The 70,830-nt window shown below is 38.0% G+C and overlaps 5 protein-coding genes across 14 annotated transcripts in view; 1 reads left to right on the plus strand and 4 right to left on the minus strand.

Moving 5' to 3' along the window:
• The window catches only part of LOC129754534 (centrosomal protein cep290), a 41,885-nt gene extending 38,746 nt beyond the window's left edge, over positions 1-3,139 (plus strand). Inside the window, exons 11-13 of the mRNA XM_055750670.1 lie at positions 1-160; positions 225-397; positions 2,225-3,139. The exon at positions 1-160 is cut by the window's left edge and continues 581 nt beyond it. Of these exons, the coding sequence (XP_055606645.1) occupies positions 1-160; positions 225-397; positions 2,225-2,909 (1,018 nt within the window). The 3' untranslated portion in view covers positions 2,910-3,139. The remainder of the gene's footprint in view (positions 161-224; positions 398-2,224) is intronic.
• LOC129754536 (charged multivesicular body protein 5) lies at positions 3,026-4,853 on the minus strand. 2 transcript variants are annotated; one of them, XM_055750674.1, is made up of 4 exons: positions 4,657-4,853; positions 4,389-4,540; positions 3,163-3,637; positions 3,026-3,097 (listed from the first exon to the last, which is right to left on the minus strand). In XM_055750674.1, exons 1-3 carry the CDS (start codon positions 4,723-4,725, stop codon positions 3,181-3,183), a joined length of 678 nt encoding a protein of 225 aa, XP_055606649.1. In that variant the 5' UTR covers positions 4,726-4,853; the 3' UTR covers positions 3,026-3,097; positions 3,163-3,180. The 2 variants fall into 2 exon arrangements, with proteins under 2 accessions (XP_055606649.1, XP_055606648.1); XM_055750673.1 differs by having other exon boundaries at positions 3,026-3,637.
• A 329-nt stretch (positions 4,854-5,182) lies between these two features.
• LOC129752207 (uncharacterized protein K02A2.6-like) lies at positions 5,183-6,970 on the minus strand. The gene has a single exon (XM_055747996.1). The coding sequence runs from the start codon at positions 6,968-6,970 to the stop codon at positions 5,183-5,185; it is 1,788 nt and encodes a 595-aa protein (XP_055603971.1).
• Positions 6,971-15,914: 8,944 nt separating this feature from the next.
• Positions 15,915-52,435, minus strand: LOC129751550 (integral membrane protein GPR155). 8 transcript variants are annotated; one of them, XM_055747110.1, is made up of 8 exons: positions 52,289-52,435; positions 44,316-44,612; positions 19,351-19,640; positions 19,147-19,289; positions 18,151-19,086; positions 17,579-18,084; positions 17,005-17,514; positions 15,915-16,940 (listed from the first exon to the last, which is right to left on the minus strand). In XM_055747110.1, exons 2-8 carry the CDS (start codon positions 44,504-44,506, stop codon positions 16,739-16,741), a joined length of 2,778 nt encoding a protein of 925 aa, XP_055603085.1. In that variant the 5' UTR covers positions 44,507-44,612; positions 52,289-52,435; the 3' UTR covers positions 15,915-16,738. The 8 variants fall into 8 exon arrangements, with proteins under 8 accessions (XP_055603085.1, XP_055603082.1, XP_055603084.1 ...); XM_055747107.1 differs by having other exon boundaries at positions 52,183-52,432; XM_055747109.1 differs by having other exon boundaries at positions 52,150-52,432.
• A 6,701-nt stretch (positions 52,436-59,136) lies between these two features.
• On the minus strand, positions 59,137-65,267 carry LOC129756087 (probable E3 ubiquitin-protein ligase HERC4). 2 transcript variants are annotated; one of them, XM_055752839.1, is made up of 9 exons: positions 65,055-65,267; positions 64,428-64,548; positions 64,189-64,360; positions 63,003-63,399; positions 62,523-62,937; positions 60,843-62,440; positions 60,551-60,776; positions 60,372-60,485; positions 59,137-60,278 (listed from the first exon to the last, which is right to left on the minus strand). In XM_055752839.1, exons 2-9 carry the CDS (start codon positions 64,494-64,496, stop codon positions 60,126-60,128), a joined length of 3,144 nt encoding a protein of 1,047 aa, XP_055608814.1. In that variant the 5' UTR covers positions 64,497-64,548; positions 65,055-65,267; the 3' UTR covers positions 59,137-60,125. The 2 variants fall into 2 exon arrangements, with proteins under 2 accessions (XP_055608814.1, XP_055608813.1); XM_055752838.1 differs by having other exon boundaries at positions 64,174-64,360.
• Positions 65,268-70,830: the final 5,563 nt, after the last annotated feature.

The following is a 70,830-nucleotide window of genomic DNA, read 5'->3' on the forward strand; positions in this document are numbered from 1 at the left end:
AACTCCGGATTCGTGTACGGCTTCCGAAAGTACTGGGTCCGATGAGGCTAGTACCGAGATCAATACGTTTGCTCAAAATAGTAAGGAAATCATTGAAGCATTGAAGAACCGGATCGAATCGCAGCAGCGACGAATTATTGCGATGGAGCTGGAACGGAAGGTAATGATCTAAAATTTGTTTTCTAGAAATAATCTTATAGCTATTTTTTTTTTGTTCTTAAAAGGGATCAAATTCCGTAACACATGAACTGGAGAAGATGCAGGAAAAGATCTGTAATCTGGAGGCACAGAACATTCGCTTGGAGGCGAAGTCCTTACAATTGCAGCTCGACAACGATATGCTTCGCCAGAGAGATGAATCGGAAAGGCTCAAAGGGCAGATCAAGCACTTGGAAGAGTAAGTCATTTTAGCTTTTTCACTCATTTCGCTTAAACCAACTACATCTGTTGAGAGATAGTGTGGCAACTTATTTGATCGCCTCGAGGAAGGCAGAGAGATTGTCGATAGCCCGGAAGACCAAAGAGGCATTTGAACGTCCCTAAGTAAGCAAAGAGGTATTCGTTAGTCCAGTAATTTTCAGCCCAAGGCATGTTTTCAACTAAATTTTATACTTTTTTGAAAAACTTGTATATTTTGTGGGCAGCGGACTTTCAAGATCTTTCCAGTCTAAAAAATACACCATTATTAATTTTATTTAGAAGTGAACTAGCAAAAACAGAAACAAGGTAGTGGCTCGTAAATACGTCTCGATGGCCAAGTGGATAGCTCGTTGAGACGGTAATTGCTAGTCCACTGGTGGCTATTGAAGACTTCTGTTTAAAAAAATCGGATTGGTTTCAGCTCGTTATGTTTAATACTGTGTGCCAAAACTTGATGGAAATAACTTCCCTTTATAAAAACGGCATGAGATATTAAATATGAGACTTGAGACTTGAGACCTGAGACATGAGACAAGAGACAAGAGACAAGAGACAAGAGACATGAGACCTGAGACCTGAGAAAAAATACATAAGACTTGAGACCTAAGACCTGAGAACTGAAACCTGAGAACTAAGACCTCGTGTCTCAGGACTCAGGTCTTATCTCTCAAGTGTCAGGTCTCAGGACTCATGTCTCATGCCTCATGTCTCACGTCTCATGTCTCACGTCTCATGTCTCAGGTCTCAGATCTTAGGTCTCAAGTCTCAAGTCTTAAGTATTTTATCTCAGCTCTCATGTCTCTTGTCTCATGTGTCTCAGGTCTCAGCTCTAAGGTGTCAGGTCTCAGGTCTTAGATCTCAAGTCTCAAGTCTAAAGTCTTTTATCTCAGCACTCATGTTTCTTGTCTCATGTGTCTCAGCTCTGCTCTAAGGTCTCAGCTCTAAGATCTCAGGTCTCAGGTCTTAGATCTCAAGTTTCAAGTCTTATGCCCAAGGTCTAATGTCTCTTGTCTCAGGTATCAGTTCTCAGGTCTTAGGTCTCAAGTCTTCTATCTTTTGTATCAAGTCTTATATCTTTTGTATTAGCTCTAATGTCTTATGTCTCGTGTCTCAGATCTCAGGTTTCATATCTCAGGTCTTATGTCTTAGGTCTCATGTCTCATGTCCCTTGTCTCAGGTCTCATGTCTCACGTTCTCAGTCTTAGAGCTAAGATTTTCTAAAATTCTAAATTTTCTAAGTGTTTCCCGTTCAAAAGGACTATTTTCGATTAAAAACCGTGTTAATTCGCGAAATCCGTGTAAAAATAAGGTGATAATTCCCGAAAGCCGTGTAAAAACTGTCCAAAAAACCGGGTGTAAAACGTACTATTATTAATTTTTTTTTTATAAAATCTTCAATTTTTGACTATATACATACATTCCTATTTACTTCGTAATATCGATAAGAGCCATGAATAATGCCACGTATAAAAAATAAATTTGAAATTCTTCTTGGTTTTTAAAGAGTTACACTCATCTTTAAAATAAATGATGAAGAACCAATGCTTTAATATAGTTTTAAAGAAGCATACATAACAAAGGGTTGTTTAAAAGCTCAAAATTCGCATAATCTTGGGTGAAAAATCAAAGCATCATATATTACAAGCAGCAAGAAATTAGACATTACCTACATCAATTTTCTTCAAATATAACTTCAACCGTTGAAGTTCAACGTAATATTCGCATATTGATTAGGGTGCGGAAAATATATTCAATTATTTAAAAAAAAAGATTCTTAATATTTTTATCCCCTTAATTTTTACAGCTACATCATCATTTTGAAGGAAGAGCTCAGCAAAGCAACGGCCGGTCTTTCGGAAACCATCAACTATGATAATCTCTGTCATCGATGTGCTGGTTCTAGTAAACCGGTTGGTGGTAGTAACGGATCAAGCTCAGCGAGTAACAGCGAACTAACCAGCTACAATTCAAAACTGGAACAAACAGTAATAGCACTGCGAAGAGTGGTGGAAAAATTGAAGGCTGAAAATAAGCACCTTCGGGAGAGTAAACACTCGATTTCCGGAAACGGAAAGGAGGGTGGAAAGTCTTCACCCGTTACGGTAGATTCCACCAGAGAAAGCTACGATCGGTTGAAAAAGGAGCACGATAAACTGCAGCAGAACTATTCAGAAACACTGAATCGTGTGGCTGCCCTACAGGTGGAAGTTGAGCTGTTGTCTAGTGCACAATGTCCACGCTGTAATCCACGGGAGTTAGATGACAGCCAAAATCTTCCGACTGAGGGAGATGATCAAGAAAAGTTATCTTCAACTAGTGAAGAATTAAAAGAGCAGCTCGAACGCAAATCTCAGCTTCTTGAGAAGGCCAAAATATTGCTGTCCAGAGCGGCAGCAAAGGAGCGTTACTTGAAAGAGCAAATTTCATTGCTGAGAAGAAAATGTTCAGATTTGCAAAACGTACCTGTCATTGATGAAATAAGTGAATAGGTTTACTACTTACCGTTTTTTTTGTTCATTTTGGAACTAGCACCAACAGTCACTGCCATTAATGTTTTGAAAGGATTTTGTTCACTCTTTTATAACAGTCTTGAGTTAAAATACTATGTAGTGTGGTGTGAATAGATTTAAATATAAGCATAACTTATTGAACGCATGTTGTTTGTTTCACATTTAAGCTGTTAGAAAATCAAAACTTTACGTGACTGTTAGTAATTACATGAGGATTTGGAGGAACACTTACTTTTTAGCGATAAAACTCTTAGGTTGTTTTCACCTGGGCCGGAATCTGCGGTAATCCAAACTCATCTACCAGAATGCCATCCTTGTTAGTGACACTATCTGCGCCAGGTTCTTTATCTGGTGCTGCTGGCGCCTTCACTACATCATCCAAATAACTGCTATCGTCGTCCAGCGCGATTTCATCACCGAGTGCGTCCAGCTCGGCCTGCAGCTCATCGTCATCGAGCTCCGGCATGCCGTAGGTGCGGCCCATCGCTTCCTGCACCTCGTCGGCCTGTTCCAGCATGTCGGCCATATCGTCCTGAATGTCTTCGATCTCTTCGATGTTGATCTTTTTGAATTCCTTCTTCATCGACTTCATGCCGTCCTTCATGGCCGCCACGGTTGCGTGGGTATCCTTGAGTGTTTGGGCCGCAAAGTTTGCCTGCTCCATGTTGAACGATTGGTTCCGTAGGTTTTCCACCTGGCTTTCGTACCTGTGGGAGGAGATATTTTTGGGATAAGTAAGAAGTATTGTCAGTCAGTCATTTGAAAGAAATCATCCAATAATAATAGTATAGTAGTTTTGAAAGATTATTATGTAGATTTAAATTATTGGAACCTATTTTGCGAGTCGAATGACATAATTCGCAAAATTGTAACCCATAGTTTTGACTCTGGTTTTGGAATGTTCACTAAAGTCAAGACTGCGAGCACGAAACAGAAGTCCAATTCGTTTAGTGACTTTCTAGCCATGAAGGTCATGAAGGTCGTTACGAGTTTTGGACAATAATACGAAAAGGGCGTTGTGGATGAATTAGGGTAAGAGGCTTAAAATGAAGAAATAAGAGAGACTAGTTGTCTCCAATGTGCAAGAATGTTTTTTTAAATAGCGAAAAAAGTCTCAATAAAATCTTACAAATTAATTTTTTTTTGCGGTATTTTGATAGGTTTGAATATCTTAGCATAAATGTTCATGCAAATATTATAATATTGGGAACCTAGAGAAAGTATAAGCATGGTCTCTACTCAGAAACTTTTCATGTCAATGTTCAAATTATTCCGCTTTAACTCGTTGCACAAGTCGTCTGCGACCTGGGCGTTCGACTCAATAAGTCCTATTTGAACTTTTAAAGTGTTAAATCAACTGCGAACAAATTATTGACTATTTTCTCAATTTGGTTATGTAGTTATATGATTAATAGTATTATTGTAATGGTTGAAAAAGCATCAAAAGAAAAAGCTTACTGTTTTCGCTGCTTCAGCACCCGCATCGCCTTCTGTTTGACAGCATTTTTGGCAGGACCCTCCCGCATTTTAGCCATCTGGTCCTTGTACTTCCTGAGTTCGGCATCGAGGGTTTTGATTTTCTGATCGATGGTATCTGCCCTAGCGTCGACCTGTTAGGAGGAAAAGCAGCGTTGAACCATAAAATTTATTAGAAACATTTAATTTATTTTTCTGGGACGATGAGTCATCGACGTAAACATAAAACTGAATGCGTATTTCATCTTACCCCCTGAATGCAATCGTTGATGCTTGGACCGGGCTCTTTCGGTTTCGATTTGCCGAATAAACGATTCATTTTGATTGGGAAAGGTAGAAAACCGCAAAAATCGAACGATAATACGTAAATTTACACAATTATTTGAAAAACTTTCCGGACTGACTTTGGTGATGGAATTTTCAATGATGAACAATCAAAACAAACCGAGAAAATGATGTACACACAAAGTTAGCAATAGTCACTATGGGTAAAAAATAAGCAAAGAAGCAACCCATTATGAACATATCGTTTCATAATCATTGAATCAGAAGATCGAAAAGATATTTAAGTGGAAAAAAAACAAAATTTGTTGTATTTTATTGTGTTTTTACTAAATAAAACACTAAGTTTGTAACAATTATAACTTTTTAATGTTTTGCGTCTTGTCCTCTTGCCTTACACGTTACAACTTAACCTCATTCTTCTCTCTCAGTTCATAGTTGACAGGGTTGTATCCAGTAGTTTCAACAGGGTGGTAGCATCTCCCCCTTTAAGCTCATCCCACGACGAAGTCTTCCAACCTTTTCGGTAACCGGATGTTTCTGATTGGACGTTGAACTTGTGGCTGGATTGGTGGTAGTACTGCATCTGGTATAGGTGGATCTGCAACTGCGGATTGGAATGACAATTCGGATTCGACCTCTGGCTCTGGATTTACTTCTTGCTTAAGTCCAAAATCATCCACCAACACATCGAAAGTCCATTTGGCTTTCGAATTTTGCGCTGTTTCATCGTACCTTGGACGAATTTGATTTAAGTGTGCACGAATTAACTTTTTACGCCCGTGATGATACGACAGCAGAACGTTGAAGTTTACGTTGCCAATTGATTCGATAATCGTACCCGGAACCCAGGACCACTTATTTGCACTGTTGTAAACCTTAGCATACACTAAAGTGTCTTTTGGAAAATTATTTGAAGTGCTTTTTTTGACGGGTACTTCTTGTGTTGTGGGACGTAACAAGTCAAGTGTGGTTCGCATTGGACGACAGAAAAGTTCTTGGGCTGGAGATTTACCATCTAATACGGCGCTTGGTGTGGACCGATAAACTTGTAGAAATGTTTGAAGAGCTTCCGTACTTGGTACTCCTTCTCCCTCCATTATCTTGCGCAATGATCGTTTGAGCGTGTCTACGAATCGTTCTGCTTGTCCGTTCGACTGCGGGTGGTAAGGCGCAGTGCGGATGTGTACTATACCCAATTTTTGGCACATTGTTTTAAATTCAGAACCGGAGAACTGTGAGCCATTATCGGAGACAATCGTTTCGGGTACTCCGAAGCGAGCAAACGTTTCCATAAGATATCGGATAGTTACGGCTGCTGTAGTTGAACGAGTCTCGAAAATTTCTGGCCATTTTGAATACGAATCCACGATCACTAGGTAAAACAAACCTTGCAGTGGACCTGCATAGTCCAGGTGAATTCTCCTCCATGGTCCCTCAGCCCGAGGCCACGGTTGCGGCTGGAAATGTGGTGGAGATTTGGCAGCAGAGGCACAAATGCTGCACTTGCGAACGTATGCTTGAATATCGTCGTCAATATTAGGCCAGTACACAATGCTCCGAGCAATTGCCTTCATCCTCTCGATTCCTTGGTGGCCTCTGTGAATTTGCTTGAGGATTCGTTGTCCGAATGAGCCAGGAACTACCAACCTCTCTTCCATCATAATGCATCCATTCACAACAGATAAACTCTCACGCCGTCCGTATAATGCTTTAAGTTTAGGGTCAGAGATTGAGCTACTGTGAGGCCAACCCACTGCAATTAATTTCATCGCTTCTTGCAATGTTGGATCAGTTGCTGTGGCTTGCTGTATCATTTTGAAATTCACTGGTAGAGCCGATAAGCTATTTTCGAGAGTCGCAGTGATTTCATGTTCTACCCCGATCGTAGCGATGACGACCTCTTCTTCAGGTTTCTTATGATTGCTTATTAGACGTGACAGCACATCAACATAACCGAAATTGCCAGTTGGAATATATTCAATTTCAAAATCGAACCCAAGCAAGGACAAAGCCCATCGTTGGAGACGATTAGCAGTGTGAAGGGGAATTCCTTTTTTGGATCCGAAAATCTTGAGCAAGGGTTGATGGTCCGTTTGGAGTTTGAATTTGCGCCCAAGTAGCATACGACGGAATTTGGTGACAGCAAAAACTAAGGCATACGCTTCTTTCTCCACTTGGCTATAGTTTTGTTCGGTAACAGTAAGCGTTTTTGAAGCGTGAGCGATTGCTTTGATACGTCCATCTGGGAACCGATGCATAACAACTGCGCCGATACCCATCTTTGAAGCGTCACCTGCTACGATCAGTTCTAAGTTGGGATTGTAGTGCGTTAATAGTAGATCCGACTGTAACACGCTCTTAATGGTCTCGAAAGATTCTTGTTGCTTCTTACCCCAGGTAAAAGGAGTATCTTTCTTTAGAAGGTCATCGAGTGGCCGACGAATGACGTGTATTTCTTTCACGAATTTGCCATAAAAATTAGCAGCCCCTAAAAAAGATCGAAGGGCACTAAATATCCGCTGGTACAGGCATTTGGGCAATGGCAGCTACTTTATCGGGATCAGGTTTGATGCCTTCGGAATTAATAATGAACCCGAGATACTTAATTTCGGGATTGCCGATCGAGCACTTTTCTGGACGTATACGGAAACCATATTCTTGGATGCGAGCAAAAAGTTTGTTCAGCGCTTGTTCGTGTTCAGCTTGGGTTTTGGTGAAAACTATGAAGTCGTCAAGAAAATTATCGACACCTTCTAGGCCCGATATCATCTTAGCGATGAGCTGCTGAAATGTTCCAGGGGCAGATTTTACACCTGGTGATAGTCGATTGAATCGAAATAGACCACGATGTGTATTAATCGTCAGCAATTGCTTAGATTCATCATCTACTTCTACTTGCAGATACGCATCTGACAAATCTATGATGCTAAATATTTTACAGCCTGATAACTTTGAAAAAATATCATCTGGCGTTGGAAGCGGATATTGGTTCGGTTCTAGTTTTGAATTAAGTCCTGTCGAATAATCTGCGCAAATTCGCACCTTCCCTCCGGGTTTACTGACTGCTACTATGGGAGCCGCCCAGTCGGAGTAGTCCACTGGGGCAATGATATTTAATTGCTGAAGGCGAAGCAGCTCGGCATCAACTTTCTCGATGGCATGAAAGGGTACTGTAGTATTGCAACCAATAAACCTTACACACCTTCTCTTATAGTATCCTTACATTGATTCGTCATACCTTATAACATGCATTGCATTGAACAGACCTACAGATACACACTACAATAAAGCCGGGGTGAACAAGACTATATAGAATAAAGAGGCATTCGTGTACAAGCGGCTAACTGGACTGCACGTGTTTTATTCGAGTCTCCCCACCGACCTCCACGATACTACATTTTGGCGACGAGGTGCTATGGCGAACGCACTAGGTAAGCATTTTACATCGGAAAATGAGGACGAAAAAGAAAGCAGCAGATCAATCTTTCGGTTGGTCTGTATGCGGAATATATTGGGTACTGAACCAGTCGCTTCAATGCGGTTTCAGAATGTCTGGTCTCAGTCTGCGTAAAAGCAGGAGTAGAAGGGCGTAAGAGCTAGAACAGACAGCAGGTAGTTGCTTAAATGCAGTGAAAAATGGATGGATTTGAATATGAAGGAAAAATCGCTTAAATGCGGGTAGTGAATGATTTGAATTTGCAAACAAAAAAATTAGGATTTGGATTCAAGATGGCGTACTTTTCTGCATCGGAATGATCAGAATGTTTGAATTGGTGTGTGTGAAATGATTGATGCGATGAATATTCGGAACGTCAAAATGTGATCCAATAAGAATTAAAGCTGACTGTGTTCACATTCTCAGACATAGATGGAGCATTAAGTTTGCAATGATTTAGTGGAAATGGCTACGCGACAGACTGAGATGAATAGTGGTGAATGTGTGAAACGTCAAAATATGACGGGATACAACGATCCAATAAGAATTATACCTAACTGTGATTCATGTTCAGTGCGGATAAATTTTAAGGAAAAGTTAGAAAAAAAAACATTGAGAAAGAAATTGTTTTTCAAGCAAAATATTGACTTTAAAAGTAATTTTGGATTTGTTTTTTTTTGACTGTTTGCAGACGTGATCCGTGCTTTAGGACTGCAGATGCAGCCATTCGATTATGGTTCTTACACCGACAATGTCGGCAGCGAATGGCGGAAGTGGCTTAGATCGTTCGAAACGATGATGCGCGCCGGTCGTATAGACGATGACGTTTGGATGAAGGACCTATTACTCCATTATGCGGGGCCCAGTGTCCAACAATTGTTCGAAACTTTGCCGGAACTACCAGCTGTGGACACACGTGGGCCGCTGCTCAACGTAGACATTTACACGCCGAACATGACCACCTTTGAGGAAGCCAAGGCAAAACTGAATCTATTTTTCCTGCCGAAAGAGAACACATCGTACGAGCGTCATTTGCTAAGAGAAATGAAGCAGAAAATGAGTGAAACTATCGATGCTTTTACTATTCGTCTGAGAGTTCAGGCAGAGCGATGCGGCTTTGGGGACAGAGTGGATGAAAATGTTAAGGACCAAATCATTCAGAGCTGTCAGTCAGCTGCTCTGCGTCGAGATCTTCTGAAGCGTGGTGACATTAGTTTGGAGGAAGTGCTGAGTACGGCAAAGATTTTTGAGACCGTTGCCCAACAGGAAAAGTCCTTCACCAGCGGAGAAGGAACGAAACCACAGGCCAATGATGTTAACAAGATCGAAGTAGCGTCCTTCAGCGGAAAGAGAAAACGACCTTTTGTGACCAACCGATTCGAGTGTCATCGTTGCGGGTACGTCGGACACCAAGCCAAAGATAAGAAATGTCCTGCCAGAGGCGAAACATGTAGAAATTGCGGTGGCGCGGATCATTTTGCAAAAAAGTGTCGCGTTAAGCAACTGAAACGAACAGGCGGCTTTTCTTATCGTGAACGAAAGGACAACGGATGTTCTTCCAATACTGGGACAAGAACGTTTAAAAAGGATGAAGACCAGCAAACCGTGAAGCAGATTGATGATAATGCGGAATACGTGTTCCATGTAACCTCCCCTAGTTGTAATGGCGAAGTTATATGCGAGATCGGTGGAGTTATTGCGACCGCTGTCATCGACTCAGGTTCAAAATACAACCTTTTGAGCCAGTCAAAGTGGAACGAACTGAAGAACAATAAAGTGACTGTAACAAATCAACGTCGAGAAGCACCCATGGTTTTCAAGGCATACGGAGGCCAATCACTTCCGCTAGTCGGCGCATTCACGGCAACTCTCAAGGTTGGTAACTTGAGTGACATGGTGGAGTTCTACGTGGTGAAGGGCGATGGTAAAACGTTGATCGGTCGCGACACCGCAATGGCCATGGGAATTCTGAAAATAAGCGTCCCAGTTAACGAAGTTGAATCCAACAATTGCGGTAAGCTAGGGACAATCAAGGATGTAGTCTTAGATATACCGATCCGAGCAGACGTCGTTCCGGTTGTTCAACCATACCGGCGTATACCAGTGGCACTGGAGAAGCTTGTCGATCGAAAGATAAATGAGTTGTTGAGTAAGGGAATTATAGAGCCGGTGAACGAACCAGCGAAATGGGTTTCTCCCGTGGTTGTAGTCCCAAAGGGTGACGGCAGTGATATCCGCATTTGCGTTGACATGCGTCGTGCAAATGAGGCTGTCGAAAGGGAAAACCACCCCTTACCGACTTTTGAGGATTTCTTGCCGCACCTTGCCAAGGCAAAGTTTTTTTCACGTTTGGATCTAGAGAGCGCTTTTCACCAGGTACGTTAATGTGTAATGATACTCACTTGATTTTTTTATTTTTTTAAAGTTGTTGAATTTGATTCTGATTACTTGGCAATGTGAATTAACACTGGATGAATGAATTTTATTAAATAAATAAAAAAAAAAAACTGATAAATTGCGTTTTATGATAGGTAGAAATATCAAAACGGTCCCGTGAAATCACGACGTTCATCACAAGCAGAGGCTTGTACCGCTACACAAGGTTGATGTTCGGAATAAATTGCGCTCCCGAGCTGTATCAAAAAACCATGGAACAGATCCTTAGCGGATGCGAGGGAGTTGTGATTTTCATCGATGACGTCATGGTTTATGGAGCCAATAAAACGGAACATGACATGCGTCTGGCAAAAGTTCGCCAGCGGTTGCAGGATAAAAACGTTGCGCTCAATGAAGGTAAATGTGTTTATGGCGTCACAGAAATGAAATTTCTGGGACATATTCTGTCCGTGGATGGAATTAAGCCAGATATGGACAAACTTGAATCGATCCGCAATTTTCGGGAACCAAAGTCAGGGGAGGAGGTCAGAAGTTTTCTTGGCTTAGTAAACTATTTAAGCAAATTTATCCCTGATTTGGCAACACTGACGGATCCTCTCCGACAGTTAACGAAACAGAAGCAAACTTTTATTTGGGGACCATCACAACAGGCAGCTTTCAGTAAGTTGAAAACCCTTTTAGCTAGCCCGACTACACTAGGATACTTTGATGTCGATGATCGAACACAGCTTGTAGCAGATGCAAGTCCTGTAGGGTTGGGCGCAGTCCTCATGCAGGTCAATAGCCAAGGGGCTAGAATTATAGCTTATGCAAGTAAGAGTTTATCAGACGTAGAACGTCGGTATGCACAAATTGAAAAAGAAGCGCTAGCCCTGGTATGGGCCGTAGAGCGCTTCCATTTTTATCTGTACGGTCGCTCATTTGAATTGATAACAGACCACAAACCATTAGAAGCAATATTTAGCCCTAAATCGAAACCATGTGCACGCATTGAGAGGTGGGTTGTTCGATTGCAAGCGTACAAGGCGAAAGTAATTTATAGACCCGGGAAAACAAACATCGCCGATCCGCTTTCTCGATTGGCAATCACAGACAGTTTTCCAGGTAGGACTTTTGATGAGTGCGCAGAATTCTATGTAAATTGGGTAGCTTCGAACGCTAAGCCAGTCGCAATAAAAATGACCGAAATTGAAGAGGCTTCAAAGATTGACATCTCGATCAAATCAGTAAGAGACGGTTTGGAACATGATATATGGTCAGAAGAATCAAAACCTTTTAAACTCTTTGCTACAGAACTGTGTTTTTCTGGTCCAATATTATTGCGAGGTACCCGAATGATTATACCAGCACCGTTGCGAACGAAAGTCCTAGAACTTGCCCATGAAGGCCACCCGGGAATGAAAATAATGAAACAAAGACTACGGGCGAAAGTTTGGTGGCCAAAGCTAGATACAGATGTTGAACGTTATGTTAGAAACTGTAGAGGCTGCATGCTGGTTGCTGCTCCCTCTGCTCCAGAACCTATGACGCGCAGGGAATTACCATCGGGCCCATGGGAGCACGTAGCTATCGACTATCTTGGGCCTCTACCGTCAGGTCATTATCTGCTTGTCGTAGTCGACTATTTCAGTCGATACATTGAGATAGAAGTAATGACCAAAACAGATTCCAGTGAAACTATCAAACGATTAGATTCTATATTTGCGCGTTTTGGTCTGCCTTTGTCAATCACCGCAGATAACGGCCCACAATTTGCTAGCACAGAGTTTAAAGAATTTTGCGATACGAACAACATTAAGTTGATTAACACGACACCTTACTGGCCGCAACAAAATGGCGAGGTTGAGCGGCAGAATAGATCTATTCTCAAACGATTGATCATTAGTCAAACGTCGAATGGTGATTGGATGAATGAACTGAACAAATACTTAATGATGTATCGTTCGTCTCCACATTCTACTACTAAGAAGACTCCATCTGAAATGCTGATGGGTTACAATATTCGTGATCGACTCCCAACCATTTTTCAACCCAAGGATGTTGACGAAGAAACGTCCGATAGGGACAAAAGCATGAAAGATAAGGGTAAGTTATACGCAGATAAACGTCGAAATGCCAAACCTATCTGTATCGCTGAGGGCGATAGTGTACTAATGAAAAAAATGACAAAGACAAATAAGCTAGCACCAAATTTCGATCCTCAACCTTTTAAAGTATTAAAAAGGAAAGGTGGAGATGTCATAATAGCATCAGAGGCAGGTGTGAAATACCGGAGACATGTGTCGCATTTGCAGAAAATTCCGAACGATAACGATACCGACTCACTAAACCCGGAAGCCGAGGCAGAACCACCAAAGCCTGGTAGGTCAGATGATCTTGGAAGCAGTTTACCACCCAGAAATGAGAACAGCCGCAACACGCCAAATGAATCAGGAACCAAGCGAACCGTAAAGCAGCCAGCTTACATGAAGGACTACGTACAAGCTATTCGATTTGAATTTTGAATTGTAACTGAATGAAAAATGTATTCGATGGTACAATAATTAATTTCTGAAAAAAAACATTAATATGAAAAGAAAGTGAATGTAGTATTGCAACCAATAAACCTTACACACCTTCTCTTATAGTATCCTTACATTGATTCGTCATACCTTATAACATGCATTGCATTGAACAGACCTACAGATACACACTACAATAAAGCCGGGGTGAACAAGACTATATAGAATAAAGAGGCATTCGTGTACAAGCGGCTAACTGGACTGCACGTGTTTTATTCGAGTCTCCCCACCGACCTCCACGATACTACAGGTACTGGTCGTTTTTGTTTAAATACTGGTTGGGCGTCCGGTTTCAGGAAGAGCTTAACTTTTGTTTTCTTGCACAGTCCTAGGCCGTCTCTGAAAACTTCAGGGAAACGAGTAATGTACCGGTTTAAACAGAGATAAGTTAAATTGGGACGATTTACCTGATTACACACGCTGGTCAAAGGTTGGTTCCACAGGTCAAAAGCATCGATGAAATCTAATCCCAACAGGTTCAGTCCTTCAATCGACGTTACATAACAAGTTCCTTTCCTGGAAGCACCGTTGATCTGCATCGTACAAAGGAACTCTCCGGTGATTGGTAACGGTTCTCCAGAAGCAGTATTCGCTTTGTGTTCTGATAGTTTGAGATTCGGACGTCCGCACCTTTCCCATGCCTCCTCAGATATAATCGTTATGTCGGAGCCACAATCAAGTTGCAGTTTAAGGATGTGATTGTTGATTGTTGTTGTGACATACTTCCTTCGACGATTTATTTGATTCACCGAGTGTATGTGATTTGATTGGGCCGACTTTTTCTTCGTGTTTGCCTGGTATGGTTGCTTGTAATTGGTCTTACTACCTTTGCGGACACAACTGCAGTAACCGTCCTTATGACCCTGCTGGTTGCACTGTTTACAAATGTGCGTCGTGTAGCTACAATCTCTCACAAAGTGCATGGCACCACATTGCCAACAGGGCGAACGTGGTGATACTGTTTCTGTAGCATCTGATTGAGGCTGTTTAGGTTTAAACTGTTGAACTGCCTGTACAGCACCGGATGCATGTGCATGACTTTCTACGAGAGCCGTGTCGTGTTTAAGGTTTGACACCCGTTGACATTCTTCCACGAGCGACTGCAAGTTGATTGTTGCTGCAACGTCGGAATCTATTTTGGACAAAAGCCGTGTGCGGATGTCTGCCTCTTGTGTAGACTGAAGGCCTTTGATAAAAACAAGACATTTGAACTGGTCAATAGTGAGATTCGCCAGGTTGAAATTCTCACAATGACGATTAACTTTCGCAGCGTAAGTGACATAGTCGTCAGCATCACTTTTTTGTACTTGGAGGCAATCATAACGTCGACTGAAAACGGATTTTTGCTGACTGAATATTGCCTTAAGTTTATCGACTACTTGATCAAAGGTGAAGTCGCGTGGATGTTGTGGCAGAAGGTAGTTCAAAAACTTTTCATGAACCTCGACGCTCAGGTTGCGGAGGAGAAGTCGTATTTTTGCAGCATCGTCTAGGGCTCTGCCATCCTCTCGGAAAAGGTCCTCGTACTTACTAAACCATCCGTCAAATGTCAATCCGGCTGTGGGGTCAAAATGAAATTCCCGAATTGTCGATGATAGTGATTCGACAATTTGGTCGGCACTTCGCTGATTTGGAGCTAATGGAGCTCCCTGTTGTGATAGGGAGAGGCGTTCCAGAAGAGACAGAAGACGTGTGTTTTGATCCGCCATCTGCTTAATCAGCTCCTGCTGCGAAGGTTCCGGAAATCCCAGAAGATTTTGTTCTCCGTCTTCGGACATACTGACACTCGCGAACTTTTCGGATTAGCGCGAAAAACTTTCCGAGTAATTACCTCGTCGCCAAAATATTGTGTTTTTACTAAATAAAACACTAAGTTTGTAACAATTATAACTTTTTAATGTTTTGCGTCTTGTCCTCTTGCCTTACACGTTACAACTTAACCTCATTCTTCTCTCTCAGTTCATAGTTGACAGGGTTGTATCCAGTAGTTTCAACAGGGTGGTAGCATATTTAATAATTATTGAAAAAAGTAATAAGAAAAATATATTTAATATATTCTGAATCTTAGACTCTCAAAATAAAACAGTGTTGTAAACAGCGAGTTTTTTCTCGTTATTGCCACGTGACCATATTTTGAATATAACGTTTTCTTAAGGATGAACCATCATTCGTTTGTTACGGACAAAAAGTTTGTATCATTCTGCACACTTTATGAAATTATTTTAAATAAATACTTCAATAGATCAATTTGGACAAATCACTGTTGAATTTAGTAAGGTAACATATTTTGTTATTCGTTAAAACTTTAGAATTAAAAATAAGTTTTTATAAAAAAAAATTCCCAGTAGGTACGTAATTTTTTTTTTATTCCTGCATAAATGCAATTGAAGATTAAAACTCAAAATTTGAGTATTTTTCTTCTTATAGGTACATGTGGAGATTTCCGTATTAAAAACTTTGTTTTTCTGCCGCATTTGTGTAATATGTACTTCGGTTAAAAAATATACCTACGCTTCGAGTTAAATAAAATCCTCGTATTTCAGTTAATTAGTCTAAAAAAAATTATCTCAACCATGTTAAATTTTGAAGAATTAGTGAAGAGAAGTACTATTTTGCTTCGCGGAATGGATAGTTTCGAATCTTGCAGGAGGGAGTTTTTTTTTGTAGGTCGTAAAACGAACCTGCCTATGCTCTGGCTAAAAGCAAAGAAAAAAGAAAACTTCGGGCGTCGATGATCTCAAACTTCATATCTAAGGTAGATAGGATAAACAAGATCAAACTTCTTTAAGCATCATAGGAGGGACTTTCGGAAAAATAAAACTTCAAACATTGTATGCTCATATTTATATTTGATAAAAATACAATAGTTCATCTACATATTACGGTTAATTATTGAGAACCTTTAGGCAAGCTTTGCACAAAAAGCAGCTGTACAATTAGTTAGCGCATCCAGGCCGGGCCTCGAAAAGCCATTTCCATTCGATCACATTCTCTTGGTCCAATTTCTTAACACCCTCTGTCTTAATCTTAACGACGGTTTGAACTAGTTTTAAACTAAAAGATCTCGAATCATGTTAAACTAAACGCCTAATTTTAGCAAATAATAAATACTTAAGTTAATATGCATTTAATTGCATTTTTTTTTGCATTCTAAAAAAACTATTACCTATCTGTAACATATAGGAAAATCAACGCCTAAAAATCTTTACAATAAATTTCTACATCACGTAACAAAAATGTCTTTTGGTAACGATTCCATGTTTGTGTAACTGAAAAAGACAACTGAAGAAAACTTAAAAACTCTTTGAGCTCTATTAGCACTCTGCAATCTGCTTTTCAGTCCAACGGGGGATCCTTTCTGAAAGGATGAACTAGTACCTAGTAGGTAAATTAACCTTTAAAAGATAGCAAACGACAATATAACATCTATCCTAGAAAATACTGGCGGCTGGCTGTTCTATGCTATCGTTCTGGAAAGTTGTTAATATCATTGTCCGCGTGCAGATGTAAAAAGGTCGAACGAGCAGCGAAATCATAAAAAACATCTGAAATCATTCGATACTCTTCCGTTTTTTTGTTGTTGCTTCTAGAGTGCGTTGATCACGTTTAACTCTCGATAGACCTTTCTAGAGGGGTGTTGTTGCTGTTGTTGTCTACAAGCGATCACAAAAGGTGTAGAGCAGGGTGCGATCGTGAAAGTGGTATACATTGTTGATGTGCCTTAGAACTCGACCATCGACCAGCCGGCGAGCGTAGAGCGTTGCATCGGAGCGATCTTTCGCCAAACCCACCTCTAGCAACCAGTCGACGAAGGCATTTCCGTAGAAGACCTTTCGATAGATTTTAATGCGCCATCTGGAAAGATTAACGTGGATAAATTTTTGGGGTTTGGTTTTTTTTAAAATGTTATTGGTATTACCTTTTATCCTTGGCAATGGCCTTACGACAGTTGTCCAGATGATGGGTTATAAACTGATCGCAGACGTGTCGTGTTTCGGCGCTTATCTCTTTCCAAATCGGTAGCTGTAGCAAGTTTGCGCCGTACCAAATCTTGCGCCAAAATTTCATCAACGGTAGTAAGAGCTCACCGGTGTCGGTGATAAATACGGCCAGTACGATGATGCTCTGTCCGAAGTTGAGAAATGCATCCAAAAAAGTTAACTCCACGTAGATGCCGGACATACCTTCCATGACCAGGGTCCATACGGACAGAGCTAGGCCGACGAACATTGAACAGAGCAACAGAATCAGTAGGACCATGTGTTTGAGCGTTTGGTGTTCATCGCCGGTTTTGTCGATTTCAAGGGGCTCCAAACCGTCACGGGATTGTTCTCGGTAGCGATCGATCAGGGATTGGCACTGTTGCTTACCCGCCGATGGACAGTTGAACTGTGCCGAACACATACCGTTGGGAGATTCCGACTCATCGCTGGAAATATAAAACAAAAAATTAGCTTCACTTTGAGGAAAAAATTAACTTAAATTTTACTCACTTTTCAATGTCATTATTCAAACTTCTTTGAATGATAAGATCTTCGATATCTACAACGGTGCGGGGACTCGTTGTTCCGCTTCTGGCGCTACAACATCCATTGCCATCACCGTTGCCTTCACAGCCGGACTCTCTACCGCGAAGAATCTCATCATCGCTCGAGGTCAAAGAGTGGCGCCTCCTATGAACGCCACCGTTAATGGAGGATTCCTGTTGGATCAGGTTGGTCACTGAACTGGACCCCACCGTGCTGGATTCCGTATCGGGCGAGGAGACTTCCCTCGATAGACTTAGATAGCGCTCGTGGCGTTTCTTGAATCGCTGATGCAGAATCAAACAGCCGACGGTTACGATGAAGCACATCACCAGTAGAAACACGGCAATCGCGGCCTGGGCATTGCCGTATTGGAAGCTAGGGTTACGCTTTTCGGTAGGAGTGATGTTCTTGGTGTCGAGGAGAAACAGCAGAGACACGATCAACGTTGGCAGTCCCCAAGCTGCGGCAATCTGTTGGTAAAAGAAAAATGGTTAAAAATCGTACTCAAAGGTCTAAAATTAGCGACGATCACTCACAAATAATGGCCATAACTTCAGCACGAAGCAAAGACTGCGGCACTGTAGAAACAGAATTGTTATTGCCAAGAAAGCAGTCCAGAGCCGGCTACTGTAGCATCCAATCGTGAAGAAATAGAACTGCAGATACATCTTCCAGCCGCTGTTCTGATCAAAAGATGACCACATGATAACACCGATGTTGCAGATCAGTTGCGATATAATTAAACAACTGGTAATTCTGTGAGGCATCTTCTTCACTCGGCGAGTCAGCATGAACAAAACCAGCATCCAAACCGAACAAATAATCGCCACAATGCTGATGTCAAACGCGAACTTGTCCAGTTCGTTCAAATAGTCCGAAGGATTCAAATTCGTAATGGTGATCATCTTGGCCGATATAAACATTAGAGGAGCACTGATAAAGGTTGAGGCCACCATGCTGCTGGCCACCAGATCCACGTCTTGATTGTACTGTGAGGCGATGACAAAAACTCCCGGAGCCGCCGGAAATGTTCCGTACAGAAATCCAAAGGTACTCAGGTCAGTCGTTTCGCTGAAGTTAGCACCGGCATTGATGATGTTCACGGTTTGTCGAGTGACCAGAGGAAGTACCAGCAGCTTTACGATGATCAATATGCCCGGTAGAATGAATCCTGGACCTTGGAGAGCTGCGGCATTGCCGACCATTCTGAGGCCTAGCAGGAACAGTGAGGTCGCAGAGAAAGAATCTCCTAGCACCTTGAGGATCGACGAGAGGAAAATGGGCAACCCGTTGGGGAAAATGCGTCCCCCGATCACGCCCAGTAGGGTCATCAACAGTACCGGATTCAAGAAGATCGATTCGATGATTTTGACCACGACCAGGACCTTGCCTTTCAAAAGCTTACGACTTGAGGCATCCGTGTCCGATAGCTGCGAGCATGGGGGTATCGATGATCGACGGGTTTGTTGAGGCTGAAATAAAGATTGAATTGTACTCTTTCATTATAAAACACCATTGAAGGTTAAAACTACCTGTTCTTCTGCTGCTTTTGCTTTGATTTTTGATATCTCCATCAAAACGTATCCAATGGGGTTTAGGATGGCTAACGAAATTGGAGCCATAAGATATATGTAGGATGCATACTCCGGATGAATTTTTGAGTATAGCGCCGTAACTGATAAAATAAAAAAAACATTAAAACTCCAGTTCAGAATTGAACTACCAGATCATCTTACCAATTGGGAACCCAATTGCGAAATCATTGCTCTGGGTGCAGAAGATGGCCAGCAGTCCGGCACGACCATAGTTGATAGGCCGCGCTACCAACAGCGAGATGATACCAACCGATAGGAATACGATGGTTTTCGAGATCAGTATCGAGAGCAGGAAGTTCCAGTTCACGGTGCTCCAATCTAGCTGGGCTAGCGAGAGAAAGATTACCGAGGGTAGCGCGAATGTCCCAACGAAGGTGTTCAAGCCCTTGGCTTCGGTGTTGGTGATTATATTCAGGCGTCCAGCCAGGTATCTGGAAGGAAAGTTAGTCGGATCAATCCTATGATTTGTCTAAATCAGATTTGATTGAGATTTCTGCTGTTTGAAAAGAAAACGACCATTGCTAACGGCGAACGATAACAGCGAGTTGAGAATGCTACTTTTGAAATTGGGAACTAGTTGAAAATATCCTGGAAATTAGTTTGCAAAAATGAGACTTTTGTTTGCAAAAATAAATAAATCGTATTGAGACTTCTGTCCATTGTTAAATAAGGACAGTAGATTGAGATTTCTACTGAAAAGTCCAATTTAAACGGGTTGCGGCTTTTGTTTATGGATAAGTAAGAGGCAAATTGAAACTTCTGCTGCTTCAAGATACAAGATACAAAACGGATTGAGACTTCCACTTAAAATAAACGCTTATAGTGGAATAAGATTCCAGTCTATGAATAACAGTCATACGGCATTGACACTTCTATTGATTGAGTAGAACATGATGAAACTTCTAGGCAAAATATAGTATGAAAGCAGATCGAGACTTCTGTTAGTTGAGAAGAATATAGGCACCGGATTGAAATTCAACAGTTATGAACAATATGTAAGCATATAGAGACAACTGTTGGTCTCTTGATTCCAAAAAGTACAGTTCAGGAATATTGAGGGTATTGAGTCTTCTGCTTATTCTTTTTAAAAACGGAAACCAGATTAACACTTCTGCTAGTCAAATGTGAAATCGAATGTGTAGTTTTAAATTGTGTCTGAATAAATGAAAATAAAGAAAACTGAGACTTCCGTTTACGATGATCGGTATGAGCCCATTGAGAAATCTGCTGGCTGAGTAAATTTTTAGCGGATCTAGAATTATGCTTCTGGTTACTTGAAATAAAAGCGGTTGGAAAGAAATTGACAGTGAATCAAGGCATTGGTTCAAGAGATTTGTTTTTCATTTATGAAGGTTGATTACTGAAGAATAAATCTCAAGAAAAAGAGTGGGAGTTCATACACTATATGTTGATTCTAAGAAATGAAAACAAAACAAAACAAAAGGGACTACCTTTATATTTATTTTTTTTTATGAAAAATGATGGTTTGTTCCTCAGGTCAGGGGCGGCTCAAACAGTGTCTGTCTCGTAGCGAGCGGCTGAATTTATTAAATGCGACTCCCGCCAGCTAAGTCCAAAATGGCAGCCCCATCTCAGAATGGGGACCTTAGGCTAACAACATTATTTATTTATTATGATGAACAATATTCCTCCAATTCACTAGGTCCATGGCAACCATTCTCCAACTTCTCGGGCATCCCACATTCACCAGATCACGCTTCATTTGGCCTAACTGTGGGAGTGGAATGACCCCCTCAGTTGTTCTACGCCCCTGCAGAAAGAGAGAAATAAGCACAGCGAATTTTATCAGTGTAGAGTTTCTTGCTGTAGAGATTTGCTATTGTATTCGTTAGTCAGTTAGCATTCAGATTTTGTACCGATCACAAGCTAATAAAACCATTCTATATTTCGTTTGTAACTGCCGCGTGTTTTACGTTTGTCCGAAGTTTTTCGTCCCTTTTCCGAAGTTTCCGGTTGTGCTCTGCTCCTTCAGGTTATCGGACCCAGGAGTGAAAAGTGGACAGTACAGTTTTTCGGCGGAATACGGGTTTTCCGGAGCAATCGCGATTCTCCGAGTTCGTACGCGTGCAGTGAAAATAAGATGGCGGAAGGCATAAAAATTTCCTTCGCCAAGTTGAACGCCAGCAACTATGTTGCGTGGCGATACAGGATGAAAATGTACCTGGAAAGAGAGGATGTTTGGTACGTCGTCGAGCAAGTGAAGCCGGAAGAAATCGATGGCCATGATGTGGTGCAAAAGTGGATCAGAGATGATCGAACGGCCCGATTGAGCATTTCCCTCTTCGTTGAGGATAGCCAGTTACGATTCGTGAAGAAAGCGCCGACGGCTCGCGATATGTGGCATAACCTCAAAAGCTATCATGAAAAAGCGACTATCGGGAATCAAGCGCTTTTGTTGCAGCAGCTTTGTTCGCTGAATCTCAGCGAAAGTGGAGACATCGAAAAACACATCGAGCTTATGGAAGATCTTTTCGAACGTCTGGATAACGCTGGGGTGGAGCTAAGCGAGCTTTTGCGAATAATTATGCTTTTGCGAAGCTTGCCTGCGTCCTTCCATAGCTTCGTCACGTCGCTGGAGAACAGGCCTCAGGAGGATTTGACAATTGACCTTGTGCTGACGAGACTTCGGGATGAATGCCAGAAGCGGGATAGCCAGCGAGGAAGCAGCGTCAAAATGGAGAAGGCAATGAAGGCAACAGTGAAACCGAAAAGTGAAACCCGGAAGTGTTATTTCTGCCAAATGCCGGGTCATCTGAAAAGTAATTGCCGGAAATTTCTCGCCTCGAAGAAGGAACAAAGTCCAAGCCAGTTTAGTCGGAAGGAAGCTTCAGAAGCGAAGCTAGTGCAAGTGCCAGTGCAGCGGGATGCTCAGAAGTCGAGCGAAGAATCAAGTGCCTTTGTCGGTGCAGTGTGTTTTGCTGCAGGAGGAGTCATCCCAGGAGCATGGACAGTGGATAGTGGTTGTACGTGTCATATGACCAATGACCGTAGTTTTTTCAACGAAATGAAGAAAAATTTTGTTGTTGAAGTAACCCTGGCTGATGGAACAAAAACCATGTCAGCCGGATGTGGAAGTGGTGTGTTGTTTGGCGTCAACGGAGACGGAAACCGAATCGCTATTACGCTGGAGAATGTACTTTACGTTCCCGCGCTGGAAGGAGGGCTAATTTCAGTTAGAATGTTAGCACTCAAAGGTTTTTCCGTGGTTTTCGGAGTGGATCGTTGCGAAGTTAGGTCTCCTGATGGCATTGTGGTGGTCGTTGGTGAAACTGTCGGCAACCAGTACAAATTGAAAACGGCCGAACAGTGTACGCTCGCAGTGACGGGCAATCATACCGCGACATGCCAGCACACTTGGCATCGCAGGCTTGGCCACCGTGATGCTGACGTCTTAGGGCTAATCAAGAAGAAAAATCTGGCTAGTGGACTGGAGATCAAGGATTGTGGCGAGCAGATAGTTTGCGAATGTTGCCTGAAAGGAAAGTTAGCCCGTCATCCTTTCCCAGCATTGACGGAGCGCAAGTCCAAGAAGCCTTTGGACCTGATCCATACGGACCTGTGTGGCCCGATGGAAAATCAAACACCGAGCGGCAACAAGTACCTGATGACCATGATCGATGATTTCAGTCGGTTCTGCGTGGTCTATCTCCTAAAGTTCAAGCATGAAGCAGCAGGGAAAATCATGGAATATGTTCGCTGGGCTGAAACCGGATTCGGACGGAAACCCCGCATCATTCGATCTGATGGCGGAGGTGAGTATTGCAGTAACGAATTGGCAAACTTTTACAAGTCCGAAGGTATCGAAGCACAGTTTACGGTTCCCTACTCTCCGCAACAAAACGGAGTAGCGGAACGCAAAAATCGAGCGCTTCAAGAGATGGCTAATTGCATGCTGCTCGACGCAGGTCTGCCCAAACGCTACTGGGGAGAGGCAGTACTGACAGCAGCATACATTCAAAACCGCCTGCCTACTCGTGCGGTGGAACGCACACCGTTCGAGCTTTGGACTGCGTCGATACCGGACTTAACCCGAATGCGAGTCTTCGGTTGCCCTGCCTATGTACACGTGCCAGACTGCAAGCGGAAGAAATTTGAGCCCAAAGCGAGAAAGCTCGTGTTTGTCGGATATGCGGATCAGCAGAAAGGATGGAGATTCCTAGAAAAGGAAAGTGACCGGATCATCGTCAGCCGCGATGCGCGGTTCATCGAGCTGGGCAACGGCTCAGAGGAGGAGAGTGTAGCTCAAAAGAGCAAAGAAGTTCCGGAGAAAATAAGTGAACAAGAAGAGTGTGAAGTGATACTCGTCCCGAAACGAGATGAAGAGGCCATTGAAGAGGCCGAAGAATCAGTGTATGAAGACGCTGACGACGATAGTGATTTCCTCGGATTCGAGGGTGAAGAAGTTTATCGTGGAGATAGTGAAACTGGACTACAAGTGCAAAGAAGGGCTCCTCGCTCTACGAGGGGTGTTCTTCCAAAAAGATTGGACGACTTTGTTGTCGGGCTGGCATCTCACGACGAAGAACCAGAGAACTATCGTGTGGCAATGAGTTTGCCTGAGTGGAAAAGTGCTATGAACGATGAACTAAAAGCACACGAGCAAAATAAAACGTGGGATCTCGTGAGATTGCCAACCGGAAAGAAAGTAATAAGTTCAAAGTGGGTGTTTAAACTAAAACGCGATGAAAGTGGAAAAGTGGTTAAACACAAAGCAAGGGCGTGGATTTCACGGATGTTTTTGCCCCGGTGACGCGCATGACCACGTTGCGCGCGTTGCTGGCTGATGCGGGCAAGAAAGGATTGGTGCTGAAACAGTACGACGTCAAAACCGCGTACTTAAACGGAACAGTGGAAGAAGAACTGTTCATGCGGCAGCCACCGTGTTTTGCCGTACCTGGACAGGAGGAGAAAGTGTGCAGATTAGTAAAAAGTATTTACGGGCTGCGCCAATCGGCGCGCTGCTGGAATAAGGCGCTGCACACTGTTCTGACGGAGAAGCTGGGATTCCAACAGTGTACATCCGACTCGTGCCTCTACACCCGAGTTGTCGATGAAGTGAAAGTGTATTTGCTAGTGTATGTCGATGATTTGTTGCTTGTAGACGAGAAGGAGATCGACAAAACATTCGAAAACTTGAAGGTGGAATTCGAGCTGACGTGTCTAGGTCCAGTACGTCACTTCTTGGGTCTGGAAATCCAGAAAGAGGACGGCATCTACTCAATGCGGCTTACGGCCTACATCGAAAAATTGGTCAGGAAGCTGGGTATGGACAAGGCAGCACCGATCAAGACACCGATGGATCCGGGATATGTGTCCGCCAACTCTGACAGCAAATTGTTCCCAGATCAAACAGCATACCGCAGTCTAGTGGGTGCGCTTTTGTATTTGGCTGTCAATGCAAGACCGGACATATCCGTCAGCGTGGGCCTGCTTGGACGGAAGGTAGCCGAACCGAATCAAAGTGACTGGTCCGCAGCAAAGCGTGTTGTCCAGTATTTGAACGCGACCAAGGATCAGAAACTAGTGTTTGGGCCAGGTCAAGGATGGAAGTTAATCGGTTTCTCTGATTCCGATTGGGCCGGAGATCAACGAACCAGGCGATCAACTACTGGTATGATCTTTTTCTATGGTGGAGGACCGATTTGCTGGGTGAGCAAAGGCCAGGATTCCGTCGCACTCTCGTCGCTAGAAGCAGAATACAATGCACTTACGGTGGCATGTCAGGAGGCAATCTGGGTCAAGCGATTGCTCTCTGACCTAGGCGAATTTCAAGACGATGCAATTACAATCTTCGAGGACAACCAGGGGTGCATCTGTTTTGCGACGGCGGAACGATCCAGCGGACGAGTTAAGCACATAGACACGAAGAAGCACTTTATTCGTGACCTGTGCGAACGCAAGATCATCGTACTGGTGTACAGTCCTTCAAGCGAGATGGTTGCGGACGGATTGACCAAGCCGTTGGGACGGCTTATGTTCAACAAGTTTATCGAACGGATTGGACTATCAGCTTAGAAGAAGTTGGTGGTCATTCAGGAGGAGTGTGGGAGTGGAATGACCCCCTCAGTTGTTCTACGCCCCTGCAGAAAGAGAGAAATAAGCACAGCGAATTTTATCAGTGTAGAGTTTCTTGCTGTAGAGATTTGCTATTGTATTCGTTAGTCAGTTAGCATTCAGATTTTGTACCGATCATAAGCTAATAAAACCATTCTATATTTCGTTTGTAACTGCCGCGTGTTTTACGTTTGTCCGAAGTTTTTCGTCCCTTTTCCGAAGTTTCCGGTTGTGCTCTGCTCCTTCACTAACCACCTCGCTCGTCTCGTTCCTACCGGATTCGCAGCGAACAACTGTTTTGCAGGACAGTTGTCCGGCATTCTCGCAACATGTCCTGCCCAGCGTATTCGTCTAGCCTTTGCCACTCGTTGGATGCTGGGTTAGCCGTAGAGTCTCACGAGCTCGTGATTCAGCCTTCGTTTCCACACTCTGTTCTCCAGCACGTCGTCAAAGATGGTTCTTAACACTCGTCGCTCGAATCTCCAAGTGTGAGCAGGTCCTCCTCGAGCTATATCCACGTTTCGTGCTCGTAGAGGACAACCGGACTAATGAGCGTCGTGTATAGGTTACATTGATGTCTTTTGTGTTAAGGACTTTCTCGCACTCGACTTACAATAAAAAACAGCTGTATCTTGCTTGGCAGTCTACTACAAACTGACTCTACCTTTATTCTTCAATCGTCTTCATGCAACATCGGATCGCGTACCGTTCGTGATCGAACACTGACACGACAATGTCCAAGAGCTCGGAAGAGCGGTTGAACGTTTTCATAACACCGATAAAAGTAATAGGCTCCGTAGTTGTTCAATCGAATGGGAACATGCAGTTGAAGCGTAGGACAATCTATTCACGATGTCAGTAGATCGGCGAAGAAAGAGGCTCGTGTTGTGTCTATGAGACGACCTCAATGTTCGTAGCTTGGCAGGTGAAACGGGTCTTTTTAGTTTATGTGTCTGAGGGCATAACGCAAGAAGCGTCGTTGGATCGCCTCGAGCCGCTTGATACCGTTCTGGTATTAGGGAAACCAGACAGCTGATGCGTATTCGAGGATGGATCGAACTATGCTGCAATACAGGCTCCTCAGACAGTACACGTCCTTGAAGTCCTTGGGCACTCAAACTAAAAATCAGAGGCTTCTAGAGGCTTTATCCACGAAGTAGTTCGTATGTGTTTAGAACTCTAGCTTACGTTCTATTTAGTATTAAGCCCATGTCATCGATACGGTCCACCCGCGCAATGGACTCATCTCCTAAGAAGTACTACACGCATAAAGGCTGCCGTCTCGTCTTCGCGAGAAACTGATGACTGCACATGTACTGCGATTCAAAGGCAGGCAGTTTATGTCACACCAGTGTGCGAATAGATTGAACTGGTTTTGCAGGAAATCAATGTCGTCATGGCCGTTTATGGGGTAGAACAATTTAAGTTCATCAGCATAACACAGTTTCGGCCCGTCGAGCAGTGATTAAAATAGAAAAGTTAAAATAGACTAACAAGATAATTGATCCTAGGTGACTACCTTGGGCGCACACCGGAGGAGGCTGAGAGTTGGCTGGATAGAGAGTCTTCTGTGCGAACTGCGGAACCAGCCAAGTAAAGGTCCACAGAATCCTAAGCGTCCAAGCTTCCCAATGGCAATACCGTGGTTCACCTTATCAAACGCTGCTGACAAATCGGTATAAATGGCGTCGGTTTGAGACTTAGTAGCAAAACCTTAATGCACATAGGAGGTGAAGGTCAACAGGTTCCAGCTAGAGCCTTGAACGCTGGAAGAGAGGGAACCATCAGGCGGAGGAAAACGATCAGGAGGGCCTGAGCTTATAGACTGGAGAACCCCTACGCCACAGATGAACTCAGGGCCGAGACGACTGAAGACGTTACCGGGAATCAGCGCGACTGAGTCGAAGGGAGTAGAAGTCTCCGTTGGACCTGATAAGTTACGTCCCGGTGATGAAGGCCCTGTGCTTGTCGCAAGGATCGTTGTATGGATCTGTCAATTGGTAGAAATTGTAAGACTGGCTGTTAGCCAATTGGTAGAAAGTGCTGTGAACCCCTATTAATCCCTAGGGTCGGCACGCTTACCACAAATACTATGTTGCAGGGAAATTCGGGAAGACTAAGGTAAAACTCCTAGGCTTAACAATTGGTACCTTTATTAATTTTGCAGTTTCCACCGACCACTTTCTTAGTACTATCTAACCTTTAACGCGGGAATGTACTCCTCCTTCCTCCTTCGGCGTCGAGCTCGGGTTCGTTGAGGTCGGCTTGGAGGCCAGCAGGTTCTCGCTGAGTGTAACCGGCCCCACCTTGGGTGCTGAACCGGGCACTGTTGGTTCTCCGACGGTAGGCGAAGCGGCACGTGGCAAGTGCGTACCTGGTCCCACCTTGGGTGCTGAACCAGGTACCGGTGCAGGTCAAACCGACGTTGTAACGGTTGTCGGTCGACGCTGTAGGGGGTCGCGCAAGGCGCTCTCGGATTGAGTTTAAGAGAGTTTTAAACTCGAACAGCGGGGTCCTGTTAAAGTTCAGGAACAATTTAGAGAACGAAGGTTTTGGGCAGCAACAAAATGGTGGATGGTTACCTGTAGTTCTTAATTCAAGGCTCTCGAATTGGTTTTGTGTCATTCAACGATTCACAACGTATTCACAGATTTAGGGATCAGTATCAGATTTCCCTTTTAAATTCAGCAAGTCCAAATTGTTGTTGTGTGGACTTTATGAGCTGATGAGTTCGCGAACTATTTTAAAAATGGTTGGTCGTTTCTTTCATGACCGGCCTTGAACCATCCCCGATCGTCGCCCTTATTCTTCGCTTCGCCATATCGCTTCGCCATTTCGCTTTACGATTTCGCCACTCCGCTCTACGATTGCGGCTCACATCTCTTGGAGTCCCTCTGGTGGTGGGTTGTCGAACGAACTGTTTCGCCGTGTTGTTCGCCGGGTTAGGGTGGTTTGGTAAATTGACTCGCCAAGGAGAAACCCTTAACCCCCACGAACACCACTGCAACATTATTTAGTTAATCTACAGCAAGATCACTTCAACATCCTCCGACAGACTAGCAACGCTTACAAAATTCATCACGCGAGAGATGGGCTCTTGAATTCGAAGGGTACTTGTCTGTTAAGGTGATCTGAGGAGCCTCGTCACCACAGACGAACTCAGGGCCTAGACGACTGATGACGCTGACTGGAAACGGCGCGACTGAGTCGAAGGGCTCGGAGATCCCCAAAAGGCAAAGCTCGGTTCGTCTCGGTGATGTGACCCAAGTCGAAGTGACTGGTAGAACCGTGACAAATCGACCGCCGCGACGAAATCTTTTGTAAGACGAGGTCATGTCACGAACATTGCAAGTTCTCGAACAGAATGAATACTTGCCGTTGAAAACCGGTCGGAGAACTTCGTCACCGCAGTCGAACTCAGGGACCGAGGACGTTGGCTGGAATCAGTACGACTGAGTCGAAGGGCTCGGAGGTCTCCATAGTGATTAAAGGGTTGCGCCCCGGGTAGAAATCCTTGACGGCGAATATGATTGACACGAGGATCCGACAAAATTGTAGCAAAAACTTGAGGCTGAGGTCGCGAGGGACTCGTTATCGAAACACGATGGTCTTTCAATATCTGCAATTATTGGTGTGGCACAACCAGTGGTGTAGAAATCCCGGAAGTTAAAGATGGACTGAGCGAGGTCACAGGAGGAAACGAGAGGGAAGGTGTCGATGGGTTTTTTGATCCAAGATTCTCAAACTCTCTAATCAGAATTCCAGCGGGCCAAGTTCTAGGGAAAAGAGCGGCGTCTTTGAGCTTAGGGTCCATTCCAACCATAAATGGAATGGACCTAAGCGTATTTACGTCGACATTTTTTCGTACCAGTATGTGAACCTCGGCAGATTTTCCAGGCATTCCGTGACGAGTTCTTCGATGCCCTTAGCTGCGACGGTATTTTGTAACCTTCCAAGGTAGACCCTAAGTTTTTTCTCCCTAGGCGCAACAGCGGCTATCGATTTAACGGTGACTCCTGGGTGGGTAGGAGGCTTGAGTGGGTGATTCGATATGCCGTCGCTTGTTTGTAGTTGCTTGTGGAGTTAATAGTAGGCACGACTTCCGCTGATCATTCGCCGCCGGATTTCACGGCTGGTGTCATTGTCCGAGGTCACCAGTGTGTCCAGATAGACAAAGTCTTCGGCTCACAACATATTGCCCCCGATTTCTAAAATTGTTACGGAATCCAAAAGAAACGATCGACCGGGACCTTTGGCGACGACTTTTAGCATATGAAAAAATAATAACAGGAAATTCAAATTCGAGTCGAAAGCCTAAACTAGATAGAGTGAAGGACTTATTTTGAACCACTTTGTCTTTAGCTAATTAGCTCTCTTATAAAGCAATTAATCATGAAAATATTTAACAAATATAGTTGAAACCCGGGCACTAAATATATATTGCACTACATTTTTTCATGATTAGTTGTTTTATAAGAGAGCTGAGCAAGGTGGTCTTAAATAAGTCCCCTGGTCCAGAATAAATCCGTTACCCTATTACTTTGAGAATGGTCGTTGGTTTCTTTTGAAGTGTATGCATCAATCAATTTTAATGCAGAGCTGAATGAATAAGTTAAGAATACAAAGTACAGATTTTTCGAATTTGTTTAAAAGTTCAATTGTTCAAAATTAGTTCTTCGTTCTTTGCTGAAAAAACATAAATTACATGCAACAAACAACACGACAATAGTGATGTTGTGCTCAATTTTTTCTCATGAATGCGAGACGAGAAATGCCATCGTAATATGAAGCTAAGAACGTGTCTAAAAAATTTTTTATCATCAGGTTTTTTTTTATCCCAAGAAACGAACCTTGTTTCAGTAAACTGATTACCATCTTCAGTTCTTGACTTGTCACGATCATGCGTTAACACGTTCTATTCAACAGTTCCTTCAACTCACGCGACTAGCTTTACTTGACAAATGCGGGAACAAAAAAAAATTAACCGTAGAACAACAATCGCTTAAAGTTCACGATCTGAAACGATTAATAATTGTCTGTAGAGTAGAAACACCTGGTGAATCAGTAGGGGGAATTTCAATAATATTATTAACCAGCAGACTTACTGGCTGGTCAATATGCTTAAGTGCTTTTTTGCTGTCGCTCTTATGATTGATATGAATGGTCAATCGGAAAAAAAAATTGATGGATTAGCTAGAAATTATGAAGTGAATTATTTATCCTACTACAGAAGTTCACTCAAAGCTAAGCAAAATTTAAATGATCATTTTGTAAGATAAGTGTTCATTTGTTCGTCATTTTAGTTGTCCACATTTATTCAGTCTTCAAATCCCAAATTGGCTAAGACGGTGTACATATGTCTTTTAATTTACTTATGAAATTACCAACTGCGAATCAAAAACCTTTTTGCTGTCAACTTTCAATTTGAACCTATAGGAATTCAGTCAAAAGTAAAAATAAACAGCTATTCGTGAAGATATATTATGATAGGTAATCAGACAATAAGGACAGGATCAACTCTAACAGTCTTACTGAGTCATGTCATGCTTGCAGGGCGACACTCAAATATATCCAATTTTTAGCTTTATAACTCGACTCGTCGTCCCCATCAATTGACGGGTATTTCCCGGAGCGTTCCTTTTTATCATAATAACAAGGGGCAAAAAATAAGGAACTTTAAGCCAATTGAGGCTCATTTAGGAGCTGATGGTTGAATGACTCACTTCAGTCGTTTTGTTTTATGTCTATACTTGATTTACTTTGTATCGTTTAGTATGAAAAGGAATGTTTTTTTTTATATCCGATGTCCGTAAAAATCATTTTTTTCATCTTTCTCTCGAAACCTACAATTTTTAAATTTAATTTTTTTTTATATAAAAGGCGAAGAAATTTGTTTTTGAATTCTGGTGTAGAGAATTAGAATTGTGTCGACACAACCAATTAGTACTTTTTCATGAAGTCGTTCTCTCGATTGTAATTCACAAGAACAGCGTAGAAAGATACGCTCAAATGCCGGTGACGGCGAAGTCTAGCCGCAAAATTACAGACTCTCAACGTGAAGATTAGCTGGCGTCAAGTGACAATGAAAGCTGTATATTAGGGTGCCAATGAATGTATAGGAAAAAACTGCATGATAGAATTTTGAAAATCAAACTTATACATTTTGAAGATTGACCCAAAAAACTGATCTGTGCAAAATTTCAGCGTAATCGGACTTGGTTTGGGGTGCCTTACAGCACTCAAACTTTCGGCTTTTTGGCCCTCAAAAATCACCAAAGGGGGAACCAACGGAAATCGAAAAAATCGAAATTTTGATTTTGATGCCAAATGACTTACAAATGCATGAAACGTCAAAAGCATGTGTTTGGGACTCAGTCGGTTTTCCGTGAAAAGGTCGGTTTTTTTTAAAGTTCCAGAAAGTAGATTTTTGTCCAAGATTTTTTTTTCGAAATAACACCAGATCTCGAAGTTTCATGCATTTCTAAGCCATTTGGCATCAAAATGAAAATTTCGATTTTTTTTTATTTCCTTTGGTCTCCCCTTTGGGGATATTTGAGGGTAAAAAAAGCCAAAATTTTGAGCGCTTTGAAGCAACCCTAAATTAAGTCCGATTGCGCTGAAATTTTGCACAGATCATTTTTTTTTGGAAAAACGACAAAATGTGTATGGTCGGTTTTAGAAATTCGACATGACCCATTTGGCTGCCACCCTATTGTATATTGTCTATTATGAAGATCTATAATTTCGTCCCTATGTCTTGGAAAACCGGTGCACCGGGTCATTAAGTGAGTAAGAAAGTAAACTAACGTATTTTAACTTTTAATTCAGCCCCGTGTTTAGACGAAGTTTTTTCAGCTGAACTGTTTTTTTTTAATTTTCATTTGGGGACCTTCTTGAAAATAAAACAGATTTTCAGGCACGCGAACTGTTATTTTTGGTGTCAAAAAATGAAATCGTTTCAGTGTGGGCGTTGATATAGAATCTTATCGTCTCCGTATAAGTTGAAGCAAGCTATCGGTGATTATAAAAAGATTCATACTTTTTTCATTTTTTTTATTGCCAAATCTTTTGAATGCCAGAAATGCAACATTGTTCTTCTCTAAATTACAATTACGATCAAACCGGGTTTGATTGATCCAGAGTTTATGGATGACATACATTTCGTTAATAAAAAATCACTACCGAAGAAAATGAAATGAATCGGGACAAAAATTGGGAAAATTGTTGCATTTGAATTGTACACTAGGGTGTGTCGAATTGCAACTTTTTCCAGTTCCAAAAACTCTATAGTCTTTAAAGTTTACCTTTCGGTCAAAACGAACAACTGAATTTTTGCAGATTTTTATAATGAGATTTAGGTACCCGGGTTTGATATTAAAAAATTAAGCTCAGAATCGAATCCCCGAAAAACGCTTCTAAAGGCCAGAAAATGAATTTGAAAGTTGTGATCCCAATTTAAGCTAAAAATCCCCGAAAAACGGTTCTAAAGGCCAGAAAACGCATTTCAAAGTTGTGATCCCGAATTAAGCTATAAGAATCCCCGAAAAACGCGTCTATAGGGGAAAGTCGGGTAAGACGGACACCTTAAGGTAGAATCGCTATAGAAAATCAGATATTGCTTTTTTCATCGCTGTTTTCGTGCAGATGGGCAGTTTATGTTGTTTGCTAACGCATTAACCATTGGCATCAGTAAATTTTCTGCATCAAGACTGTTTTTAAAGCAATCTAAAATATGCTTGCAAATTACACTTTTTAAAAATGGTCGGGTAAAACGGACACTGCTTAGAAAAGGTAGATATTGCCGGAAAAAATTCTGTTGAAGTACATAAATTTGTGAATTGAACATTTGATAATATTTATAAACCAAAGCGGAACCAACTGGTCCAAATACTGTAGCGAAATTGGATGGTTTTCGGAATTCCGTATTGTATAAGCGCTTCCTTTACCGAGAATCTACTTTTAACAGCTTTAATGGCCTGTTGAGGATGCAAGAGTGCTTTTGGGCCGACAATGGATCGATGGAAAAAGCTAATTTTCCGAGTGGAGTCGCCACTAGCGCTCAGAGCTGTCAAACCTCATGATCAAAGTAGCAGATAAAACACAGAAAAATCAACAAAACATGGCACTGTGTTGTACTATAAAAACTCGAGCGGACAAAAATCGTAAAAAAAAATCAATTAAATTTTTATTAGGAAAAAGACTCTTTGTTTAAAAATCCTCGTATTTCAGAACTATTGAAAAAAAAAGGAAAATTGCGAAGATATATATGTTTGATAAAAAAGTAGCAAGGCAAATTTATGATCGCTGATTACAAAACATTACAAAACAATACTTTTGATGTAAACGTTAATCTCTATGAAAATACAGTGCTGAGATGCTTCAGAATCGCTAATAAGAATATAAAGTATGAGAAAATGAAAGAAATTAGAAAAAATTAAATAATTAAAGATTTCGGACGAGATCATTTAGGTCCGGCTGATTTTTTTTATGTTTTACGTGGATGTTTAACAAGTTCTGAAAAGTTCAGTTCCGATCTCAAAATTTGAAGCTTTTTTATAATTTCACCAGTGTTAGTTTTTTGGACCTATCCTCTATGAAAAGTAATTATAAAACGATCAGATCAGTTTTCCAGATTTCCAGGTCACCCGTCATTGGCTTTGAAGCAGCCACTGAAATGATAGGAGCTCAAGTTCCGCTCAAATACATGTATAATTTTTTCCATTTTTTATAAAAAAAATATTATTTAATTTTTAAATTTAATTTCCAAAATGTGATCGTGAAATATAACCCGTTGATCTTACGATTGTAACCAAAAAAAAGACTGTAAAATTGTTAAAAACATTTCAATTCATGTTTGTGTTTCGAAATTATCGAAATTTTCGGTTAGTTTAAAAATTAATCAAACAAAAGCTACTCCTCGAGTACTCGAAACGTAAAGACAACTAGTAAATTTTGTTTGATTATTATTAAAACTCACCGGACATCGTCGATTATTTCGAAGTGCAATCAAAAGCGTTGAAAAAACCAAAACTCCGATTAATATAAGTTTGTCCGCTTGCTTGTACGACAATCGCTCATAGTGCGTTACCATAGTTGGCATCAGCCTTGCCAGATCTACGGATTTCTCCGTAGTTCTACGGATTTTCAGCATTTCTACGGAGCTACGGACAGCGTTGCCAACCTTCCAGATTTTTCTGGATTCTTCCAGACTTTTTGGACTTTTGCCAGACTTTTTTTTAGGTATCCAAACTTCCAGACTTTTGTCATTTCTTCCAGACATTTCCAGACTTTTGAGTTTCGACATGAAAATTCAAAATTTTCGTTGTAAAATGGCAGGAAATGATCTGAATTAGTAATTGAAGAGTGAGGAAGGCCACTAAGATGATAGTAAAACAAGAAGAAACGCATAAAACGTATTACCGCCGATATCGTCACACTAATCTCAGGCATTGATAGTGTATAGAATGTATGATTGTTTTGAAGTAATAGGTGTTATTCCCTAAACTGCAATATTGCGATCTGGCGACCAAAAAAAAAAAAAGGTCATCGGCTCTAAAGTTGGCTATCCAGACTTTTCCAGAATTTTTTTTTAAAACCTTCCAGACATTTCTGAAAAACAGTTGGCATCCCTGGCTACGGATCGATGCTCGAAACAGTTCGTCGCGCGCGCTCGTCCTAAGCAGACGTGTCTTTCTTTTCTCCTACACGTCGTGCTGATTTGGTCTCTTGTGCTTTCGTAGATACATTGCAATAGAAATAATACTAAAAAGAAAAATGGCTACTTGTGTGTTTTACCAAAAATGTTAGCAGCTGTGTTTTAAAAACGAGTTACGCATGAAAAAAAAAGTTATATCAAAATGCCAAAATAGTGTGCACTCTATTTTAGTGCGAAAATAATGGCAGGATGAAAAACCATATTGAATGGTGTTGCGTTCGTCGGTCAAATTTCGTCGCTTGCTTTGTTCAAGATGTCGTCTGGATCGTTTTTTCGGAATAAAGTGTTGTATGATGGAGTTAAATGATATGGTTCCGAAAGTGATAAATAAGTGCAAAAGCAAACAAATCGGCATTAGTGAAATTTTGTGAAAGAAATTTTGAAACCGGTTTGGCGCAGGAAGAAGGAAACCTCGATTTCAATTGGATTTAAGCCAGCCATATTGGAAAGAAATTCGGTGAGCTCGTTCCATTGCATTTTTTCTCTATCTTATAAGACTTGTAAGGAGCGCCAGTAAATCTACAGTGGCGAGTAGCGGAAGCAGCTATAGAAACTTATCCAGGGTTGCCAATTTGTTGAACTTTAGAATGATATTAGTTTGAACTGGAAGTTTATTGGTTTTTTGATTCAATTTTTTTAAATAATAGTTATGTGTAGCATATGTGTAGATTTTCGATTACAGGTGTTGAATAGTTTCTTAGCTGCACGGCTAGCAGAGTTATCTCCACTGTGCTACTGAAGTATTCGACTCCGTAACTGTATCCTTTTAAAGCTGGCCTACAATAATCATATTTTATTTTCATTCTGTTTATTACTCTTACCATTATTTGATTATATACTAATGTTTTATATTGTCATTTTCGTTGATTTTATTATTCCTTATTCTGCAGATCAAATAAACATATATTTTTAGAAGGAATGCATCTGGGGATAACCCAAAGAAATTATTGCAAGCGGCACGGGTAGCCGGCCATTGCAGGTTTCTGAGGGTTGGATGCCTTCCTTCGACGAACCATCGGACCGTGGAAGCCTTAGAAGAAATTCGAAGGCCAAGCCACACAGACATAGGCAGGACCTTGCTACCGATGGGGGAACTATACATACATACATACATACATACAGCTACGGATCGATGCTCGAAATCTACGGATTTTCAACATTTCCTACGGATTTTCTACGGAGAACCGAAAAAAATCAAGGGATTCTGCGGATAAATGAAAATTGTACCTGACGACCAAAAAAAAAAAAAAGGTCATCATGTTTTATTTGGCGAAATCAGTACATTTTCCGATTCTCGTAAAATCTACGGACTTGAGCGGTTTTCAATCTGGCAACGCTGGTTGGCATAGTTACCACAGGAATTGTTTTATTTTCATAATAAACAAGAATGAACGCCAAGGATAGGCATGAAGTAAACATGAAAAGTTAGGCTGGCAGATTTTATGAGGTTTTAATTCATATTGGAATAATTTTTTTTTTCAACGAGTGCGAGTGGTGCAAAAAACAATGGAATTTTATGTTATGCTTTCTAGAACTTTTCAGCACATTTTCGAGCCCTTTTTCAAAAACGGGTGAAAAATCGTGCCTTCAATTTGAAATTTTCAAACACAAAAACCGGGTATTATCCGGACAAATCAGAGCAAAGTTTATCCATTATTTAAACAAAATCAGGAAAAGATGGGATAAGCTTGTACCTTTATTTTTTCGTCGAAGCACATCAAATGTGTTCAATGCCTTAAAAAACACTTATTAATTTTGATGAAAATAATTATGAAATATCCATTTGCGGATCAGAAATTCAAACAAATAATTACTCAATTAGATTTTTTTTTTGTAAATTCAAAAAAATATGTGAATACACCCGGACAAAAACCGAATCATAGTAGTATAATCCAGGAATCCGGGCTGATTCGGACTCGCCACAATATTTTCCTTGAATATTTGGGCACGCCAGGGTAAAACCGGGAAATCTGGAATGCTATACGTTCTTAAAACCGTCGATATTAGAAATTTTTAAATCGATAAAGAAATATATTAAATTGATTGATAAACATAAGAAAAAAAAATAGCTAAATTGAAAATCATTATCGTTAGTTTGAAGGACAAGGTTAAAATGGACACTTGTTTAAAATAAACATTTGAATAGATTAATCTAGCTTAATTTCAATATAGCTGAATGTCAGTTGGAACATCTGAGAAGTTTTTTATATTATTAAAAATAATCTTTTTCATTCCGTTGAAGTAATTCAAAGGTTTTTTATTCAACAGTTGAAGAATGAAAATGTTATGGCCAGTCATTTGATCAATTTAATAGCATTCAATTTACAGTTGAATTTATCTAAAATCTTAATGATTTCATGTCACCCTAAGCTGATTCGCTTCAGTACAGCCACCTGATAAAAATAAAAAGGTTTTTAATAAATACGACAGATGGCAGGTTTGCATCTCTCTAGCGGAAAACTACGCAGAAGGTGCTATAAGAAATCCATTGCTCTTGCCAGAGTCTTGTTGTGAAAGTATTTGGAGGATCAGACCGATGAAAAATTAGAATAGAGTATTTCCTGAGACAGATTGTGGTAGGGTAGCTTTTTGTTTTTGTTTTGAAAAATGTAAACACCAACTGATCGGCATTTTGATCTTTGATGATGTGCACTGTTCAATGCTTTCTTTTAAAAACTTCTGTAATTAAAAGCATCAAAAAACCTTCATGTCTCAACTTGTTATGAATTTACAAATCATTAAACAAAGAATTTATATGCTCCTCACCAAGGTGCGCTTGCAAAATTACTACAATTGCATTGCCAATTTCATATCGTTACTATCTGGTCATTGAACATACGTAATGTTGTTGTTATGTTTACCCTACCACGATATGCCGAGAAAATGTAAACATGAGGAATCAGCTGTTCGTCTGACAAGTGGGGAAATGCCTTATTACCTGGAGAAACTTACGTGTCCGTTTTACCCGACCTGGAAGTGTCCGTCTTACCCGACCTAGGAACTTTTTTTTTCAAAACGTTCGTTGCTCAAGCTCGTTGAGCATATTCTTATCATTAGATTTATGCCAAACATCGTAATTTTCGAAATATTGAAAGTGTCCGTCTTAACCAACTTTCCCCTATAGATAAAAGCGAATTTTTTTTTTGAAGATTGTCACTTTTTTGGTTTTTCTTAAATATTTTATTCTTACGCGATGCAAGTGAAATTTCTATATTGTGCATTTTTTTTTTAATTTCAGAAACGTAGCTGGTGATCTAACAGCTGAACACAGACTTCTGACAATTTTGTACGACATTTTCCTTTGTCGGAAGTCAGTTGAAAGTCGGAAGTCTGGACTTGCGATATAAAATTTAGTGCTGGCGCTTACTGCAATATTCACTATACGGAAAAAAATTGCATGGGTTTTTCAAATACAGGATCATGATGATTTTACTATGTCCATGATCTAGTATTTTCTACCACGATTTAGTATTTTGTACCAGAAATCTGGGCTAAAGTACTACGACATAGTATTTTTAGTATGCGAACTTTCACAGCTCATAGTAATTTCCTCGTGTCTAAATTACCATGCGCATGATATTTAGACATTTCACGATTCGTGTTCTTGCGAAAATACTATATCCATAATAATTTCTTCATTGTTTTTCTTAAAACAAGCGTTTCTTTCGACATTATCTCAAAAATTACCGCGCGTGTTTCGTTCAACGATCAATTTATGATCAAAAAGTGGGCTTCCCACCTGGCCAACTTCCGGTCCCGGCTCGAATCGATAAAAAAATCCTACTGGAAGTGCTGGAGCCGTAAGCCGAATTTTACTCGGTGGCACTTCGATTTCCAGAGGAACTTGCCTAAAGTACATCGATCGGTCCAGAAGATGTAGTCTATCAGGTGAGTGAAACTGATTTTCTAATCAACCTACATTTTATCAATTAAGCAAACAGAATTGTTTTTGTAATTTTTTTTATAAACCGTTTTCCTTTTCTGGATTTCTATCGGAAGATTATCATCCACCACTTCCCGGAACGATGGCCTCAAAAGGACTGCAAAACATCCCAAATCGGTTTGTGAACAGTAATTGATTTTTATAATTTTTTTTTTCAAAATATTCCAATCAATCAGCAGATGTGATTCGGTCCGGCCTACTATGCTTCACATGAAGTGAAGTTATGTTAGTGAAACACCAGTGGTAAATTAAAAAAGTAATATGAAAAATTTGCATTTTCAATTTAAGGGTTCAAAATATCACAATAATTAGTAAAATCGATTAGGCTACGGGATATTCATACCATGCTGCATGGTAATTTTACGATTTGGATAATGCTAACTATGCTTGTTTTTATCATAACACATACTATTTTTAAAATTGAACATATTAATTTTACTATGCACGATGTAGAAGAATTTATGATTCCATTGACAATTTTGATATGAACGTAGTCGAAATTACTATGCGCAGCCAAAATCAACACAATTCAAAATAACCATGGGCGTAGTATTTTTAAGAATAAAACATTAGTGACTCAAAAATATGGTTGCGTGTTGTTCATTTAAACCACACTGAACCCAAATTCACTCTTAAAATACATATGATTTTTCACTTAAAAAAAAGGATCCAGTGGTTTTCTTCCATTCAAGTGCGACATATACATTTCACTTGGCAGTCACTTAAATTTCAAGTGAATTCATCCACATTCACTTCAGTCGTCACTTGAATTTGAAGTGAGAAAAAATATTCACTTCCCCATCACTTGAATTTCAAGTGAATGTTGGGTTGTAATTGTGTTTATTTTCAGAGTTCAAAATGGCAAATTCTAAAGAGCAGCGTTTAAGGCTTATGCTGGATTTGGATTTTCCGCGGTGGTTTGTGTTAAATGTGATGTAAGAAAAAGTTATTTAAAGGTGTTATCATGTTTCAACTTGTGGGTTGAACGGGACAGATTTTCTGGTTTGCAGCAGGGAAGATTTAGAAGTCGCACTATCCGCAGTAACCGATCTGCCTTGGGATTACGATGGAATTTTCCTTTCGCCATAAATTTATGGCGAAAGCGTATATGTAAGTATTTGAAATCGTAGTGCTGTTCTTTAAATGTTCTTTTATTTAAAAACGCGAGAGATAATTAACTAGAAACTTACTTAGAAACTCAGATAAATTTCACTCGAACGTCATAGTGCAATTCACTTGACCGGTCACTTAAGTGAATTCACTTGACCGATCACTTAAAATTCAAATGAAATTACGTATGGCGAGAATTTACTACAGATGTCACTTATTTTTAAGTGAAAATTATTTTGGGTGCACGGATTTAGTAATTTTACTATGCTTTTTTTGTGTGTAGCTTCAACTTTACCCACACTGAACCCAAATTCACTCTTAAAATACACATGATTTTTCACTTAAAAAAAAGGATCCAGTGATTTTCTTCCATTCAAGTGCGACATATACATTTCACTTGGCAGTCACCTAAATTTCAAGTGAATTCGTTTACATTCACTTCAGTCGTCACTTGAATTTGAAGTGAGAACAAATATTCACTTCCCCATCACTTGAATTTCAAGTGATTGTCGGGTCGTAATTGTGTTTATTTTCAGAGTTCAAAATGGCAAATTCTAAAGAGCAGCGTTTAAAGCTTATGCTGGATTTGGATTTTCCTAATTCTTTACTAGGCGATTTTGGCGGTAGTTTGTGTTAAACGTGATGTAAGAAAAAGTTATTTAAAGGTGTTATCATGTTTCAGCTTGTGGGTTGAACTAGACAGATTTTCTGGTTTGAAGCAGGGAAGATTTTGAAGTCGCACTATCCGCAGTAACCGATCTGCCTTGGAATTACGATGGAATTTTCCGATCAATAAATTTATGGCGAAAGCGTAATGTAAGTTGAAATCGAGGTGGTGTTCTATAAATGTTCTTTTATTTAAAAAACGCGAGAGATAATTAACTAGAAACTTACTTAGAAATTCAGATAAATTTCACTCGAACGTCATAGTGTAATTCACTTGACCGGTCACTTAAGTGAATTCACTTGACCCATCACTTAAAATTCAAATGAAATTACGTATGGCGAGAATTTACTACAGATGTCACTTATTTTTAAGTGAAAATTATTTTGCGTGTACGTTATTGGATTTATAGGTAAGTCGGGATATACCAGGAAAATCTGGAATAAACAATAATCCAAGTATAAAGTGCTATTCGTTAGCATTATCATGTACGATCTTCAGTGAAAGATGTTTTGCTGAACTGTAAGTTTTTGATGATTGTGTAGCTCTTTCAACATTACTTTAGAATATTTCATAAATTCCGTTATTCAACCCTAAAAGTTTGTGAAAATCACCTGTGATGCTTTTTTCTGAAATTTTACAGTTGAACTAGCTGATCCGGTAAACATCGTTTTACCTTTTACTTAACAAATCTTTAGAAAATGTTTAACTTCATCTAAACGACCTAAACTTCTTCATGCTCTTGAATCAATTTTCATGAAAATCGTATTAAAATTGGTCGAGTTGTGTCCTTTGATTGTTTCAATTTGATTTTGTAGGGCCCCCTTCCATAAAAATTGAGATTCTCGAAATTATTATACAAACCATTTCTGACTCGAAAAACCTTCGGATGCCAAATTTCACTTCATATCGACCGTCCGTTTACACGTGTTGGTGTTACAAAAAAGCCTCTATTTTCATATAAAAGATCATCTCAAACATCGTTAATTTGAGTCATATTTATTTAAAATAAGCCATCCATATTTTAAGAAACTCAAAAGATTTTTATAAACCAGCTTTAGAAAGTCTATACCAGTGGTATCTAAATTCAAATATGATAATCCATGAAATCTGTTAAAAAGTATATAGAATCAAGAACGTTAATTTTAACCTTGACGAAGGTTGCTTAAAATTCTGTAAATCTATGAGTTTTACACCTTTTGTAGAAAAAATATCGGGTTTTTGAGAATAGAATTCAAATTGTGAAAAAACTTTTCGAAAATGCGCACAGAAAAAGGATTTTAAATCTAAAAATTTCAAAACGGTTTAACGTCCAACGCTGAGAAGGCAGTGGTTTTCTTAAAATATATGTTTCTCACTTCAAGTTATCTCTTTGATTTATTTCCATAAGACTTTTAAATCAGATGGCATCAATTCAGATGGCAAATAATACTATCAGTTCAAAAAAGGGGTTAGATATCCTAGAAAACGATTCTTAATTTTTACGAACCATAGAAAACCTTTAATAATTTTTATTATTAATAAAATGAAAGGGAAACCCAAACAAATTCAAATCAATTAAAAATGATCAAGATTTAATGATACACCTATCCAATTTCGACTGGTATTATCCATCTTATATTTAAAACACGGTATAAAAATTCTGTGTTCTTAACAAATATATCAGGTTTATTGTACCACAAAAAGGAAAGTAATTTGAGAAATTCGGATTTTAACAAAACGCGTAACTTGGATGTCTCCGGTTAGACGGCTAATACTCGAAAACCTTTTCTTTTCTTGATGAACTTAATTTAAACATCATTGTTAGACATGAAAGCTTTAGGTTCGAAAGTTAGTTACATTGCAGAACGCAAATCTCGGTATATAATATTAGGTAGTTTTATTTTCTTTTTTCAGTTTTTTTTTGTCAAAACTTTGTCGTTTAAAAAATGACGTAAAGCTCTACTTATTATAAATAAATAGTATATAAAGTGCGGCCCGACGACAACATTTCAAATTCAAATTGGCCCGTTGCTTCAAAAGGTTGCTTACCTTTGTACTAAATTAAATTTTCTATCATTCGAAAGAAGAATAATTCGGTTACCAGAAATTTAGAGTCTCAAGATGCAATGGTTTGCAAAACTTGAACTTAAATTGCATTTTTTTAAACAAATAAAAACTTATACAGTAGTTTCTCGATTTTATCACTGTTCGATTTTATCAATACTCGCCAAATTCACGCTCGATTTTATCACGGTTACTGTTCCGATTTTATCACGCTTTGTAAGAAATCATTCAGAAAGCGTTTCCAGGACTTTAGTTTTCATTCAAAAGCGTAGAGCATCTTTGTTCATGATATTTTTATGGTTTATGTTATGGTATAAAGGTATTCAATTATATGAAAATGCCATTGAATTGTTTATTTTAGGAATATAGTATTTAAAATCGTCATTTGGATTTAAAAAACATTTGTAATAATCGACATAAGTATTTTAACGTCACGCTAATGCTAGTGTTGTCGCTTGTGCTTCGTTAGCCGCTCTAAAAAAGTAAACTTTTTTGGTTTTGCGAATTATTTAAAGATGTGGATGAATTTAAGCGTTTTTGAAAAGAGATAATTTTCTCTGATTTCTTTGTTGAATTTGTTTATTTGAATAGACGGCATGCGAAATCTTGATTGGACAGCCTTTAGTATTGTCTGAATAGATAATTTTGGAAGATTGAAATTCTGCTAGCATTGCCTTAAAATATGTAAAAAGGACTAAAATTTCTGCTTTTCTACATATGAAAATCAAAAGATTATCTACCCGCATTAAGCTAATTTCGAGAATCACACTTTAAAAGTCTAAATTGAGCAAATTTGAAAATATTTTTCACAAAGGAAAACTTTTTATTTAATGAAAGGTATAAAGTTTAAAATATTGAAATTTGTGGAAGAAAATTTTTAGATGCACTTTTCTTTTTTAAAACCGAAATAAAAGATAACGACTGTTAAATTTCTTTTAAAAATAAAAAACTTACTTGATTTTATTAAATGAATATTCTATAGGGTTTTATTTCAAGAAAAAAATCTTATAATCGCTATAGAGAAGAGTAATTTTATCTGAAATTGATTTTTTGAGTTTACTAATCTTTGATTATTACATCGTTTGATCGACATTTATTGATACAAAACGTTTCCAATACTGAAAACATTATTATTTATTGATAAAAGACAGTAAAATTACTTTATTCTTCTTTAATTTTTAGTTTCGCCAAATTCACGGTTTCGCCATATTCACGGTGAAATTTTTTTTGACCGTGATAAAATCGAAAAACTACTGTAATTAATTGTAAAAACAACCTTTTGAAACAAGTTTTTAGACATTTCTTTTCGTGCAGCTTGTTGGGTTAAGTAGGTTGGCTTGTTACATCCTTTTTAAGTTCAGGCTTTGAAGTGTTAAAAGGTGCATTTCAAAAATAGAGTTCATTGAGAGAATCTAACCGGAATTCAGAGCATCATCAAATGTCTATAAAGCAGTTTCTAAAAATACTGTTATCCTGCGCATTATCACAGTGGTTTTTGAAATAAAAATGGGCTTTAGAGAAAAAACATAATAGGTACAAAAAATGCAACTCACCCACAAATGATGATGGCAAAACACTGCACCAGGGCCGGATAAAGGTTGTCCATCGAAATCGTCGGCTGATCGTCGTCACCAGAGGTTCCATTGCCGGACGTCGCATTCTGCGTCAGAACAGCGGCCTGCAGGGTTTTATTGGCCAGCATCAGAGCTGCCACTGCAGCGGATCCGCTGTCCATCGGTCCCATTTTTCGTTTCGATTAGGTCAGATATTTGTGCACTTTAGAGGGACAGCCGGGTAATTTTTACTCCCTTAGAAAGTTCATTTTGCAAAAAAGTACTCTATGTTTTTCTCTAGAATGGAACAAATTATATGGTGGTAAAAACAAATTGGAGACCCATGGAACACGTGCCGATCACTTCCTAATTGACGTCGTCGTCCCAGCCGATAGGCCTACAGGGTAGCAGCTGTTCAAACGACGACGTTACAGGTCACTCGGTAAATTATTGTTCAAACTTCTGAAATCGGCTATTGTTTATAATCAGCTACCTACTACTGGGTCGTTAGACTGCCAGACATCTATAATCTATAGGTGGGGTGGCCGGCATCTATTTTGATGTCATTGCACGATGATGCTATTTTAATTTGCATATTTATGTAAGTAAACTTTGTATTGCTTGTACTAGTCAGAAGGTCTGGCATCGGCAGTCAGAAACAGATCAAACGGAAAGTTTTTACGAGGAGTGGGAATTAAGACTCAAGATAATGATAATGATCCATCGGATGTTTGGTTAGACCCGAGAAATAGATAAACACTGCACAACATTTTGTTTCGGACGACGACTTTGGTCTTGTTCAATTGTCACTTTTTTCGGATTTAAATAAGACACACGAACCACGAAACAGTTAATTGCTTTAATTATGAAGAAAATCCGTCATTCCACTCTCTGATTATCACTCGCTCCAAACCTAAATACTTTGTAACATATTTGCTATGGGCGGCCAGTTAATTGTATTTCTATTTTTTCCACCGTTGAAGGCAGAACTAATCACATTGTAATGTTAATTGCATTCTGCGGTAATTTTCAATCATTCATTTAACCTTAATATCACTGTAAGAAAAATGCTGTTATTGATATTAAATAGAAGAAACAGTTGCAATAACAAAAACGGTAAACTATCAAAATTCCCACGGCCCTTGGTTGAATTCAATGAATCTTTAAATTTCACTAGTTGGTTTTATTTATTTATTGTGTACATAATTATTAGGTACACAGGCAACATTTTCATTCAGTTGACTTTTTATTCCTATTTTCTGGAAACTGTCGATTTATTGTATTTGAATTGTTTTAACAGAAAACAAAATTTTCTATAAAGATTTCTGTATTTATTTTTCTGAACTTTTTAAACTTGGTTTTGTCAAAAAAAAAAATTGATTTTTTTTATATCTCACCAATGCACCCAAGAGCATTTTACCCAAAAACCTGGCCAAAACTCAAAATCTAAATTTTATTGGTTACTTTTGTGTCAATAATTATTCGATTCTTGAATAAATCTAGCACTATGTACCGGACCTTTTTTTTGACATCTGATTTGTTCATATGAGATTTCTATGAGATAGAATTTTTCTACAAATCATTGAATCAGCGCGACCAAGTAAAATCTGTAATTAAAACTTTCTTGAATGACTAAAAATAAAAATTGTAAATGGAGAACTTAAATGTAGAATAATTTTAAGTATAATATATAGAAATCGATGATTATAGAGACAGCATACAGTGCATTAATTTTTTTTTTTTTGGATTTAAACGTTGATTTTTCTACAAATTATTGTTTTTCTTTATGTTCCCAGCAAGTCTCGGTAAAATGTTTGATATCATTTGAAAATTTTTAACTTAATAGATCATGTGCAAAAGATAAAAATCGCGCAAACTCGCGCTATTGTGATATTTTCAAGTTTGAAATTCAAAAATATTGATAGTTTTTTATACAAAAAAGTCAATTAGAGCCCAGTGAAATATATATTCATTTTCGAATATTTTCAATTGATATTTCACACAAAACAAATAAGAAAAATTAGGTTTTCTTTTAATTCTATAAATTTTTAAACTGGATTATCCATCATGTGTCATATAAAGTTAGAAAATTTTCATAAGAATATAATGAAAAATTTCGAAAATGGTAAAAAAAATTAAATGATCTAAAAAATGTTTGATGAGTGAAGATAAACGCTTTTATTGACTTCAATCCTAAAAGAATATTTTTAGACAACTTTTTCTTCTAGGTACTCCTGTCTGCAATATATTTATGACTCAAATATTTATATCTACGCGTTTCCGAGATATCGATTAGACTTCAAAAATTAATTTTTTCTAAAAAAGAAATTTTTTTGAAAAAAAAAATCGTTTACGGAAATTATTTTATTGACCTTTATCTCAGCAATACAAGCCAAAATACAAAACTGTTTTTTTAATAGTTTTTATTGTTTCAATAGTGTAAAAAATGAGATAAAACTGAGCGCATAACAAAAAAAATGACAGCAAAATGTTCAAAACTGGTAGTGACCTGGTGCAAAACTGGACATAAACGAATTCGCTATTAAAGAAGTTGTTGGCCCACTTTCGTGTCTTCAGATGAAAGTTGCATAATAAATTGGGCTATACAATGGTATTTTTTGCAGAATATTTGGTTATGCAGACGGTACTTTGAGACACCATTTAAAGCCATTTACAATTTTTTATGTTTAAGGTTAAAAACTTAATTTTTTCAAATATTTTATTTGGAAAGCTGAAAAACTTTCAATGCGTTTTGATGTGCAATTTTATAATTTCCGTTTAAAAATAACAGAGTTATGAAGTTTTGAAATATAGTTTTATTTTATTTACAAAGGAAAAACTTAACCGAATCTAACTCGAAAAATAAAAAGTTAGAAATCTGAAGAATACATATGTGTTTCGTAAAAATGACCTAAATTTTAAATTTTGTGGATAATCTGAAGACCCCCAGTGCAAATTGCCAGGTACCTAAAAAAAAATCCCCTTATGCTAAAAATGTGAAAATACATCGAGGACATGTATGAACTCGTATGCAGTATAGGGTTAACCAGGGCCATAGGAGGGGGGACAGGAGGTTTCGCTGACTGATATTAAAAAAAATCATTGATATTTTTTCTCAAAAAATGCAAAATTTAAAAAAATTAAAAATATGATTTGTACTATTTGATTATTTATTTTTGTGTTCTTTTTTGCACATGAATAGTTTTCGTTACTTTCGAAAATATGTTCTAAAGTTTTTAAAATAGTAAGCTAAACTTGTATATAGAAGACTTAAGTAACAAAACGGGAAGTAACTTCCATCGATAGTTTAAATTTATAAATATGCTAAAGAGTCTGGTATGAATATCTATTTTCATTTGAGCAATGAATACGGTTATTTAGTAAGCTCTTAAGCAGATTCAAAGTAAAAGTAAGAGACCAACACTTTGTGGTTCAAATCCGATATATGCAAACTCGAAAAATTTAAGATTTAGATAAATTTCAAATTTGAGTATAACCAAACTGGAACATCTATATATATAAAAAGTAATTTCCGTTTGTTCGTTTGTATGTTTGTCTTCAATAGGCTCAGCCGCCTTAAGAGCTAGAGAGCTGAAATTTGGCATGGGTGCTCATGAGGACCAGGAATGATAAAAAATGTTTTTAGATTTTCAGATGATCTCTTTTGAAGGGCGTCGTCCATACAACAACAGTTTTATTCCCACGAACCAAAAGTCATGGCACCCATTTTGCGAACCGATTTTCTTTTCCGTTCGTTTCGTTGGCGGGGTTATTTTCACCATCACCATGGGCTTGGTATTATGAACAACGACCATCCAGAGCTCACATGTAATGGATAGCAAAGCTTGCTGAGCATTAAAAATTTGGAAGTGAAAATTTAGGCGGGTGTTTTTGTATCTTCTACTGTTCAAAGCACGTGCTACCGGTACGAGATATTTGGATACAATTATAAGCCTACATTTTGATTGAAAAATACAACTAGCCTGTTAGGAATATATTGACTAGAATAGTAGTGGCTTTCAAAGTGCTCTTTACCGCCGCTGAGGGGCTTTGAAGGTCAACCATTTTTAAATTTTTGGAATTCCTCAAAGAGAAAGAATTTTTTTTTAGATCCACAGTTATAAGCTCAAGGCTGCGATTTTAACGCTTCAATTGGGATTTTAATAGGGGATTAGAAAATTGATAAGATAATAAAATTTGAGGTTTCGAGTTTTATACAATTCAATTTCACTGATCAATTTCTAATTTTTGAGTTATCATTGATCACCAATGTGGTCGATTCTACCATCCATTAATGGGATGTTTGTGCCCATGAAAAAAAAACAGAACTCAAAAAAATCTTTTTCATAATATAAAAATGGTGTTTTCGAGATGATTTGTTTTCGATAACTTCTAAAAGCTATTAGTAGAACTTTCAACATTTAAGGATAATCTTCAATAGATATTTTCATTAGATAGGGGAGGGAAAAGATAAAAAAAGCAGTTTAATCATTTGAAGATAAAACTATTAGGCCAAATCTATTCAAGCTTCCTAAGAAATGATGGTTGTAAAAAATGTTTTTCAAATGTTTTTCTATCCAAATCACTTCTTAGTACTCATTGATGAAAACTAAGAAAAAAAATGATTGTCTTATTACGAGAAGCTCTGTGTTTGTTAACTGATGATCTACCTTGTTTACTTTATTTTGTTCAAGGAGCATAACTTGTTATGAAAAATATACACCACTTAAATAGTAATATTCTTCGGAATAATCAAAATTGCATTTTTTATTAATCAATTGAGAAAAAATAGTTAAATGTCCGTGTTAAGGTTGAATTGAGTTCTTGGGGGTAAATGTACCATATATTCAATTTTCCAACGATTATTTCAAGAATATTCAATACACATTTCAAGGAGTCTATCTCAGAATCTTTGAAGAGGAAAGGTTACAAACCAGCTTCAATCATGTTGAAGCTTACAATTTTTAACTAATTTTTGCTTGCATCTCATTCTGCAAAAAATGCATGACATAAAAATAGCTGCGATTAAACTGAAATTTTTAAGAAAAAAAAATCGTTACGTAACGATGAGCATACCTCCCCCCCCTTCCCTATGTCACAATTCGTAACGCTCGAGCTTACTCCCCCCCCCCTAGGAGCGTTACGTAATTTATGGATGCCCCCTAAGGTCGTAAAATCAAGTAACGAACTTTATTAAAAATTTTAATTTTGAATCAGTATCTACATCCTAGATCCAAATATTTTTATTTTTTAATCTGTATTTTAAAAATTTAGGAATTTAGGCTTTCAATCTAATTTAAAATTTAAAACATTTTTTTTGTGGTGGTTTACCACCATTAAAACATTTATTTTTATAACTTTTAAATCTGAATTGAAATATGAATTTCGAATGAAGATTCTAAGTTTTAAATTTTTTTTTCACCATTTTGAATGGCGAAATGTTTGAATTCTGCATAAGAATTAATATCAAGAATTTCGAATCTGAATATGGATCGAAAACTTAACATGGTCTTATTTATTTAATATTCATAAAATTACTATCAAAATATTGAAAATAAAAATGAGTTTCGTAAAAAATGAATGAAAGTTTTTATGAAATGCGAAACCAAATTTGAACCTTTTTTTTAACCGCATTTCATTTCAATGTTTAGGATGATGATTCGAATTGAAAATCAAGAATCCGAAACTGGATGCAGAATTCGGAAATAGAAATACAATTTCGATTTTTATAATATTGAACCAGAACCTCATAAATGAGTTTAGGTAATCTCATTAAAAATTTTATATTCAGAAGGTACCGCGAAGAAATCTAAGCTGGGAAACACCAAAATTTGGTATTGTTGATATCAGAATCCACTGAACAAAATTTTACGAATTTCGTACCTTTTAGTTCCTAAAATGTTGCGTTGAATTTTGAAAAATAAAGTTTCATTATTTGATTTACAGCATTTGAGCAGTGCTCCTGGCAAACGATAGAACGAGATATCTCGTAAATTTACACAGGTTTGATGAATTTTACGCAGAATTTAGTGGCGCGGCTATGTTTTCGCACACCACTGTACATCCCCTTTGATAATGAGTATAAAATTTTTGTCGAAATCTTTTCAAACTATTTGATCCGATTTTTTGATTTTTATGCCAAACTTCGGAAAAACGTTGCAAAATCGTTATTCATATTTCAGAATTGATTCTGTATTGGAAATTAAGAATTTTTACGAACGATCGTGAGTCAAAATCAGAATATAGAATAAGAGTAAGGAATTAAAAAATTTGCATCTGAATTCAGACTCAGGATTCAAAATTCGGCATCAATTGTAACCAGATCAATTAAACCAGACTTATTTCAACTAGAAACCTGGAATCCAAAATCCAAGTAAGAATTCTTGATGAATTTTTGAACAAGAAATGGGATAACATAAGTATTTGATTGAATGATAAAAGAGTTTTAATATAATTTGGATGAAAAAATATGAATCATGAATCTAGAAGATGCCGAGAGAAGATGTAAATTCATAGGTCAAACTCAGAGTTTTTATTGGGTAACTTTGTGTCGAAATTGATCTCCCTTCCTTTGATCCTCTGATTGAGATCTAGTCGTGAAATATTTTTATATTAACTATGTAAATAAATTGCATTTCGTTAAAAAAAAAGTTATTGCATCGTATTTTCAGACTCAAATCAAAGATTTTTTGGTTTCAACCAGAAGATTATGAGAGTCAATTTCCGCCGTAATCCTAATTAATCCGGAAAACTGTGAATTTTATTTTTTCAATATTTTACTCCTAAATTTATGCAACGCCAATAACATTTCTTGGAACGCACAGGTAATAAAACATATTTAAAATCTGTTCACGTCGTAGACGATGAAAATTTTGTCGATTTACTACACTATTTAGAATTGTTTACAAGAAAACTTATATTTATCTTATGGTTTTGTTATATTTTGTTTAGAACATTCATTCAAATCTTATCGTAGGGCTAACATAGCTGAGTTGGACAGAAATATTACTAAAACCATCCCCATTCATAAAGGTGATCGATTGGTTTGGAAAATAATATTCATTTAACAGAGCTCTTTTTAGGGGCGTTTATCCCATCCCACACTATTCACAAAACAGCCACCAATCACTTTTTTCCATTTCATTATTGGCAAGCACTCATCATAATTCACCAGCAGCATTCCATCGAAAAAGCAAAGTACAGTTGGGTGGCCGTAGAAGGATTATCTAGAAATCGATTAAAAGCCTTGAACGGTGTGGAGGAGATCGAATCGCACTATTAGCTCAAACCCAGGTAATGAGCTGCAGCTGTAGAGATCCCACAATGAAATCACATTTACACTGCTGGTGAAGACTGTTTCCAAATGCACTTAAGGTATTCCGCTGCTGCTACGCCAAGCCAAGTTGTCACTTTTTTCATGCTCTAGATCACTCGTAACTAGAAGACACTTTATTACTCCAAGCTGTGCGATTACACTGTTACGAGACATTCCCTGATAGAGAAAATTGCAGCGAATCATTCCAGCAAATCAACCAAACCGATAATTGAATTTTCTTTTGTTCTGACGCATCGACCAAATGGTAGTACGAATTTCAATGTCACTTCCTTAATCCTTTCTCTTCGTTTAGTAGTTTTTTTTCTGCTTCCGAAATATTCCTTTCTAGAACATTACCATCATCCGAGGATATACATATTTCCTAAATGCATTAACAGCTTTGAATATGTTAATTCAATGTTTCAATCAATCGGTAAAGACTTTTCGCAAATTGATAATCCCACACAGCCCGACACAGCACAAATGCATAACAAATTTTGCACAATTTAGCTTTCTTACTGTTTTGCTGCGAGCAGCAGTAAAAAAACCAACCATCAGACGTCAAAGGTGAATTTCATCATAGCTTTTCGCGTTTTATTTTGGTTTGTCACTATCCCGAAACAACCCGTCCGTATATATAACACTTGACACTACAAACCATGCATCTGCGCGTTGAAGGAACGCAAACAGACAGACAGACAACAACAACGATATCTGTTGAATCGCGCGGCGAGTCGCTTCGTTTCGCGTGTGCAATGCTTGCCGAACGATAGAAGACTACACAGTATGAATGAAACAGGTTATTTAGCTAGTGGCAGTCGAAGCGACGTAAACAAAGGTAAAAATTGTACACAAACTGTTTTGAAGCAGCAGTGAGCAGCTAGTGTGAAAAGGAATGTCAAACTAGTTGTTCAAGGAAACTACACGACAAAATCTCTGATTAATATCTGAAAGTTTGTTGCAGTGTTGAGGGTGCACCAATTTAGCAACAGATGTCGTTAGAACAGAGTGGCGTCGATCGAGTTATTTCGCGACCATGCTTCATAGTCGGTTCAAGATGCATCTCATTGAAAACCTCATTTCTCCGTAGAATTACGGTTTTTCAGCATTTCCTACGGATTTCCTACGGATAATCGAAAAAATTAAAGAGGTTCTACGGATTAACGAATTTTCAATCTGACGACCAAATGAAAAAAAGTCATCAAATCTCGTTCAAAAAAAATTGGTATGTTTTTTTGTTTTTTTATCAAATCTTCAGATTTGAGCAGTTTGCAATCTAGACATGCTAGACCTCACCGCTTCCGATCGAAGAAAGAATATAATGATAATAATTCGTTTTATTCATGTAACATAAGATTTGTACATTCTTTTTGATGTGTTACAATTAGGCTATTAACTTGTGATTTTAAATATTGAACAAATTTCGTTTCTGACGAACTTTTATACCTAACTATAAAAATAACCGATTACTGTCTTATCGATGCAAATCTTGTAAGTGAAGCTTTTTTGAATTCTGATTTCGTTTTTAAGGATTTAATATGGATAGAAAGATTATTCAAGGTCGAGATGCCTCTAACGAGAAACGAGTTATTAAAATAAACCGAGCAATGCGATGGAATAGTTAAATTCAGTGTTCTTGAATTTCTCACAGGAACGAAAAGTCTTTTGATATATTGTGGAGCTTCTTTATGAAGTATTCTGTGGATAACTACGCAGGATCTACATTTGTAAAAATTATAGAATGAACAGCCTATCAAATTTTTTTGTAGGTGGGAAACACTGGAATACCTAGATAAGTTGTAAACGTAACGAACGCATGAGTTCAGAGCAACACGGAGTCTGTCCATGGACCTAGCAGAACAATTTGAATTGATAAAATCGCCATAAATGAATAACGGATATACATAGCTTTTGAACAATTTTAATTTAGTTTGGACATCAAGGTTCCTCGTGGTGAGATTTAACTGTTTCAAAGATCCATAAATTTTGCCACACTGTTTATTGACTTGCCTGTTTCATAACAATTCACGGTCAAAAATGACGCCAAGATTTTCAGCATAATCGGTGAGAACTATCTCAGAATTTGCCAGATAAAGCGTAGGGATGTTAATATTTCTGTTGGGTCTACTGAAGCATAGAGCCTTGGTTTTAGCTGGGTTAACAGGTAGAATATTCTGAATAGACCATTGGTTGATTTGTTCTAAGTCGTAATTTATTTTGTCACCAACAGCTTCCATTGATAACGAGTTGTCAGAACAGAAATATATTTGAACGTCATCAGCAAACATCTGAACGCTACAGTATTTTAAAACAGATGGCAGGTCATTAATAAAGAGAGAAAACAGCATTGGCCCCAAAATCGATCCTTGAGGTACGCCAGACTCAATAGGAGTTAACATCGAGAAACAACCATCTATTAAAACTGATTGGAATATGAGTAGAATGGGTATACATTGAGTCTCAAAATTCAGTAAAAACCCTTTTATCTGGTTGCCGTGATATTGTTTTTTTTGTGATCTTTTATATTATTCCTATATTCCTTTTTTTTCTTTCTCTTAACATTTTTCTCTATTTTGCCTGTTGTCTAGTTTGTGTACTTTGTTTTTTCGTCTTCCTTGGCTTTTTGTGTTTCTTGGCGTTCTCATCTCACACATATGTCTTGTTCTGTTATTTCGTCTCAAATTTTTCATCTGTCCTTTACGCCGGAACAAATATCAATTTCTTCTTTTGTCATCTTTGTTCTCTGTGTTATATTTGTGTCATATGCATAAATTTGAGGTTTTCATTGAGTCTTTCGGTTGTTTTGTATATTATATTCAAGTTTTTATTTGTTTTTTTTTTTACTGCCTTTTTATCTTTTTTGTCTTGTCTTTTTTCGGCTTTTTTAATCCTTTTTCTTTTATTAGTTTTTATCTTTGAAGTATTTTTATATATTTTTCGTTTTTCTTGTGCACCTACTTGTCTTTCTAGTCTTTTGGACAAAGAGACTTAGTCTTGTTCTGTCCTTTTTGTAAATTGTATTCTGTAGTCTTTCTTGTTTTTTGTCCTTTTTAATTTTCTTGTCTAATTTGTCTGTTTCTTTGTTTAAAAAAAATTGTCTTTTTTGCTGTTTGGTCTTCTTTTGTCCTTTTCGTCTTTTTTGTCATTTATGTCTTTTTTGATTCTTTTTCTGTTTGTTTTATCTGTTTTGTCTTTTTTGTTTTTATTGTCTTTCTTGTCTTAATTTTCTTTTTGTGTTTTTCGTCTTTTTTGTCTTTTTTTAATCTTTTTTTGTGTTTTTCGTCGTTTTTGTGTTTTTTGTATTTTTCTTTTTTGTTTTTTTGTTTATTTTGTCTTTTTTGTTTTTTTTTGTCTATTTTGGCTATTTTGTCTATATTGTCTATTTTGTCTTTTTGGTTTTTTTGGTCTTTTTGGTCTTTTTGGTCTTTTTGGTCTTTTTGGTCTTTTTTGTCTTTTTTGTCTTTTTTGTCTTTTTTGTCTTTTTTGTCTTTTTTGTCTTTTTTGTCTTTTTTGTCTTTTTTGTCTTTTTTGTCTTTTTTGTCTTTTTTGTCCTTTTTGTCCTTTTTGTCCTTTTTGTCTTTTTTGTCTTTTTTGTCTTTTTTGTCTTTTTTGTCTTTTTTGTCTTTTTTGTCTTTTTTGTCTTTTTTGTCTTTTTTGTCTTTTTTGTCTTTTTTGTCTTTTTTGTCTTTTTTGTCTTTTTTGTCTTTTTTGTCTTTTTTGTCTTTTTTGTCTTTTTTGTCTTTTTTGTCTTTTTTGTCTTTTTTGTCTTTTTTGTCTTTTTTGTCTTTTTTGTCTTTTTTGTCTTTTTTGTCTTTTTTGTCTTTTTTGTCTTTTTTGTCTTTTTTGTCTTTTTTGTCTTTTTTGTCTTTTTTGTCTTTTTTGTCTTTTTTGTCTTTTTTGTCTTTTTTGTCTTTTTTGTCTTTTTTGTCTTTTTTGTCTTTTTTGTCTTTTTTGTCTTTTTTGTCTTTTTTGTCTTTTTTGTCTTTTTTGTCTTTTTTGTCTTTTTTGTCTTTTTTGTCTTTTTTGTCTTTTTTGTCTTTTTTGTCTTTTTTGTCTTTTTTGTCTTTTTTGTCTTTTTTGTCTTTTTTGTCTTTTTTGTCTTTTTTGTCTTTTTTGTCTTTTTTTGTCTTTTTTGTCTTTTTTGTCTTTTTTGTCTTTTTTGTCTTTTTTGTCTTTTTTGTCTTTTTTGTCTTTTTTGTCTTTTTTGTCTTTTTTGTCTTTTTTGTCTTTTTTGTCTTTTTTGTCTTTTTTGTCTTTTTTGTCTTTTTTGTCTTTTTTGTCTTTTTTGTCTTTTTTGTCTTTTTTGTCTTTTTTGTCTTTTTTGTCTCTTTTGTTTTTTTTTTGTCTTTTTAGTCTTTTTTGTCTCTTTTGTCTTTTTTGTCTTTTTTTGTCTTTTTTGTCTTTTTGTCTTTTTTGTCTTTTTCGTCTTTTTCGTCTTTTTTGTCTTTTTTGTCTTTTTTGTCTTTTTTGTCTTTTTTGTCTTTTTTTGTCTTTTTTGTATTTTTTGTCTTTTTTGTCTTTTTTGTCTTTTTTGTCTTTTTTGTCTTTTTTGCCTTTTTTGTCTTTTTTGTCTTTTTTGTCTTTTTTGTCTTTTTTGTCTTTTTTGTCTTTTTTGTCTTTTTTGTCTTTTTTGTCTTTTTTGTCTTTTTTGTCTTTTTTGTCTTTTTTGTCTTTTTTGTCTTTTTTGTCTTTTTTGTCTTTTTTGTCTTTTTTGTCTTTTTTGTCTTTTTTGTCTTTTTTGTCTTTTTTGTCTTTTTTGTCTTTTTTGTCTTTTTTGTCTTTTTTGTCTTTTTTGTCTTTTTTGTCTTTTTTGTCTTTTTTGTCTTTTTTGTCTTTTTTGTCTTTTTTGTCTTTTTTGTCTTTTTTGTCTTTTTTGTCTTTTTTGTCTTTTTTGTCTTTTTTGTCTTTTTTGTCTTTTTTGTCTTTTTTGTCTTTTTTGTCTTTTTTGTCTTTTTTGTCTTTTTTGTCTTTTTTGTCTTTTTTGTCTTTTTTGTCTTTTTTGTCTTTTTTGTCTTTCTTGTCTTTTTTGTCTTTCTTGTCTTTTTTGTCTTTTTTGTCTTTTTTGCCTTTTTTGTCTTTTATCTTTTTTGTCATTTTTGTATTTTTTGTCTTTTTTGTCTTTTTGTCTTTTTTGTCTTTTTTGTCTTTTTTGCCTTTTTTGTCTTTTTTGTCTTTTTTGCCTTTTTTGTCTTTTTTGTCTTTTTTGTCTTTTTTGTCTTTTTTGTCTTTTTTGTCTTTTTTGTCTTTTTTGTCTTTTTTGTCTTTTTTGTCTTTTTTGTCTTTTTTGTCTTTTTTGTCTTTTTTGTCTTTTTTGTCTTTTTTGTCTTTTTTGTCTTTTTTGTCTTTTTTGTCTTTTTTGTCTTTTTTGTCTTTTTTGTCTTTTTTGTCTTTTTTGTCTTTTTTGTCTTTTTTGTCTTTTTTGTCTTTTTTGTCTTTTTTGTCTTTTTTGTCTTTTTTGTCTTTTTTGTCTTTTTTGTCTTTTTTGTCTTTTTTGTCTTTTTTGTCTTTTTTGTCTTTTTTGTCTTTTTTGTCTTTTTTGTCTTTTTTGTCTTTTTTGTCTTTTTTGTCTTTTTTGTCTTTTTTGTCTTTTTTGTCATTTTTGTCTTTTTTGTCTTTTTTGTCTTTTTTGTCTTTTTTGTCTTTTTTGTCTTTTTTGTCATTTTTGTCTTTTTTGTCATTTTTGTCATTTTTGTCTTTTTTGTCTGTTTTGTCATTTTTGTCTTTTTTGTTTTTTTTTTGTTTTTTTTGTCTTTTTGTTTTTTTTTGTCTTTTTTGTCTTTTTAGTCTTTTTGGTCTTTTTGGTATTTTTAGTCTTTTTTGTTTTTTTTGTCTTTTTAGTCTTTTTTGGCTTTTTTGTCTTTTTTGTTTTTTTTTTGTCTTTTTTGTCTTTTTTGTTTTTTTTGTCTTTTTTGATTTTTTCGTCTTTTTTGTTTATTTTGTTTTTTTTTTGTTTTTTTTTGTATTTTTCGTCTTTTTTTGTCTATTTTGTTTTTTTTTTGCCTTTTTCGTCCTATTTGTCTTTTTTGTCTATTTTGTCTTTATTGTCTTTTCATTCTTTTTTTGTCTTTTTTGTCATTTTTTTTTGTCTTTTTTCTTTTTACTCTTTTTTTTCTTTTTAATATTTTTTGTCTTGTTTGTCTGGTTTGTCTTTTTCGTCTTTTTTGTCTTTTTTTGTGTTTTTTGTCTATTTTGTCTTTTCCGTCTTTTTTTGTCTTATTTTTTTTTGTTTTTTTTTCTGTCTTTTTTTTACACTTTTTTTTGCCTTTTTTGTGTTTTGTCTATTTGGTGTTTTTCGTCTTGTTTGTCTTTTTGTATTTTTTCGTCTTTCTCGTCTTTTTTGTCTCTTTTGTTTTGTTTGTATTTTCTGTCATTTTTGTCTCTTTGGCCTTTTTATCTTTGTTTTTAGTCTTTTTTTGTTTTTATTTGCTTTTTTGTCTTTTTAGTCTATTTCGTGTTTTTTTTGTCTGTTTTGTTTTTAATGTATTTTTTTTTTTGTTATTCTGTCTTTCTGGTCTTTTGTTTTTTTCTTTTTTGTTTGTTCTTTGATGTTTATTTGTCCCTTTTGGTTTTTTTCAATATGTGTGGTTTTGTTACTAGTCAGTTTTGTTGTTTTCTCTGTTTTGTTCCTTTAGTTGCTTTTTTTTCAAATCTTTCTTGTCTATTTTTTTGTGTTTATTGTTTTTTTTTTTAATTTTACAATCTTGGTTTGAGTATTTCAACTTTGCCTACTTTGTTTTTTAATCGTCTATTTGCCTTTCTTCTGTCATTTTAGTTTTTAATGTTTTTTCGTTTTTGTCTTTCGTGGTCTTCTACTATTTGAACTTAGCCTTTAAGCCGACAAGCGATATTTTATAGGTCTTTTGGTATTTTGTAATTTTTTTTTCGATTTTGTATTTTGCCTGTCTTTTTGGACCTTTTTTGTAGTCTTTCTGTTTTTTTTTTCTTTTTATTTTTTTTCATTTTTATCTTTTTTGTCTATTTTGTCTTTTCTCTATTATATTGTATTTTTGTCTTTCTTGGTATTTTTGCATTTGTTTCCGCTTTACTAATCTATCATGTCTCTTTTTTTCCTTTTTTTTGGCTCTTGTTGTCTTGTTTTTTTCGTTTGTTTTTTCCTTTTCTGGATGGTTTTTATTTTAATTTTGGATTTGATTGTATAAAATTTTATCAAAATATTGTTGTCTCTCTTATCATATTTTTTTGTTCGTTTGTTCGTTTTTAAGTGGGATTTCTTTTGTGTATCTCCGTTGCACCCGTTCCAGGTACCCATTTTTGAAACACTTAGTCTGCTCAAACATACCTAATCCAATCGCTTTCAACATCTTTTGACGGTCGCCATGTGATGAGAGATTACTAATGAAATTCTCAGAGAAGCAGTGGAATACATAGGAAAAAAGGCAGAACCAAACAGAGGAGAGTATAGACAACTTGCGTTTTCGGATTGTTTGATAATTTCATCTTCCACCCTACGCAACAAGGAAGTTTCGGACAACGCCACAAAAAATATTTTCATATAAAATGCAACTTTATTACTTACTACATAATCCATTGTAGATGTATTATGCAACATTCCAAAAAATCATCAGCCTAACAATTATTGGTCAATCGTCAAAGAAAAACAAGCAAAGGAAACAATGTGTATGTTTTTGTGTGTTTTTTTTTAACAACACCCGGCAGTAACCAAGAGAAGGTATAAGAGGGAGGCTAGCCTTTACCATTCTCATTATTATTTTTTAGTATGATGTTAGTATAGCAGTTGATAGGGTATGTCGAAGCGAACCAATTTCATTGTCGCCGATTAAATCTCGTTTAAACTTTGAATATATCAACCATGAGAAGATGGGGTAATAAATATAAGCTTTTTGTGATAAATAAAGACGCACAGCAAGTACAATATTTAGCAAAAATTAACCATAAATCATTGATGAACAGTGTCACAAAAATGTTTAACTTTTGCTATACATGACCTTCAACCAACCAAAGGTGCAATGTTGTGACATTGCATTGATTTCTCTTCTCATTTTATAAATCTTGATGTCGAAGATAAACCAAAAACTGGATAGCGAAAATCAAGTGACACTATTTATAAATGATTCAAATTCAACAGGTCTTAAATGTAGTGGTGAAGCAACTAACTTCTATCTTCTACACTTGACGAACCTTACAAACTATATGATTCAGTCGTTCATTGCTGAGTGGTTCCGTAGGTTTGCTGTTCTAAATGGCGGCGTTGGAACCAACATCGTCATTACTAGATAGAACTAATTTTGCACTATCAGCCCTAGTAGTTATGGAAAATATGTCACGCATTTTTTCTGATGTTACAGTATATTGTTTAAAATTCGCTCTGTTCATACCCCAGTAATGCCAGAACACTTGAGTTACATTAATTTGGCTTTTTGAAAGCTTCGCTCCGTATCTGGCATCTCATCGGTTCGGGTTTGGGTGGAGTAAAACATTAGTCAAATACTTACCTGTCACGCGTTCGGTTGAACCTAAACCAAACTAAAGCCCTGCGTTTGCTGGATTGCTTGCAGCAGTTTGTACTTAAGCTTCTCCTTCGTCTTGTACTGGGGAAGGTCGAGCAGATTGAAGCACGTGTGGGCCACTGGTAGAAATTTGTCGTCCGATGTTGGTTGAATGAAAATCTGATAAAAGAGAATATGATTAATGTACAAGCTTCAAATTTTTATGTTTTGTTTCCGCTGAAAAAAATGGGTCAACATATTAAATTTACTAACCTTAATAGCTTTCATACCCTGGATGGGAATTCGATCGCAACCTGTCAGAAACAGGAGAAACTTTTTCTTCTCTTCCAAAGGCAACTCGTGGAACACTTCCCAGAACCACCGAATCTGAAAAAAGGAATTATAGGAACAATTTTAAAAGCCTGTCACCGTTAACATAACGCGTAACTTACAGGCTGATCACTGGATTTGTAACCGTTTTTATATTCGGCATTTTCTTCGAGCGCAATCCAATCGTACTCCTCATTACCGATAACGACCGCCATCAGCTCGTGGGCTTTGAACAGCTTCAAGACACGGCCTCCGCATACTTTCATGAAACCCAGGCGGAAATGATTGAACGATTTTTCCACCGATTTATTCAGCACGTAGTCGGTGTACATCTGAACAAATTCTTGTCTGTAGAAATATAAAAACGAGCAGTTTATAAATTTTGTTTTGAAAACGATTTAAAATATCTCTTACTTATTTTCCTGATTGACAGCTATCCTTTCGCCGCCGGGTTTCAGTTCGATCGTTTGCATTTCTCCGAAGAAATCCCGGGTTGTCGAGAACGTCAGTCCGAAAACCTCTTCCAGGTCCGGTTCGTTGTAATCAAGTATGGCTTGCATTGATTTTCCCACCGTTGGCATGAGTTCGGTTAGATCGCTCAGTTGAACCTCTTCTCCCAGAAGTTTTTTATACAAAGCCAACGGGAACGGCAGGTTGATGATGGTAAAATTGTAAATAGCCAACCCACACAGGATTCCAATCAGCGCAAACATGCCATCATCGCTATCAAAGTAATCCTCAGTGAACCAAATGGCTCGGGAATCTTCGTAAGATTTAAACATACCATACTTGGGGTCTAGAATGTCCTTGAGTAGTAACATGAAGAACTCTTTCCTCACACCACCCGCATCTTCGGCTTCCTCGCCGTGGAAATGAACTTTGAGAGGTTTTTTCAGATCGTTTGCAGTATACTGAGCCAGCTCTCGAATCGTGTCCTGGACAATGTTGTCCCGCGTAACAGTCAGCACAATGAATTGGGAAATGTTGACGGCATTCGATTGGAACAGTGAGAGTATATTAACGGTGGCAGCGTTTTGCATAGCCTGGTGCATTTGTAGGCCTTGGTCTGTTTGCAATAGCAACGTCTTTGACGAGGCATTGAAAATGAATGGATAATTGCACAGCGAAAAATAAGTACCAGTTACATCCGTAACCCATCGTACGTAGTCTAATCGAATGTCGATTAGATCATCAATATCATTAATGTGAAATTGTTCGTAAGGCAACTTGTGTGTTCGCTGGGAGTGGTTTATCTTGTAAAGTATAGCCATAATGTTAAGCATCGCCACCAGATTAGCTTCATAACGGATTTCCTGTTTTTCCTCGCCCCCAGTAACTTTGGGGAACTTAAAATTTACTATATAAAGCACCACATTTTTGAAATTTTCCACTAACCGTTCAAAGTATTCCTTGGTCTGGTTAGACCACCACTGGGATACAATTTTGAATGGAATATTCTGAAGATTTTGAACGGCCTGACTGAACGGCGAATGCAACTTTTGATAGTTTTTAGAGTTGATAAACTCGTGATACATCGGTAGCGTCAGATAAACCCGCAACGTTTCCACATCAGCCGGGGAGGCCACCAGGGAATTTATTAGGTCCGTCGAAATCGATTCCCATATGAGCTGTTTCAGAGTGTCGTGCTCAATTTTCCGAATGTTTTCGAACGTTTCTTCCGCTGCAACAATATCTACACCGGGATGTTTCGATGTGCAACAAAAGTGGGCATCGTTCTGCTCCAGCCACGATCCGTTGAAGCAAGCCAAACTTCGGAACACAGTTTCCACTAGTGCGATCAAGTCCATGTCGACCGTTTCATTGGGTTTGGTGTTGGCCAAACTGCTGCTCACCTCGGAGGACAGCGTTAGGATTTGCGAAGCCGGGTCGTACATTCGGTAGTCCGAAGGCAGGCAATTATTAGTTTGTTGCAGCATCACGAAACACTGATCACCGCCGGAAAATATTCGGTTCACGCATAGGACAGGAATTGGACCTGGACCTGGATCAATCTGAAATTTTAAAAAGATAAAGTTCTGAAGTCATGGAAGGCCGAACAGACGTTTTTATTTTCAAATCAAATGTTCTCATTACCCATGGCCCACGAACGATTTGGGGGGTGTTGAAATTTGCACTGGCGCCTACGCCCAGCTGACCGACTCCTCCCAATCCGAAGGCGTAAATTTTCCCTCGAGAAGGCACGAAGGCCAGAGTGTGCCTTCGACCGCATGCAACTTGGGTAATTTTGCTTCCCATCAGCTCCAGAACCATACGCGGCAGTATTTCGTTACCGCAGGTGCCGTGTCCTAGCTGCCCGAACGTTCCTGCTCCACAGGTGAACACACCACCTTCATTGGTAAGAAAAACGGAAAAATCGTCACCACAGCTGATGAACCTGACGCCCAGGCTACGCAACGTCTTCAGCTGAGTTGGGTATTGTCTTGAGTTCAGATCGTTCAGACCTAACTGACCGAAGGTGTTCTTGCCCCAACCGAAAATGGCTCCTGATCTGATAGAACATTTAAAAAGAATTCGTGATTAACAGGTTAAATTTACTATGGGAATATTTTTTACTTGGAAACGGCGAAGCTATGATTCCCGCCGCAGGCGATAAATGCAATCGGAATACCGGCCAACGATTTGATCAGCGTTGGCATCGGAACCTTTTCGTTGGAGTAGCCTAGGCCCAGCTGGCCATATGCATTCGCACCCCAGGCAAAAAGCTCCCCGGAATTTGTTAGAGCAAGGCAGTGAAAGTGACCCGAAGCCACCTGGACGATGGTTTTAGTAGCGATGGCTTTGATCATCCGCGGAACCCGCTGATTGCTGAGATCGTTACTGTCGTGACCCAGCTGGCCGAGTGCATTAGAGCCCCAGCTGAACAGTTGACCCCAATTGGTGAGGGCTATCGAGTGTGACGTTCCACAGGTGATCTGCGTTACGATGTAGTTCTCCAGTGAATTTAGCAGTTCTGAAAAAGGAAAAAAAAATTGTTTTTACAAAGTATTATGAGTCATTTTAACATTAAAGGAAAGAAGGCGCCTACGGAAGGGTGGAAAAAGCCTCAGAAGTGAACAAAAAAAATGTTAGAAAAAAAGTATGACGATGTTTATTTTCGACAACGTGAAAACACAATCAAAAACCTTGTTGAAAAAGAAATAAAATGATAAAAATGGCTAAAATTCTGTGAAAAAGTTCACACAAGGTAAATAGAGTATTAACATCTATCGCATCAGAACAACTCAACAGTGTTGATTGAAGACATATACTTTCAGACAGATTTCGACAACACAATACAATACTTTTCAAGGGTACCTACATGAATGTTTAATTGAATGCATACAAATTGCTAAGAAAGTTCGTTAAAGAGTTCGGTTGGTAAGGGCTAATTTCGTATCGAGGAGGTAATATCGACTCAAATTCTTGATCTTGAATTCGATTTGGTAAGAATGTTTTGAGTTGAATATGGAATTAATAAACCCCTATATTATTTGCACATGAATTTCATCCATCAATGAAAAATGAAGTACTAGAATGTTTCCAAATTTAAATTTAAAGTAAAAGAATTAAATCAGAATAAAGAAAAAGCAAAAATCTCTAAAAGCAACAAATTGAAGCACAATAATTACATTTTCAGAATAAAACTCTGCTAAACTGCTTCTAACATTGAAATAGGAAACTGAGATGGACGCTTTTTTTCGAATGTGGGTGGATGGAGGTGTGTCGTGGCAAAAGTGTTACATACTAAATCGGGACCTACGTGGCCGTTTGTTTGGCAGACTGTCCGTATCGTGCCCAAGCTGGCCATGGTCGTTGTTGCCACAAGAAAACAGCTTCCCATCCTGGGTCAGCAGCAAGGTGTGGGTTCCGCCACAGACGGCCTGCCGCAGATTCCCACTGTGTGTCCATTCCATTTCCCGCGGGGTCATCACCTGTTGAAAGTAATAAATTTTAGATAAATTTATTGAAGTTGAATTAAAATGTTTCTCAGAGCCTTACCTGTTCTTCCTCAATCCCACCAAGGCCAAGCTCGCCATGAACAGTGCTTCCCCAACAGTAGATTACCATTGTGACGAAAGTGTTATGAAGGTATTTTAATCTTATTTTTAACTAAATGTTCCTGAAATAAACATGAAAAATTGGAATCAGTCTCAATTATGTTCAACAAAGATGCTGTGGTATATTTCTGCGATATAATCTACCCCAAGCATTACCACACTCAACCGCAGAATGATTGTTCCAGAACATTCTATCTGATTTTCTTTATTGCTGTGGTCCCACTTACAATTGCATCATTCTTCACAGTTAGAATGTTTTGGAAAACAAGTATCAGGTGTGTAAAAAGTGTTTTAATCTTATCTACACTGGCTGGTAGAATTCACGTTCCAGTGAAACGATAAACCATAAGGAAAAGAAAGTGAAAATCGATATCCGTGTCAAAAGCACTTGAAATTCAGTCTTGAAATTTATATCCTCTATTTACAAAAGGAGTCCAAGTTGGAAGTATCATAGCATTTTCGGGAAACCATGACCTTAACAACAATATAAAATAAGCCCGGAACATTCCGGAAAAGAAATAAACAAACCTCAGGCTATCAGCGGAACGTAAACAATGGAGCTACTCACCCGTAATTTCGATGTAGATTTTTTGTTCCGTTACTAGCTGAAGTTCCAGGAGACAAAACCCAACTTCATCGAGGCGTTATCGTAGCACTCAGCCCCGCAGTTATGCAAAATTTAATTGCAGTGGAAATTTGATGTAATTTAATTTGGAAACACCCGAGAACATCAACATCATCCCGCTGCGAGGGGATGACACTTTTGATTCGATCGAGCTCCCTCCGTCGAAACCTGTCAGGGTATTGTTTTTCAAAAAGACGTTTTCTGGTACTTCCAATAAAAATAACAATACTTTTGAAAATTTTTATGATTTAAAGCTATTGTTGCAAACAAACGATTTTAAAACTTATGAAAGTTATACGCAATTAGTTTTTAAATACCTTCAAAAATGCACCCTTTTGAAAAACTCAATCAGTTGAAAATCGCTTTCTCTCGTTTCTCTCGAATGATTTTGTACAAGTGTGTGAGTATGTTTACACCGGCCATGCATGTTCGAAATTCGAACATGGCTGTTCGCTGTTTCGCGGTCGATCTAGAATGCTCCGGAAATCGTTACGGGAATCACGTGGTTCCTGCGTTTAAATAACGAGCAAAATTTATAGGCAGTTGTTTTTGTAGAAACGATTTTATCAATGAAAACATCAATCACAATTTCAATTCAGCTTTTTTAAGTACCTATATGATACAAACAATTGCAGCATTCATATTTAAAGGACTGAAGGCAAAATTGGGACGATTTGATAAATTGTTCCGAAATAAAAAGGTGAGCGCTGGTGCAAGCCAAAAAGGAAACTTCTATCTCTTCGTGGCGCCAGGTACGCTATTCAATAAGATTTAATTCCAGTATTTTCAATGCTTTATTTATTTTCCAGATTTTTCGTAACCATCATCAGAAACGAATTCGGGTAAATGTTGGTACACCCCGCTGTCTGATTTCTTCTTGTAAGATTAGGTAATTAATAAATTCCGAAAAATTTCTACATTTTGAAATCAAACCAAAACCTCACTTAAAAATATAGACCTCGTCCGTTTTTTGGCAGTATTCGAATTGGCAACATTCGATTTTGGTAACATCCGATTCCGGCAAATGTACCAAAATCGAACGGTTTTCAGAAACATTATTGTGGTTACTGGCAAAATTTCTAATCGCGCGACGGTAGCCTTCCGTGCGGTAGGCTAGCCGGAGCAGTAAACACAGTTAAAAAATTCACTCTTACTCACTAATTTCATTGAAAAGTTAAGAAGTAAATTCTTGAATCAATCTTCAAATCATTATTTAGCAAGAGAGGACAAAACATGAAGTCATCGGAATGAAATATTATTATTCTTAGTATTCATTGAGATTGAATTAATTACGAGCGTTAAAATCCCAGACAAAACAAAAAACAATCTACATTATTGAAAACACATTTTTCCATAGCCTGAGAATTAACGAATTTGGCATGACGAAGATTTTTGATGCGATAAATGCGTCTTTGATACTTTATATGCTGGTCGAATTCAATTATGTTGTCGTTAAAATGTAACAAATCGTATATGAGAAGTTAAAAAAAGGAGTTGTGTACGGTGAATAATCTTTTATAGGAAATAATACCATTCGCATCGCAAAAAATTGGACTGCGCACTCATAACAGCGGATTTTCTGCGATCTGTCAAATCAGTATAAAATCTGACGGTTTTCTACACGCTAACCGCTTTTCAGTTAAACTTTATACGGATAACTCCGACTGCAAAACATAGCACGAAATCCAACATTCAATGAATGATCGCTACCGTGTCGTCGAACTCTAAACTTATTTAAACAACATTTTTTTCGTGAATTTGTTCGCTGATTGACTCCATCGCAAACAGGTTTTTTTATTATTCATTTTTCCGTGATTTTAACCGCTGATTGACCAAGCTTCTATAAACAATAGATAATCCGATAATAATATTTGGTATACATGTTTGTTTGACAACTTTTTATTAAATCATCTTTCAATGTTTTCCGCTTGTTCATCCGATTTAATTTCAGTCGATAAATAATTCTTATGTAGAACAATGCTCATTTTTTTCTTGAATACTGTAATTTTTTTTACAGTGGTACCCTACGGGAGCCCAAATCAGCTATCGCAGAAATAGAAAAAAAGAGTGGATCAGCAATACCTTTTATTTTTCGCAATTACAGGAACAATATAACTTATACCGTATTTGTTTTCTCCCCTCGATCAGTGTTCCACCGTACCTACCCGACAAAAGCAAACACAAATCGTCGCCAGTGTATTGCTACCTCACTCACTCACACGCTCTCTTGCAACACTGGCAAAATGGGCGATGGGCGCGCTCGCAGTCCCGGTATACGATTTCTCGTGTGTTAAACAGAGAGAGAAATAGCCTTCACTCCAATTTCACTCCAATTAGCTGTCATTCTTATGGAAATCTGTGTAGGAGTAAAGAGCAGGCTTTATTCTTTTTAGCAGGCCCAATCCCAATTATCGGTGGGCCACCGTCCGTAAGCACACGCAGCGAAAAGATTTTTTATTTCAAAGGAAAGTGCCACGAAAACAAAGGATTTTTTCCTTTGATTTTGGGATAAATAAAAAATACTTTGATTCAAATAAATTTTCCTTTGCTTCAAAGAAATGCGTTTTTTGACATGAATCATTTTCTTTGATTCAAAAGACGACACTCTTCGAACAAAAGTCTAATTTCTAATTGTAATTTGTTTATTTTGAAAGGATTTTAACCGACATGGTCATTCTTCCTCGAAACAAAGTCGTTTTTCATTTCATTTCATTTGATTTTGGGATAAAAAAAAATACTTTGATTCAAATAAATTTTCCTTTGCTTCAAAGAAATGCGTTTTTTGACATGAATCATTTTCTTTGATTCAAAAGACGACACTCTTCGAACAAAAGTCTAATTTCTAATTGTAATTTGTTTATTTTGAAAGTATTTTAACCGACATGGTCATTCTTCCTCGAAACAAAGTCGTTTTTCATTTCGTTTCATGGCATTTTCTTTCACTTTAAAGTCGTTTTGATTTTAATTTGAATGGATTCTTTCTTTTACCGTATTTTTTTTCACCTGGAGGCAAACTAGAGGCAACCTAGGTTCGCTCTAACTGCTGTCATCGTGCTCATTTATTGCTCGAGAGGCAACCTATAGGTTCGCTCGAAAAACGGACGGAGTCGCCCTGAGAAGAAAGTCAGTTTTGCGAGAAGTTCACCAATACTCTCAACGTTGTTGTCAAAACATTAAACAGCTGTTTTTGGCTGAAAGCAAAACAGTTGAAATAATGAACGGGAAAATGATTATTGTCGCGATTTTGAACCTCTCAGCCAAGCAAAATCGTACTATCTGCTGTCCAGTGCAATCCGGACACGAAAAAAGGCAATCCGGATGTAAAGAACCGAATGAAGAAATCTAGAAGGGAGAACAAAATGACAGCTGCATGTAAACATTGCGCTCGTTCTCACGCACACCTACGTATGGAATAGCTCGAAACCCGAAAATCGTTTTTTTATTCTGACGGTTCCAGAGCCAAATCCGGAATCAAAAAAAAAATACGCCATTTGATTCCATTACACTGAACCTCGAAAATACCCAAACTTGAGAACTTTCCCCGCCAACCCGAATGAAACTCCCTCCCTACAGGTTTGGCTATTGGTGGCATAGCTCAAAGTTAAGCTCTTAAAGGAGAACTCATCCCCCAAAATCTGGTACCACAATAAAATGGAAATAAGAATAAAAAAAAATATCGACAGGTACAGGAATCACACCCATACCTGCAATGTCTTTGCGATTACCATCTCAGGATGCTAACCGCTCGACCACCGGAGAGTTGTTGAGGAAAGCAGCTACATCATCGTATATGTGAGACTTTCTGCGAATGAAGCGGGAATAAAAGTTATCCCCCAAAAAAAAACAGTTCTTCGCTTTGAACTTACCCCCCAAACCTAAATCTGCCACGATGGAGGTAACAGAATCAGATGCGCTTACAACAAAAACCCCCCAAAAAAACAGTTCTTCGCCCGAAGGACAAGTTTGGCTTATTGGCAAGCTGTGATTTTTTCACAAACTTAAGTTGTCAATCATGAACTTAGGTTTGGCGGGTGGCAGTTCTCAAGTTTGGGTATTTTCGATTTTCAGTGTAGCGTGGTCCTAAAAACTCTAGTACTTCCAGATTCCTTACGTAACTTGATAACTTGAACTTGATTCCAAATTTCTGCGCAGAACTCCACCAGGTCAAAAACAGTTTGACAGCAACTAGTGGTGCACCAGTGCAACACTAGTGCAACACTCGGCATAAACAAATACGGTGTTAGACAAACACCATAAGAAATGGCGATAATAAGAGAGAATGAGTCGTTCGTACCCTTGCCTCTACGAAATCCAAATTTAGCTCGCACAGTGCGGACGTTTTTTGATTTACTGCAGTGCCAGGGTGTTTTTTTGTTTTGTTTCTCGCCAAGTAAAGTGAGTTTTTTTTTCACGCGGAGTGATTTATTGTTGCTGGTTCGGTCGTTAATTGCCGGATTTCCTCACAAGGACAGTTGGCAAGCTTATTTAGCCAATTTGGAAACAGCATTTTGTCACCATCACCATCCTGGCCATAATCGTCAACAAGTGCGTTCCAGTTCGCCCTCCAAATCCGGATTTTCAACACCGTCAGGGCGGTAACTCGGTTGTTATTAGCCGTAGCCGAGTGATCTCAGAGCGGTCAAGCATTCGTTTGGTTGTTTTCTCCGGTTGACGTCGCCATCTTGTTGGATCAACGGAGGACCACGTGGTTGGAGCAATCCACACTAGAAGAAAAACCATTTCAAGAAGTGCAAAAAAAATAGTGAGTTCTTTTTTTCATTCTTTTTTCACATTTTCTTTCTCTATCTTATTTCCCTTTAAATAAATATATATTTCGATAATTTTGTGCTTCGCTCATATTTTCAACACGGAGGGCATTCGTTTTCCCGTTGAAAAATATGAGCGAAGGCGGGGGGTTATACCCTCCAACTGGGGATGATGCGAATATCACCTATGAAGATGAGGAGCATCTGGAGGAATCAGCTGATGCTGGTCCTTCAGATGCAAATCGTTCTCGGATGGATGACAATGTCGGATCATCCCCAGTGGAGAGTAGAGTCACCCGGCTCCGAAAATATGCTGAAGGCTCATCTTTTTCTGGGCCATGGGTGGTTTTCATCCGGCCCAAAAAGAACGGTAAACCTCTTAATGTGGTACAGATCACCAAAGATCTGGCGAGGTGGACCTCTGTAACCAGTGTTACAAAATTACGTGCGAACAAGCTGCGCGTTGTTGTGGCTAACTCGAAAGCTGCAAACGAGATTGTGGCTAGCAATTTTCTAATTCTAGAGTATCACGTTTACATCCCGTCTCGAGACGTAGAGATTGAGGGCGTGATCACAGAAATGAGTCTGGATGCGAAGTACGTTAAATCCAACGGCGTTGGTAAGTTCAAGAGCCTCGATTCGACTTCGGTCGAAATCGTGGATTGCCGTCAACTCAATACTGCCAACGTCGTAAATGGAGTTACAAAGTACTCGCCTTCAGCTTCATTTCGTGTGACCTTCGCGGGTACCGCCCTCCCTCACTACGTCTTGATTGACGGAGTTTTAAGGCTTCCTGTGCGACTCTTCGTGCCTCGACCCATGCATTGTAAAAATTGCATCAAGTTGGGGCACACAGCGTCGCACTGTTGCAATAAGCCACGCTGTCCCCAATGCGGGGAGAATCATGGGGATGGAGCATGCTCAGCAATAGAGCAGAAATGTGTCTATTGCGG

This window comes from Uranotaenia lowii, chromosome 3 (assembly GCF_029784155.1).
Source record: "Uranotaenia lowii strain MFRU-FL chromosome 3, ASM2978415v1, whole genome shotgun sequence".
Classification (NCBI taxonomy): Eukaryota; Metazoa; Arthropoda; class Insecta; order Diptera; family Culicidae; genus Uranotaenia; species Uranotaenia lowii.

Bases quoted from the DNA above. Each gene is read 5' to 3' on its own strand.
- LOC129756087 (XM_055752838.1), bottom strand. From the start codon at position 64,496: ATGGTAATCTACTGTTGGGGAAGCACTGTTCATGGCGAGCTTGGCCTT. The intron at 63,400-64,173 runs GTATGTAACACT...TTCCTTTTTCAG, and splicing joins GCCACGTAGGTCCCGATTTA to AACTGCTAAATTCACTGGAG. The intron at 62,441-62,522 runs GTAATGAGAACA...TTAAAATTTCAG, and splicing joins AAATCGTTCGTGGGCCATGG to ATTGATCCAGGTCCAGGTCC.
- LOC129754536 (XM_055750674.1), bottom strand. From the start codon at position 4,725: ATGAATCGTTTATTCGGCAAATCGAAACCGAAAGAGCCCGGTCCAAGC. The intron at 4,541-4,656 runs GTAAGATGAAAT...TCCTCCTAACAG, and splicing joins TCAACGATTGCATTCAGGGG to GTCGACGCTAGGGCAGATAC. The intron at 3,638-4,388 runs GTAAGCTTTTTC...CTCCTCCCACAG, and splicing joins GTGCTGAAGCAGCGAAAACA to GTACGAAAGCCAGGTGGAAA.
- LOC129752207 (XM_055747996.1), bottom strand. From the start codon at position 6,970: ATGGGTATCGGCGCAGTTGTTATGCATCGGTTCCCAGATGGACGTATC.
- LOC129751550 (XM_055747110.1), bottom strand. From the start codon at position 44,506: ATGGGACCGATGGACAGCGGATCCGCTGCAGTGGCAGCTCTGATGCTG. The intron at 19,290-19,350 runs GTAAGATGATCT...TTATTTTATCAG, and splicing joins CGCAATTGGGTTCCCAATTG to TTACGGCGCTATACTCAAAA. The intron at 16,941-17,004 runs GTAATACCAATA...TAATCTTTCCAG, and splicing joins GCCATTGCCAAGGATAAAAG to ATGGCGCATTAAAATCTATC.